Raw genomic sequence first — 72,089 nt, forward strand, 5'->3', positions numbered from 1 at the left:
AGTTCCTTGATCAAAAGCAATGCTGTATGAAATACCATGAGGTGTGTAAGTTCTTTGTAAGTCCAAGGGCAGTGGTTTTGACAAAAGTATTGGTGTATGGGAGGCAAATGTGTATCCAAAGCAAGTAGCTTTTTTTTTTTTTTTTTTTTTGAGACAGAGTTTCACTCTCGTTGCCCAGGCTGGAGTGCAATGACGTGATCTTGGCTAACTGCAACCGCCACCTACCGGGTTGAAGTGATTCTCCTGCATCTGTCTCCTGCATAGCTGGGATTATAGGTATGTACCACCACGCTCAGTTAATCTTGGATTTTTAGTAGAGATGGGATTTCTCCATGTTGGTCAGGTTGGTCTTGAACTCCTGACCTCAGGTGATCTGCCCCCCTCAGCCTCCCGAAGTGCCAGGATTATAGGCGTGAGCCACTGCGCCAGGCTGCAAGCAGCTTTTTTAGTAACAACAAAACACTGGCTCTTCCTTTTTGGGAGTGTTCTAATGTAATCAGCCTGGCATCAGGTAGCTGGCTGATCACCCTGGTGAATAGTGGTAAATTAATGACTCTGTTGATACCCATTGCTAGGAAATTAGGCACTCAGCAGTGACCATGTCCAGTACAAACTTGGTGAGTGAAAGTCCATGTTTCTGAGACCTTGTCTATCCTCCATTCCTGCCACCATGGCCACTGTGTTCATGAGTCCATTGAGTTTGATGGGGGTGGATGGAGAAAGTAGATTTCTGATGTCCACAGAATACATCATTCTATTCATATGATTGCCATCCTTCTCTGTTGGGGTCATCCTTTGGTTGGAATTCACAGAGCATACAAATATTTATATATGTTTTGCCAATTCAGAGATGTCTATCCACATACCTCTTTCCCAAATTTCCTTGTTACCAAATTTCCAATTATTCCTCTTCCATGTTCCTGAGCATCCAACCAAACCACTGGCCACATCCCACAAGCCAATATATAATCACAAGTCTTACTATTTCTCCTTCCAAGAAAAGTAAATGACCAAGCGCATCACTCTAAGTTCTGTACAATGAGAGGATTTCCCTTCATCACGCTCTTTCCGAGACGTCCTAGAAAGGGTATCCAGTGATGCAGCTGTGCACTTGCTGGGCTGTCTGCGTATCCTGTAGAAATGCCTGTATCCAGGCTCCAGTCTACTCTTCCTCTTTCAAACGCTCACAGAGAACACCTCAGGAGTCCATTGGTGCAAGCAATGGAGAGAGAAGGCAGTGTAGCAGAAGTGCGGACCATGTGCATTTGGGCCATTTTTTAAATAATATACTTTTATCCTCAGAGCCTGCTTAGACCCAATCGTGTATATACCACTGCTATCTGACGTTAGAGTGTTGCTGTGTATGCTCAGCTTTACAACCTATTGGGTGAGAAAACACTCCATTCATGATTTGCAGCTCATGTCACGTAGTAAATTGGTGGTCCATAGTGAAGTGTCCAGTCTCTATTAATGCCCAGCCAGTAGCAGAACAAGAGCTGTTTCTCAAAAGAATGGTTATCTGTGAAGGATGGCAAGGCTTTGCTTCAAAACTCAAAAGGCTTGTGCTGTGATTCATCAGTAGAGGCACATCAATGTCTCCAGACAGCACCCCTTTCTACCTCTGACCCTTCTAGCACCATTAGGTGGTCAAGAGGCAGAGCATCTCCCACAGCAGCCCAGACCTATTATAGAGCCTTTCCTTTTACGTACCTTTTTCAAAACTAACAGCTTTTCGGGTCACTAGGTAAGTGGAATAAAGTAAGACAACCAAATGGAGCATATGTTAATTTTAGAATCCAAAAGGGCCCAGTAGAATATGTTGCTCTCATTTGATTGTAGGAAGAGCCAGATTTCACTCTAAAAGGGATATCTTCACATGTTTCACACCACTGGAGCCCTGGAAATTTTACCAAGGTAGAAGTCTCCTGACTTTTGTCGGATTAATTTCCTATCCTTTGTTAACACAAACGTCTTACCAATAGGTCTAGAGTAGTCAATATTCTTGCTCATTAGGTACCATCAGCATAATGTCATCAGTGTAATGAATCAGTGTGATACCTTGTTGTTGAAGGTAGGCAATCATGAAGAAATATTTACACATTCCATATCTGTTAAAAGACTTGTATTCAGAATATATGAAGAATTCTCAAAACTAAATAATAAATAATTTAATTGAAATATAAACAAAAGGATTACGTGACACTTCACTAATGAAAACAAACAGATGTCATATAAGGACAGGAAAGGATACTCACTATCATTAGTTACCAGGGAAATGCAAATTAAAACCACAATGAGATGCCATGACCCAATAATTTAAAAGACCAAAACTGAAAAGACTACCTATTGTCGGTGCAGCACTATAGTCCTTTTGTACTCACAGATAGGCAACGAAATGAGTGAAAAGGTAATTATACAAAATTTAAGAGGGCAATACATTCAAGTCAAGTTTTGGTCATGTTAAAGCTACCTCTGCACATCACGCTGCTTGTTCCACACTTCTGCAGAGGTTTCACATTGACTCCTCTTTTTTATTTTCCTCTGCTTCTTTGTCTTTCACTAGCAAAATCTTAAGAAAGGAGGATAATTGATTAATGAGTCTACCATAAAACATGCCCTATGCTTTCTCCCAGTATCTTGCCAGCCATAGCCCCAGTTTAGATTGAACATCTTTAAGAACATTTTTTATGGTAGAGATAGTTACATATCATTATTCATTTACAAAATCTTAATGTCACAAATGAGTAAACTAAGTTTTATTTTTCTAAGTGAATGTTCACTGAATACTTTGTCAAAGATAAAAATGCGAATCTAAACATGTTACCACTATACTCACAATTTCTCCATAGTTTTCCTTTCTTGGTGTAAAGAACAAAGTCCCTGTCCCAGCTCCCAAGGGCTATGCAGTCCCACTCACACACCTTCCTGGCTTCACCTGGCTCCTCCCTGCTGCTCTCTCTGATTGTCAGCCACATTTATAATGTTTTATTTCTCAATGATCTAGCCGCTCTGACAATCTAAGTCCTCAATGATGAAGGCCCTGTGGACAGCAGGCATCACTTTGTTAGACAAGAAGATCCTGAGCCCCATTCCAGAACTACTGAAACCAAATATGCATTTTAACAAGATCTCCAAAATACGTACAGGCATTGAAATTCGGGGAACAGAGACCTAGGCCACCTCCCCCTGTGGTCTTTGTTTTCTCTTTCTCTTTGATCTTTGCTAATAAGATTTTTCATCAGATTTCAACTCAAAGTTGGGAACTAGTGATATGTCTGGAATTTAATTGGCAGTCTTCATGAGGACACTTTCATTTGGAGTTGGCTCCTTAGGGTAATCTAGACTTTTGGCCTTATTAAAATCATGATTTGATTAACTCAGACAAGACCGCCTAATCAAAGACCACAGGGAAAGGAATATTATATATAATCTGAGGTGTATATATATGGTAGAAAATAGTGGCACAAAGTGCAATTTCAGTTTCAATTGTTAAACTATACCAGTATACAATGACTTGATGTTTATGGTTTCGAAGTCTATAATGCCCTGTGAGACAGCCTGGACTTCTTATACACATTCAAATCTATAGTGCACAGTAATACAACTTAACTTGCCCTAAAGGGAAACCTTGGGTGCTATTAGAGGAATTTCAGTCCTCTACTCCTTCCTCTTCCATCAAAAGCACATGGTAGTACATGCAATTGGTTGACTCTTCCACTTAAAGCAAATTTATATAAATGACATTTTTCTGAATATGGGAAATGAAGGCTCCATAGCAAATTTATGTACAAAGAAGTGCTACCTGTGTTATTGTCATTCCTGTGCTGTTGTATTTTTTTCTACTTTAGAAAACCTAATACTTTTAAAGGATTTCCACAATTTCTTTCAAGATACGGGTAAGTCAGAAATGATTTATATAATATTTGTTATTCTTTACATATAATATTGAAAATGCTGTTTAATTTATAGTAAATTTAGATTGGGTTTACAAGATGCCAAAATAGCCAGATGTAAGATGCCAAAGCTATTAGTGAATTATCTATTTTATTTTCATGAACTAAAATCTGAATATGCGAAATAGCTACAAAGGTAAATTAATTTCTCTAATTATATTTTCTCACCTGTTACTTTCACTATAATGACTTTATAAGAGATGTGGTGGTGAACTAGAACTTTAAACAATTTAAAACTGGGTTTAAAGACTCGGGTCCTAATGCTTCTTATATGGAAATCTTTCTGATGACTTTATGAAAAGACTCATTCTGTATCATAAATCACAACTCTGGTTAACACTTTTAGCTAAGTCATTGAAATAGTACTCTTTTATCCTTCCATCCACTTCTTACTATTATTTTATTGATTATTTAATATATAGTGGAAAATATGCAGAAAATACACCTTCACTACTCCAATACTACTTCCAGTATTTATGACATAATAAGTAATCCCAAACAAAATGAATTAAAGAATTCTCAATTATTTACTGATTTGGGATTATATGGAAGAAAACCTATTCCAAATAAAAATACATTTAACAACTGGACTTCTCAGCACTGCTTATTATATCCTGAGTAAGATTCAAGGCTTTGGCTCAACTTTATTTTGCTAAAAAAAAAATGTGGGAGAAAAAGTTGCTTTCCAGTAAAACAGCAGAATTACTAGAAAAAGTCTGTTTTAATAATCACAATGATAACCTTTTAAATATGGAAAGAACTTTCAGATAATGCTAATATATTAATAAACAACTTGAAGTTTGTAAAGTAAAACTTAAAATCAGATCTCCTTTTCATACACAAATTCTGTTCAGAAAATAAACTTTGAAATTTTAACTAAAAGAGAAGAAAAGATTCCCAGATTGACACTGGAACACCAAAGTTAGTGATACAGGAGCTAAAAAGAAATTATTTAGGCAGACAGGATAAAGGAGTCCTGGGCAAGGCTTCCCTTTCAATAAAAAGCAGCCCCCAAATCATTTCTTTTCTAACAAAAAGCAGCCTGAAACATCAAGCTGCGAACATAGATAAGCAACCTAGAAGCTTGCAGAGCTAAGCGCTGGCAGCTGTGCTGAAAGGAATAGGCTACCTGGGGGCCAGGTATGTTCAGCATGGAGGCTCCACCTTCCCTTTGCTTTTCTTTGTCACCACGTGTGCAGTCAGGGACTAGGCAACATGGTGCCAGCCAGGTAGAGAAGCTATATACACAGTAAAAGATTAGGGTGGGGCGGCCAGCTTCTTAGAGGGCTATCCAAACAGCACGCCTGGCCTGACCAATCTCTCGTGCCCTGTGTAAATCAGACGCTGCCTCCTCAAGCTCATCTATAAAACCCTGTGCACTTAACCGTGAAACTGGCAACCCATTTTTCTCCAGGACCCCTCTCTGCACAGAGAGCTCTTCTCTTTCTTTTGCCTATTAAACTTCCGCTCTTAACTTCACTCTGGTGTGTCCGTGTCCTTGATTTCCTTGGCATGAGGCAACGAACCTCAGATATTACCCCAGACAAACAATGGCGTTTCATTAGGGTAAATATTTATCTTCAAATCTTTGAGCCTTTCCATTTTGTTCCACTTCAGTCTTTCTCTGGTACTTCCTCTCTCCCTCTCTGGCTTGTCTTTCCTGCACTTTTCCATTTACGACCCCATAATTCTCTGCTTATTTCTCTGTTCTCCATCTTGTTTTCTTTTCACCTACCCAAATTCTCTTTCCACTTCTCTGTCTTTCTCCTTTAAATGTGTTCCTCTCCTCTCTTCTTTTGAAAACTTTTATTAAATTGTTCTATGGGAAATTCTTTTTTACATTTGTCTACGGGCAGTGAAAACATGCCAACCATTCTCCACATTTCATGGAACATTCTGGAGCGTTTCCCATTGTTTCCCATTTATTTTGAATTACTCTCTGACCTTAACTCTGACACAAGTGCTCTACTAACATCACCAAAAATCTTTTCATTTTCACACTCGAAGATCTCTGCTCACTCTTTGTCTTGCTATAGCATTTTTTTGGCATTTAGCCCTGTACTATACTTTGTCCTTCTTGAGTATCCTTCCCTCTTTATGTCTACAACTCTCAGCTTTCCGGTTTCCCTGCTGCTTCTCTGATCACTTCCTTCAGTATCCTTTTCAGGTCTCTTTCTTGTCTCTCTTTTGTTTGAGCCAGGACTCTCAGTTACAACAGGAAGTGAATTTATTACATGGAAATCTGTCTAAAATAGAAATGCTAAGGAGGATGGAGGATCAGCTGGAAAAATAGGCAGAAACAGAAGGAAGCAGGACAGTCAGTCAACAGCTAAACCCATGTTCCAACACTAGCTGGATGAGGGCTCTTCTTACTGCTGCTAAACTTGGGTGCCACAGCCTCCACTGCTGATGCCACTGTTGCCAAACTCAAGGATGCATTAGCTGGAGTGTTGTCATTGCTGCCTTTGCTACCAAATTCTCTTTTGTTCCTGTACCTTTATCTTCCCTCTCCAAATTGCAGAACTATGGAGGGTTGGTTTTTAAACCGTCTTTGAAGAAATGATAACAGTAAGAAAATTATGGCAGTAAAAGAGATCTGATCTAACCCACCTCCTATTATGCCTTTCCCTTAATTATTCCTGGGCTTTTGGGCTGAACTCGCTTGGACAGATATTTAGTTTATAGTTTAAATGATAATAGGCCTTCCCCAAAACTCAACAAGCTTTGTAAAGCTAATGAAAGGCCCTCAGGTTGGGGGAGGAGAAGAACCGGAATCCTGCTAAGGTTTAGACATAAAGGATTGCCAACAATTCCTGCAAATAATAGCAGTATTGTAGACTGGCCTTTTGAGATATCTTTTCAGGTTTTTTTTGCATGTCTGACACCCATGGCTCCACCTGGACCCACCAATCCCTCTCCTGTGGCCCCACCCAGAGTGATTCAGTGCACAGGAGGACAGCTTCAAACCCCCACGATTTCATCTCTGACCCAACAAATCAGCAGTAAGCACCCATTACCTGGCCATCCCTACTCCTTGCCGCAAACTGCCATTGAAAAACCCCTAACTACAGGCCTTTGGGGAGATTCATCTGGGTACTAAGTTTGTCCCCCACGTGGTAGAGCTGGCCTGATGCCAGCTTCCTTTACTGCAATGCCATCTTCTCTGTGAATTAATTTTGTTTGTGCAGCAAGCAAGAAGACCCCCTCTGGCAGTTACAATTTGACAGGCCAAACTCAGATCAAGTGTTTCACTCTAGGTGCAAGATAAATGTGAAAGTGTGTTTATAGCTCTCTGGTTTCTAGAATGGGTGGTGACTTCTTCCCACCACCAAGACACATGTAGAAGAAAAGGGGATGGCTAACAATTCTAATAAATGAGGCATATACATATTATCACCCCTGTAATACCACTTCCTTGAGTTTTTCCTTCCTCTTTGTGTACTCTCCAATTGCTAGGTCTTCCATAATGACGCCTTCACTTACTCCAAACCGAGTCATCATTTCTAGTAAGTTCCAGTAGACTCATACTACTAAGTTCATCTGAATGGGATATTCAGATGATTCTCTGTTTGAAATGCTTGTTCCCGTGCTGTAAAGAAATAGCACTGGAGCAAAAATTTAATTTATTTAGTAAGGCCATTTTTACCTCCTGCAGAAAGGGTACACTCACCAGCAGTTTTGCCACAAGAGTACAGCAAACAAAGGAGACGCGTCCTGATGCATCCACCCTACTGCTGTGTCCGGTTTTCATTGGCTGGAACAAGACCTCACATTCTGTATTTGCCCCAATTGGCTAGCAACTTAGAACTTTTTAAAAGAGGCAAAGGTAGAGGAGAACAAAGAAAGGAGGAAGTAATTTGTGGAATGTTGAGAAAGGTAAAAACACTTTTAAATAAGGAAGAGGAACAGGCTATGACCTAATGCTTGCTTGGACCAGTATAAGCATGCCAGGGCAAATATTTAGGCTAAATTGTGGAAGCTAAGAACGTAAAGTACATTGATGTCTTTATTACAGCTAGCAGATATTTAAGAATGTTAGCACAGGTCTTTGAATACATTTTGCTTCTAAGAGAAGTTACTATTTATTCCTAATTAGACGGGGAGGAAAGTCTTTGAAGAGGAACCTCTACTTTACTTTTTACATTCTCCTTCCACAAATTTGCCAATGCATCTGAGCTCTCAATCTGCATTTTTGATGGCCATCTTCCCAGCCCATATAATTCCATTCTCCTTCATTGGTCACCCCTTACATATCCAAAATGTCATTACGTCCTTATGACACTACATTTTAAATTCTTTTGAATCTATTGCCTTGTCCTCCTTATCACTCCAAAAGTCATATCACACAAGGACTAAGCACTTTGCAGGCATTTGAGTCACTTGGGGAGCATGTTAAAAATGGAGACTTTTAGGCCCCATTGTTGAACTACTATTTCTACAGTAATACCTTATAATCTATATTTTGCACAAAAAAGGTACCCAGTTTATTCTGATATATAATCTTGTTTGAGACACATTGGACAATAGTAACTAAGTTTCCTTGTTAGTGTCCCTGATTCCAGTTTCCCTTTCCTGAAGCCTATTTGGCACAGTAAAAGGTATTTAATTTTTTAAAATTTAGGTTTTACCAAGGTGGCCAACTAGATGCAGCCGAAGTGCTGCTCCCACCAGAAGAGACAATAATTTCAACGACACCAACATAATTTGAACAGATTATTTGCAGAGAAAATGCCAAATACAGATACAGAAAAGATGCAGTTGCTGAGGCTGAAGAGGGAGGGAGCTGGGAACTCCTCATGGGATGCCTGAACGTTATAACTGGTTCCCAGCCCTGAACAGCACTGGAGGAAGGGGTAAGTGAGGGGACTGGAGGACTGACCACTCTCACCACAAACCTCTGGGATCCTACTACAGGGGACCCATACCCCTAGGTTGTATGAGCTGGCAAGCGGGATCTCTCAGAGATTAGATGGAGCAGAGCACAGGTTAGCTCCAGCAGAATCCAGTCATAAAAGCCCACCAGCCAGGGCTGCCTGTCTGCCTCTGAGAAAGTCTAGCCCCAGGTAAGCACTGGGAGAAAGCAAGGCCTGCTTCCCCATGGGCCTGGGGCACATCTGTTCCGCAGGCCTGACTGAGTACCAGACCCTCCCAGAGCCCCTGCCTGGCTGCCCTGAAGGAGCAGGTACAAACGGCAACCTCTGCTACCCAGCCTGGATGCTTTGCTCCACCTGAGTGCGTTCCAGCTGGGAGCCATTGCCATCCTGCACCACACCTGGAACCCAACCCGGAGCATCCGAAGGATGGAGCTGAGAACCGTTCCTAGCACCCCAAGGATGTGGCCTGTGGCTCAGGAGTGCCAAGGTGGAATCTGGGCTTTGCACTGGAATGGGGGAGGATCCCACACTCTCAGACTGAAAGGACTGAGTTGCATAGATTCGAAGGTTGGTGTGGACCTAGCTGTGTCTGCCTCCACAGAGCTGGTCCGGTAAGGGTGGGGCCTATCTCCCTACCTGGCGTCTCCCTAAGGGAACCCCATGGCCTGAAAGACTTAACAATGACAACAACAAAAAAAAAATCATAGGCACAGTGCCAGCAATTGGAGGTGACTCCCCAAGGCCCACGAGCAGACCTGGTGAGGGGATCACAGCTCTCCCCTTGCACCACAGAACAGATTTTTAAAAACCGTGAAGATACACAAAGGAACTGCATGACTAAGAGCCTATTTACTGTCCATTGCCTTCAGGCGCCATCTGCTGGATCACATCCCTACCTACACCACCAAAAATCATTACTAATTCTCCCTCCCAGAGAAACCAAGAGCAAGAATTCAACAACAGAGATCTTATTCAGAGCCTTAGCCCTCTGAAAACTTCCAGAAACTAAGCCAACTGACTATACTTGGTTTAAACCAAAATTAAAGGAATATCACCACTTCCAGATGATAAAGAATTAGTACATGAACTCTGGCAATTCAAAAAGCCAGAATGTCCCCTTACCTCCAAATGACCTTACTATCACCCCAGCAATGATTCTTAACTAGCCTAAATTGTCTGAAATGACATACATTGAATTCATAACCTGAACAGCGAGGAAGCTCATCTAGATTGAGAGAACATTGAAACTCAATCCAAAGACACCAAGGAATCCAGTAAAATGATTCAAGAGCTGAAGGATGAAATCCCCATTTTAAGAAGGACTCAGAGTAAACTTCTGGAGCTGAAAAATTCACTATGAGAATTTCATAATATAATTGAAAGTATTGCCAGCGAAACAGATCCAGTTGAGGAAAGAATCTCAGAGCTCAAAGACTGGGTCTTTGAATCAACTCAGTCAGACAAAAATAAAGCAAAAAGAATTAAGAAAAATGAACAAAACCTCCAAGACATGTGGATTATGGAATAGACCAAATCTACAACTCATCAGCATTCCTGAGAGAAGGAGGGAGAATAAATAACTTGAAAAATATACTTGAGGAGATAGTCCATGAAAACTTTCCTAATCTCACCAGAGAGGTCAACATGCAAATCCAAGAAATACAGAGAATCTCAGCCACATACTGTACAAGATGACAATCCCCAAGACACACAGTTATCAGATTCACTAAAATCAATGCAAAAGAAATCATCTTAAAGGCAGCTAGAGATAAGCAGAAGGTCACCTACAGAAGGGACAGCATCAGGCTAGCAGCAGACCTCTCGGTAGAAACCTTACAAGCCAGAAGACTCTGAGGACCTATTTTCAGTGTCTGTAAAGAAAAGGAATTCTAACCAAGAATTTCATATCCTGACAAACTAAGCTTCATAAGTGAAGAGAAATAAAATCTTCTCTGACAAGCAAATGCCAAGGTAATATATTTAAACTAGACCAGCCTTACAAGAGATCCTTAAGGGTGTGCTAAACATGGATTTGAAAGGATGACACCTGTTACCACAAAAGCATATTTAAACACATAGTCCACAGGCACTATAAAGCAACTGCACAATAAAGTTTAAATAGCAATCAGCTAACAACACAATGATAGGTTCAGAATCACACGTACCAATACGAACCTTGAATGTAAATGTGCTAAACACCCCACAGAAAAGACACAGAGTGGCAGGTTGAATTAAAAGTCAAAATCCAACCATTTCTTGTCTTCAAGAGACCCATCTCACAGGTAATGACACCCACAGGCTCAAATTAATAGGGCAGAGTAAGATCTACCATGCAAACAGAACACACAAAAAAGAGCAGGAGTTGCTATTCTTGTATCACATAAAATAGACTTTAAACCAATAAAAATTAAGAAAGAGAATGAAGGGCATTGTATAATGATAAAAGGTACAAACCGACAAGAAGCCTTACGTAGTCTAAATATGTATGCACCCAACATTGGAGCACGCAGATTCATAAGAAACCGCTTCTTGGCCTACAAAAAGGCTTAGACAATCACATAATAATAGTAGGAGACGTCAACATCCCCACTGAAAGTGTTAGATAATCAAGCAAAAAGCAAGCAAAAAGACTCTGGACTTAAACTCAAAACTTAACCAATTAGACCTAATAGACATATATAGAATACTTCACCCAAAAAAAAAAAAAAACCACATAATATACATTCTTCTCATCTGCACATGGAACATATTCTGGGATCAAGCATATACTCTGTCATAAAGCAAACCTCAATAAACCAAAAAAATGAAATCATACAAAGTGCACTCTTGAACAACAGTGTAATAAAAATATAAATCAGTACTAAAAAGATCTCTCAAAACTACACAAATATATGAAAATTAACTTACTCCTGAAAAACTCTTGGGTGAACATCAAAATTAAAGCAGAAATAAGAAGTTCTTTAAAATAAATGAAAATAGGGACACAACTTACCAAAATCTCTGCGATCCATCCAAAAAGTTTACAGCCTTAAACGCCTTCATCAAGAAGTCAGAAAGGTCTCAAATTAACAATCTAACTTTGCACCTAAAGGAACTAGAAAAACAAGAACAAACCAATTCCAAAGCCAGCACAAGAAAATAAATAAGTGAAATTATAGAACTTAATGAAATTGGGATGCAAAAATCCACACAAATGGTCAATGAAACCAAGAGTCCATTCTTAAGATGAATAAATAAGATTGATAGACCGCTAACTAGATTAACAAAGAAAAAGAAAGAGAAGATCCAAGTAAGCACTCAGAAACAACAAAGGTGATGTTACAACTAATCCCACAGAAATACAAAAGGCCCTCAGAGACTGCTATAAACAACTCTATGCATGCAAATTAGAAAATCTAGAGGAAATGAGTAAATTCCTGGAAGAACACAATCACTGAAGATTGAATCAGAAAAGACTGAAACCCTGAATAGGCAAATAACAACTTCCAAAATTGAACCGGTAATAAAGAATCTACCAACCAAAACAAAAGTCCTGGACCAGACAGATTCACAGCAAAATTTACCAGATGTACAAAGAATACCAATTCTACTGAAACTATTTTGAAAAATGGAGGAGGAGAGGCTCCTCCCTAACTCATTCTATGAACCCAGCATCAGCCTGATACCAAAACCTGGCAGAGACACAATGAAAAATCAAAGCTTCAGACCAGCATCTCTCAAGAACATAGACATGAAAATTCTCAAAACACTAGCAAGCTAAATCCAGCAGCATATCAAAAAGTTAATACAACACAATTAAGTAGGCTTTATTCCTGGAATGCAAAGTTGGCTCAACATACACCAATCAATATGTGCAATTCACCACATAAACAGAATAAAAAGCAAAAACCATATGATCATCTCAATAAATGCAGAAAAAGCTTCTAATAAAATCCAACATCTCTTCATAATAAAAACCCTCAGCATACTTGGCATCAAAGGAACATACCACAAAATAATAAGAGACATCTATGAGAAACTAATAGGCAACATCATACTGCAGGTACAAAAGCTGAAATCATTCCCCTTAAAAACTGGAACAAGACAAGAATGCTCACTCTCACCATTTCTATTCATCTTAGTACTGGAAGTCCTAGCCAGAGCAATCAGGCAAGAGAAAGAAATAAAAGGTATTCAAATAGGAAAATAAGTCAATCTTTTTGCTGATGATGCGATTCTATACCTAGAAAATCCTAAAGACTCTGCCAAAAGGCTTCTAGAATTGATAAATGACTTTAGTAAAGTTTCAGGATACAAAATCAATGTACAAAAATCATAGCATTTCTATACACCAATAATGTTGTGTTATTGATTTCACTTGCATTCAATAAAATCAAGAACACAACTTCACTTATAATAGCCATACAGAAAATGAAATACCCAGGAATACAGCTAACCAAGAAGGTGAAAGATCACTGCAAGAACTACAAAACACTGCTGATAGAAATCAGAGATGAAACAAATAAATGGAAAAACACTCCATGTCCATGTATTGGAGGAATCAATATTATAAAAATGGCCTTACTGCCCAAAGCAATTTACAGATTCAATGTCATTCTTATGAAACTACTAATGTCATTCTTAACAGAATTAGAAAAAACTACTCTAAAATTCATATGGAATAAAAAAATAGCCCAAGTAGCCAAAGCAATCCTAAGCAAAGAGAATAAAGCTGGATGCATCACACTCCTCAACTTCAAATTATACTATAAAACCAAACCAATATGGTTCTGTTACAAAAACAGAGACATAGATCCATGGAACAGAATAGAAAACTCAGAAAATTAGCCACACACCTACCTACAACTATATGATCTTTGACAAGTTTGAAAAAAAGCAATGGAGAAAAGATCCCTGTTCAATAAACGGTGCTGGGCCAACCATATGTAGAAGATTGAAACTGGAACCTTACCTTTCACCATATGCAAAAATTAACTCAAAACGGATTAAGGATTTAAGTGTAAGACATCAAACTATACAAATCCTGGAAGACAACCTAGGAATTACTCTTCTTCATATAGACTTTAGCAACCTCAATCCTGCAGCTATAGAAGATAAGGGTCTCCTTCAGGGCACACGCAGGGCCTCAGTTCTTTTATATGGTGCTTGAACTAGGGACTGGAATCCCTGATCTCACCCTTTTCTTTTACCACTCTCCAGTGGCATTAGGAGAAAACAACCAATGTCATTGTATTTTTTCATTTTCTAAAATGTTTGAATGTATTATATATAAAGTCACCCAGATTCTTGCTTCTTATGAAGGGTTGATTAGCAATATCCAATGCATATATTTTGTGTATCTTTATTACTGGTTCACATCATGGTCTATCAATACTCTCCTCACTACTAGATATAAAGTCATTAGCATCTGTAAATCTAATCAAATTAGAGAGCCAAGTTTAGAACTCCTAAAGCAATTCCAAAAACTCACCCTTAAAATTGTGTTCTTCTAAAGCAACTGTTGCTACCAAAACCTGTATTAGGTTTCTCTCCAGAGAAACAAAACTAATAGGATGGATAGATTGATAGAGGTATGATTGATAGATAGATAGATAGATTGATTGATAGATTGATAGATAGATAGATAGATAGATAGATAGATAGATAGATAGATAGATAGTTTTCTTGTAAGATATTGGCTAATGCAATTATGGAAGCCAAAACATCCAATGATCTGCTGTCTGCAAGCTGGAGGCCCAGGAAAGTCAGTGGTGTAGTTCAAAGGCCTGAGAGTTAGAGAGCAACGGTGTCAATTCTAGTCCAAGTCTGATGGCCTGAAATCAGGAGCACCAAGGGCAAGAGAAAATAGTTTCAACACAAACAGTCAGGCAGAATGAATTCAACCTTCTTCTGCCTTTTTGTTCCATTTAGCCCCTCAATGAATGATACAATGCTCACCCACACTGGGGAGAGCCAAGGGCTTTACTTAGTCCACCAATGCAAATGTGTCTTCTGTAAACACTTTCACAGACACACCTAGAAATAATGTTTAATCAGATATCTCAACATTGCATGGCCCAGTCATGTTCACACATAAAATTAACCATCCACAGTGTTAAAGAGACTTCAAAGTGTCTGAGTTATTAATATTGGACAAGAAAGCAAGGCACAACTGGGTGCTGTGTACAAGAAGCCCACTTTAAATAGAAAGATCTAAATAGGTTGAAAGTAAAAGGATGAGAAAAATTATGTTATCTAAACACTGGAAAGAAAGAAAGAAAGAAAGAAAGAAAGAAAGAAAGAAAGAAAGAAAGAAAGAAAGAAAGAAAGAAAGAAAGAAAAGAAAGAAAGAAAGAAAGAAAGAAAGAAAGAAAGAGAGAAAGAGAAAGAAAGAAAGAAAGAAAGAAAGAAAGAAAGAAAGAAAGAAAGAAAGAAAGAAAGAAAGAAAGAAAAGAAAGGAAGGAAGGAAGGATGGAAGGAAGGAAGGAAGGAAGGGAGAGAGAGAGAAAGAAAGGAAAGAAAGAAAGAAAGAAAGAAAGAAAGAAAGAAAGAAAGAAAGAAAGAGAAAGAAAGAAAGAAAGAAAGAAAGAAAGAAAGAAAAGAAAGGAAGGAAGGAAGGATGGAAGGAAGGAAGGAAGGAAGGGAGAGAGAGAGAAAGAAAGGAAAGAAAGAAAGAAAGAAAGAAAGAAAGAAAGAAAGAAAGAAAGAAAGAAAGAAAGAAAGAAAGAAAGAAAGAAAGAAAGAGAAAGAAAGAAAGAGAAAGAAAGAAAACTAGAGTGGCTATATTATTAGTCAACTTGATGTAATGACATTTATGGAACACTCCACTTAATCATAGCAAAATACATCGTATGTTAAAGTATGCAAGAAATATTTTTTAAAATAAAATAATTGAGTTGGGTGTGTTACTTGTGTGTGCTTCTTTCATTTGAAATATTTCACTGCATTCCATTCTCTATGGCATACATTAAATTGGAAATTTTTTTTAAAGCATGCAAGGAAATTTTAATTCGTTATGCCAATTCTTTCTCAGGGAAGAATCTCAAACTCATTATCCTCACTAAGGAATAATAAATAACAAAAGTCAACTTAGTTATTTCTCCCAAAGGAATCTACCTCTTATCTTTTTTACTACTCAGTGCATTTAAACAAAGGAATAAAGTTTGTAGACTGATGTATTTGTTTGTTCTTTCTTTCTTTCTCCTTCCTTTTTTTATTTCCCTCTTCCCCCTCACCTTTTTTCCTATAAGGAGTTGCTACAAACCTAACAAATTTATTTATACAGACTATTTGATAACTAGAGTTTTATACATGAATCAGATTCTTTTAATTGAATGTACTCTTGTAACATTTGAAAGCAAAATATGGAAGATTCCATCTTTCTCTCACAGTGCAGGTGAATATAAGGACCTAGAAATTTCACAAAGATAGAAGGCCTTCGAATTTTTGGTGGATTTATATCCTACCCTCTGGCATGCAAATGTCTTGCCAATAAGTCTAGAACAGTTGTTACTTCTTGTTTACTATGACCAATCAGCATAATATCATCAGTATAATGAGAAAAGGACACCTTTTCCAATAAATGGCCTAGGAAAATTGAATTATCACATGGAGAAGCCTGAAATTGGACCCCTATTTTTCATAATAAATAAAAATCAATTTAAGATGGATTAAAGACCTAAAACCATAAAAATGCTAGAAGAAAACCTAGGAAAAACTCTTTTGGATATTTGTCTAGTCAAAGAATTTATGACTAAGGCCTCAAAAGTACAGACAACAAAAATAAAAATAAACAAATGAGACTTACTTAAACTAAAGAGTTTCTGTACAGCAAAATAATCAACGGAGTTGCTAAACAGCCTGCAGAATGGCAGAAAATATTTGCAAACTATGCATTTGACAGAAGATTAATATCCAGGATTTACAAGGAACTCAACTCAATAAACAACCTAAATAACCTCATTAAAAGTGGGCAAAGGACATGAATGGACTTTTTTTTTTTCAAAAGAAGACATACAAATGGCCAAACAAGCGTATGAAAAGGTGTTCGTCATCACTGATTATCAGAGAAATGAAAATTAAATGCACAATAAGATGTCATCTAATACCAGTCAGAAGGGCTATTACTGAAAAGACAAGAAATAGCACAAGTTAGAGAGGATGTAGAGAAAAGAGAATACTTATACACTGTTTGTGAGAATGTAAATTAGTACAACCTTTATGGAACATCATATGGGGATTTCTCAAGGAACAAAAAATAGAACTACTATTCAATCCAGCAATCTCACAACTGAGTATCTACCTAAAGGGAAATCAATCATTATATAAAAAAGATACCTGTACTGGTAGGTTTATTGCAGCACTGTTTACAATAGCAAAGATATGGAACCAGCTTAAGTGTTCATTAATAGATGAGTGGATAAATAAAATGTGGTACCTATCTATCTATTTATTTATCTATCTGTTGGTAGATAAATAGATAGGTAGATATACAATGGAATACAATTTGGCTATAAAAAAAAAGCATGACATCATGTCTTTTGCAGCAATCTGGATGATACTGGAGACCATTACCTTAAGTGAAAGAACTCAGACAAAGAAATACAAATACTACATGTTCTCACAGGTAAGTGGAAGCTAAATAATGTCTACACATGGAATGTGTGGTATGATAGACAGTGGTACTCATTGTTTCTCAGCCTTTTGGTTAAGATTGAGTGACAGAGGATACTTAGAAGTATGGGGTAATGGGAGGGAGGTGGATGATAAGAAATTATGTAATGGGTACAATGTACATTATCCTGATTTTTTTAAAAACGGAGTTTTGCTCTTGTCTCCCAGGCTGCAGTGCAATGGCACGATCTCGGCTCATTGCAACCTCTACTTACCCAGTTCAAGTGATTCTCCTGCCTCAGCCTCCTGAATAGCTGGGATTACAGGGGCCTGCCACGACGCCCGACTAATTTTTTGTATTTTTAGCAGAGACAGAGTTGCACCATGTTGGCCAGGCTGGTCTGGAACTCCTGACCTCAGGTGATCCACCCGTCCTGGCCTTCCAAAGTGCTGGGATTACAGGCATGAGCCATGGTGCCCAGCACTATCCTGGTGATTTTTACACACAAAGCCTAGACTTTGCCGCTACCCAATTTATGTATGTAACAAAATTACACCTTTATCCCATAAATGTATACAAATAATAAGAAAAGATGAATGAGACCTACACCTAAAAGCTAAAACCACACTGCTTCTAGATGTAAACAAGAGACTATCTTTAAGAATTGGGATTAGGTAAAAGTGCTTAGGCAGGACACGGAAAGCAATAACAATAATAAAAAATAGACCATCAAAATGCAAATTTCTGTTCAGCAAAACACCATTAAGAAAATGAATATTCATTAAGAAAATGAATAATTGGGAAGAAATACTTGCAAAACTATATCTGAAAAAAGACAAGTAAACAAAATATATTTTTAAAAGCTACTACAAGGCAATTACAAAAAAAGCACTCTGATGAAAAATGAGCAACAAGTTTGACAAAACATTTCACCAAGAAAGGTACATAAATGCCAATGAACACATGAAAATTGCTCGACAGGCTTGAACATTTTTAGAATAAAACGTTGAGAAAGTATATTTTTAAAATATATAAATTATCTAATATTTTAAAATAGTTGAAACTACATCTGCCAATGAAAAATAACATATTATTTAACTAAAGTTTATATATTTTAAAATACTCATAGAAGGAAAGATTGCAAAGAAAGATGCTAATAGGTTAACAGTAGTTGCCTCTGGGTAGTGGAATTATGGGTGATTATTCTTGCTGTTTCTTTAAATATTCTGTATGTTACAGTCAGAAAATGGCAAAGTATATAAAAATTAAAAAGTCTTACATGTTTGGGCAGAATAGATGTTCACAGAAAGCTTATAGGTAGATCATCCTCTGGATATCCCTATTTCATTAATCTTCCCTCCTCAATGAAGAAAATTAACGATAAAGGAGAAAGCATAAGAGATCTCTTTTATTTGGCCTAAAAGCTAACTGTTGATTCAGTAGTTCCTTCAGAGAACACAGAATAAAATCATACACTGACTTTCGTATAGCATTTCAGGTCTGGACAAGGTATTAATGAGTGTAGGAGTCTTAACATTTCAGACCTGGGCTTCAGCTTTTCTTCATCCACAAAGTATGGTCATCTTTTCCTATTATCAGTTATTTAAAAAATTCAGTTTGGTTCTGGTTAGCTTGTATTCTAACCATAGTCTTGGGATATGGAAACCAAGGTTATTTATTCTTTGTCAGTCTTTACTACGTATCAGGCATTGTTCTGGAAAAATGAAATCTGGAAAAATGAAATCACCTGGAAAGTGGAAAAAACTGGAAAAATGAAATCACCATTATTTTTTAAATGGAGAAGATACAGGAGAAATATTAGGGGGGTGGCAATTATAGAGAAGCTCAGGTTTGGCCTCCCAAAAATTGAGATGCCTAATAGACATTTACATAGAGATGTAAAGTAGGCAGCTGAATATACTAATTAATATGGCAGATTTGCCAATCTGTAATCGAGGAGCTAGTTTCTGTTTTTCTCACTGCAGGACTTATTTAAAGAAAAACACTGGGACATATTTAAAGCAGTGTGTAGAGGGAAATTTATAGCACTAAATGCCCACAAGAGAAAGCTGGAAAGATCTAAAACTGACACTCTAACATCACAATTAAAAGAACTAGAGAAGCAAGAGCAAACACATTCAAAAGCTAACAGAAGGCAAGAAATAACTAAGATCAGAGCAGAACTGAAGGAGATAGAGACACAAAAAAACCCTCCAAAAAATCAATGAATCCAGGAGTTGGTTTTTTGAAAAGTTCAACAAAATTGATAGACCGCTAGCAAGACTAATAAAGAAGAAAAGAGAGAAGAATCAAATAGATGCAATAAAAAATGATAAAGGGGATATCACCACCGACCCCACAGAAAAACAAACTACCATCAGAGAATACTATAAACACTTCTACACAAATAAACTAGAAAATCTAGAAGAAATGGATAATTTCCTGGACACTTACACTCTCCCAAGACTAAACCAGGAAGAAGCTGAATCCCTGAATAGACCAATAGCAGGCTCTGAAATTGAGGCAATAATTAATAGCCTACCAACCAAAAAATGTCCAGGACCAGATGGATTCACAGCTGAATTCTACCAGAGGTACAAGGAGGAGCTAGTACCATTCCTTCTGAAACTATTCCAATCAATAGAAAAAGAGGGAATCCTCCCTAACTCATTTTATGAGGCCAACATCATCCTGATACCAAAGCCTGGCAGAGACACAACAAACGTACATGTGCACACAAAAAGGAAACAATTTCAGAAAGGTTTCAGCTTTGCTTTTATAAGAAAGATATGTGAGCTCTAGAACACTTGAAAGAGGTTTTTTATATCAGAGTTTCTGTATAACTTGGGAATGTTATCAAGTATGAAAATATCTATTTAAGTTATATTTCTAAAGATATGGTGGAATCATTGTTTCTTGGTTCATATAAATTTTTGAACCGAGAATTCAAAAATTCTTGGCTGTATATGAGTCATCCTTATGGTTTTGCTTTAAAATAAAGTTTTACATTTCAAACCTTGCTAAATGATAAAAAAAAAAAAAAAGAGAGAGCGAGAGAGAATTTTAGACCACTATCCCTGATGAACATCGATACAAAAATCCTCAATAAAATACTGGCAAACCGGATCCAGCAGCACATCAAAAAGCTTATCCACCATGATCAAGTGGGCTTCATCCCTGGGATACAAGGCTGGTTCAACATTCGCAAATCAATAAACATAATCCAGCATATAAACAGAACCAAAGACAAAAACCACATGATTATCTCAATAGATGCAAAAAAGGCCTCTGACAAAATTCAACAGCCCTTCATGCTAAAAACTCTCAATAAATTCGGTATTGATGGAATGTATCTCAAAATAATAAGAGCTATTTATGACAAACCCATAGCCAATATCATACTGAATGGGCAAAAACTGGAAAAATTCCCTTTGAAAACTGGCACAAGACAGGGATGCCCTCTTTCACCACTCCTATTCAACACAGTGTTGGAAGTTCTGGCTAGGGAATCAGGCAAGAGAAAGAAATAAAGGGTATTCAGTTAGGAAAAGAAGAAGTCAAATTGTCCCTCTTTGCAGATGACATGATTGTATATTTAGAAAACCCCATCATCTCAGCCCAAAATCTCCTTAAGCTGATAAGCAACTTCAGCAAAGTCTCAGGATACAAAATCAATGTGCAAAAATCAAAAGCATTCTTATACACCAGTAACAGACAAACAGAGAGCCAAATCAGGAATGAACTCCCATTCACAATTGCTTCAAAGAGAATAAAATACCTAGGAATCCAACTTACAAGGGATGTAAAGGACCTCTTCAAGAAGAACTACAAACCACTGCTCAGTGAAATAAAAGAGGACACAAACAAATGGAAGAACATACCATGCTCATGGATAGGAAGAATCAATATCATGAAAATGGCCATACTGCCCAAGGTTATTTATAGATTCAATGCCATCCCCATCAAGCTACCAATGACTTTCTTCACAGAATTGGAAAAAACTGCTTTAAAGTTCATATGGAACCAAAAAAGAGCCCACATTGCCAAGACAATCCTAAGTCAAAAGAACAAAGCTGGAGGCATCATGCTACCTGACTTCAAACTATACTACAAGGCTACAGTAACCAAAATGGCATGGTACTGGTACCAAAACAGAGATATAGACCAATGGAACAGAACAGAGTCCTCAGAAATAATACCACACATCTACAGCCATTCTGATCTTTGACAAACCTGACAAAACAAGAAATGGGGAAAGGATTCCCTATTTAATAAATGGTGCTGGGAAAATTGGCTAGCCATAAGTAGAAAGCTGAAACTGGATCCTTTCCTTATTCCTTATATGAAAATTAATTCAAGATGGATTAGAGACGTAAATGTTAGACCTAATACCATAAAAATCCTAGAAGAAAACCTAGGGAATACCATTCAGGACATAGGAATGGGCAAGGACTTCATGTCTAAAACACCAAAAGCAACCGCAACAAAAGCCAAAATTGACAAATGGGATCTAATTAAACTAAAGATCTTCTGCACAGCAAAAGAAACTACCATCAGAGTGAACATGCAACCTACAGAATGGGAGAAAATTTTTGCAATCTACTCTGACAAAGGACTAATATCCAGAACCTACAAAGAACTCAAACAAATTTACAAGAAAAAAACAAACAACCCCATCAAAAAGTGGGCAAAGGATATAAATAGACATTTCTCAAAAGAAGACATTCATACAGCCAACAGACACATGAAAAAATGCTCATCATCACTGGCCATCAGAGAAATGCAAATCAAAACCACAATGAGATACCATCTCACACCAGTTAGAATGGCAATCATTAAAAAGTCAGGAAACAACAGGTGCTGGAGAGGATGTGGAGAAACTGGAACACTTTTACACTGTTGGTGGGATCGTAAACTAGTTCAACCATTATGGAAAACAGTATGGTGATTCCTCAAGGATCTAGAACTAGAAGTACCATATGACCCAGCCATCCCATTACTGGGTATATACCCTAAGGATTATAAATCATGCTGTTATAAAGATACACGTATGTTCATTGCGGCACTATTCACAATAGCAAAGACTTGGAATCAACCCAAATGTCCATCAGTGACAGACTGGATTAAGAAAATGTGGCACATATACACCATGGAATACTATGCAGCCATAAAAAAGGATAAGTTTGTGTCCTTTGTAGGGACATGGATGCAGCTGGAAGCCATCATTCTCAGCAAACTATCGCAAGAACAGAAAACCAAACATCACATGTTCTCACTCATAGGTGGGAACTGAACAATGAGATCACTTGGACTCGGGAAGGGGAACATCACATACACTGGGGCCTATCATGGGGAGGGGGGAGAGGGGAGGGATTGCATTGGGAGTTATTGGGTGCTGACGAGTTGATGGGTGCACACCAACATGGCACAAGTATACATATGTAACAAATCTGCACGTTATGCACATGTACCCTAGAACTTAAAGTATAATAATAACAAAAATAAATAAATAAAAAATAAAAAAAAGAAAAACAATGAAAGTTTTCTACTCCTCTCATTTAAATCAGATGAATCTGCCTTTGAAAGTAATCTGATCTAGTCCAAGATAAACCCAAAGCATCTAAAAAAAGAAATCCCAGTATAAACCTAATATAAAGATCGAAAGTGTTGGGAAGATTAGGATTAAAGGTAGACTCTTCCTAGTTTCGGTCCCACACCTGAAGACAGCCAGAAGGAAAAAAAAGAATAAGCATGAGAGCTCTAAGAAAAGCAACTAAGAAAAAGACTAGGGAGAGAGACAGATGAGGAAAAGAGAAATATTTAATTCAGTACAAGTGCTAGAGCTAGAGACTGGGAAAGGGAAGAAGGGATTTAAAAGGGAAGAAAAGAATCACAGTCACTTTCTAATGCCTTTTACCCACTAAAGTTCCCTGCTACATTAAAAGTGAAAAGAAATCAAGGCTTTCATTCATGAAATCAAGAATAATGGCTTCTTCCAGTTTCTTTCAATCTGTTCATTATCTCAAAGTTTGCTATTAGAGACTAGTCCCTAATATATAATACTGATTTTTCATGTATTATAAATATAAATAAATAGCTTCAACAAATCTGATACAGGACCCAGAGACTCTTCTCTTATTTTATTATGAAATGAAGGGGAGGGGCATTTTCATTTATTTCTCAGAACAGAAATAACTAAAATATTTCTTTTTTTGAGATTATCGTCATTAGTCTTTGAAAAAACGATCCATCTCCTGAGAGTCACTGGGGACAGTATCCTGGCTAATACTGCAATTCACTTGTTAACCCGGGACATACACAGAAAATTAACACTCTCTGTTCAAAGTGTCATAGCGAATCTGAGAGTCTTCACTAGAGACCTTATTAAAAGTTTGATGCTTAGAGACTGGGAATTGGGAAACTTCTGTAATTGTAAATGTGTATTCATAATTTACATGCAATACTCAGCAGACATTATTAGGGAATCAGTAGGGATTTCTTCAGAAAGGTAACATTGCTGTCATCAAATGAGAACGCTGTTTAAGTAATCCTGAGGAGACCCAAGAGTCCATCTTGGCATGAAGGAAAGAGGATTTCTTCTCTGCTCGGGCACTAGGCCAACCTGACTGCACCTTCACACACCCTCATCTGCTATCAAGCTCATTAGAGCAAGATGCTAGGGATAATGGCTGTTCTCTGAAATTTCTTGTAACTCTACTCTGTTCATTCTAATTCTTAGCACTTATTATTTTCCCCCACAATATCAAGCTCCATGCTTTGTTGCACACCTTACTGGAAATCCCTTAGATGTGGTAGGGGGTCCAACCAAATCTCCAAAGGAGTGGTCTCATTTTCCTCATCTGAATCCAAAGCTGATCACAGATTACATTAATTGAAACTTGTATCAGGAGTTCATTAGTATATCTAATTACACCCCTCATGCCCTAATCTCCCTGAACTTATTACATACAAGAAATGCGCAGGGCAGCAGTATCCTCGATTATCAACTATGGCAAAAGAAACTGCTGAAGTACATAAACTCTAGGCTTAGACTCCTGTGTTTTGAAGTCTGGCTCTGCCACTTACTAACCATGTAACCTTGACTAAATCAGAAACTCTCTGTGCCTCTTTCTTCATTTGTAAATGGGGAGGGGGTGAGAATAATACCATTAGCTGTAGAACTCTGTTATGAAGATGTACAAGGGTGACCATTGTGAGATATTTAGGGTCGAGTTTGGCAAACAGAACCCAGTAAAAGCTAGTCAGAACACTCTAATGTTCTTGACAACGCTGAAGCCTTCTTGAAAGCACGCACCTATTCCAGGTCAGAGAAGAGGCTAATGACAGATGTACGTGGACTTGTGGTGGAATCTTTCATTATATATAGATATTGAATGCTCTGGTGCATAAGCAGGTTCTTTTATGACTTTCTAGAAAGTTGGAGCACTTTTTAAAATTTCAGTTTCTGGCCGGGCGCGGTGGCTCAAGCCTGTAATCCCAGCACTTTGGGAGGCCGAGACGGGTGGATCACGAGGTCAGGAGATCGAGACCATCCTGGCTAACACGGTGAAACCCCGTCTCTACTAAAAAATACAAAAAACTAGCCGGGCGAGGTGGCGGGCGCCTGTAGTCCCAGCTACTCGGGAGGCTGAGGCAGGAGAATGGCGTAAACCCGGGAGGCGGAGCTTGCAGTGAGCCGAGATTGCGCCACTGCACTCCAGCCTGGGCGACAGAGCGAGACTCCGTCTCAAAAAAAAAAATAAAATAAAAAAAAATAAAATAAAATTTCAGTTTCTATTTTAGATACGAGGGTACATGTGCAGGTTTGTTACCTGGGGATATTGTGTGATGCTGAGGTTTGTCACCTAGGTAGTGAGCATAGCACCTGATAGGTTAGCTTTTCAATTCATACTCCTCTTCTTCTCTCCTCACTGACATTAATTTTTTACTTGGTTGGCATTTTGTTCATTTACCTGATAGACTCATTGTGGTTTTTTGTTTTTGTTTTTGTTTTTGTTTTGAGACAGAATATTGCTCTGTCAGCCAGGCTGGAGTGCAGTGGCACGATCTCAGCTTACTGCAACCTCCGTCTCTAGGGCTCAAGAAATTCTCCTGCCTCAGCCTCCCGAGTAGCTGGGATTACAGGCGTGTGCCACCATACCCAGCTAATTTTTGTATCTTTAGTAGAGACGGGGTTTCACCATGTTGGCCAGGCTGGTCTCGAACTCCTGAGCTCAGGTAATCTGCCCACCTCGGCCTCCCAAAGTGCTGGGATTACAGGCATGAGCCACTGCGCCAGCTGACAGACCCATTCTTAAATGAGCCCTAGGTTCAGGTCATCCAGAAGGGGTTATAGCAGTGCCATCTCCAAGCCACTCTCAATAAATAATATTTAATTTCTATTTAATATAAAAATAAAAATTATAATTATAATTCATACAAAAATTATATAAAGAAAAACATAGCTTGATGAATTATTAGGGAGTGAAAACTTATGTAATAATCTTAAATATCAAGACATGGAACATTTGGTGCCCTCTAAAACTGTGTGTATTTTTAAATTACAGCCTCATTCCTTGCCTTATCATCTGCCAAAAATTACATTTTTCTTTCCTCATTTCTGATTCCTACACATTTTACTTATTTTTCTTTTCTTTTTGTCTTGTTGAATTGACTAGAATATTTAGTATAACACTGAAGTGATAAAAGCAGACGTCCTTGTGTCATACCTGATCTCAAAAGGAAAAAGTCAAAGTTTTACTACCCATTTTCTATAAGTCTTTGGTAATTAATTTTATTAAATAATTTATTTTCTATTAGAAGTTATTAATAATTTTATCATATAAAGGTTACTAAATGTGTCCAATACTTTTTTGCATATTTTCTTTTAATTTATTAACAGGGCAAAGTATAGTAATACATTTTCAAACACCAAAGCAGCCTTGGAAGAAACCATGTTGGTCATATTTTAGTTTTTGTATAATGCAAGATTCAGTCTGCTGATATTTAAGTATTTTTATGTATATGTACATAAATGAGACTTTCCTGTAAATTTTCTCTCTTATAACTAGGTTGTGGAAACCTCATAAACTTTTGGAGGAGTCTATTCTCTTTTTGCATTTCTGTTTTCTACCAGTTTTAGTTTTACGATCTATGGGGAAAAGGTTGTAGACTTCTAAATGGCATCATGTTCCTCAGTTTAGAGACTTGCATTAGTAATGAAGTCAGCTTGCTTTGCCTTGGCAGAGAGAGAATCAGAATTTACACCTTTCAGAAATTGGTATTGACTGCCGTTTTAGAGGTTCTATTGACATTCCCAAAGACAAGGCTGCAAACCCCTCATAGATACACTATATTCCTCTAGAGAGGACCATTCTCCTTTTGTCAGTGATCTACTCTTACTGGAATGTGTCATTGGCATTACCCATTATAAAACAGGCATTTGGGGTATTAGAATTATTTTACTGCTTTTCGTGGTGAAAGCTGGCTCCACCAAAGTACACTAACAGACTAGTCATTTACCCCTGAAGGAACTGTATCTAGCTTCAGTAGACTTATGAATCCAAAATCACACTAGATGAAAAGGTACAGCTCAGTTGTAGAGCATTTGATTGCAGAATCACACTAGTCAATGCTGAGGGCTGGGGGGCACTGGGAGTCAGCATGAACCTTTTGCCAAAGACTCTAGTCTGCACGTACAGGGATACTTTCCTTACAAAGTCATCCTGTGTTAGGATCACATGGCCATTATGGCACTGCTTAAGATGCAGCCCTCTCTGAGGCTCTCAAAGCAAGTTTTTGTTCTGTACTCAATTTAAATATGGATTTACGTTTGCTCCCTTTATGTCTCTGAACTAATAAGAACCTCATATGTATTAATATATCCATGTACTAATGCAAAAATCCAAATAGTCACACAAAGCATATGGCCTCTTTGTTATCAGTAAAGTTGCTAATAGTCGAATTTGAAATGTATCTCATGATCTCAGCACTTAACTAGTTAAGCTGCATTTTATATTTGAACTGGATTGATAGATGATTTTCAATTACTCAATTCATACATCAGGTTTGAAGTCTAGTACTATCTTTATGCCAAAGCTAGACAGAGACATCACAGGAAAGAAAAACTACAGATCAATATTTACATTGGACATAATCACAAAAATCTTCTACAAAGTACTAGCTAATTAAATCCAGTGCTATTTAAAGTATAATGGACCATGATGATGTGAGGCTTATCCCAGAAATGCCAGAACATGTAATATCTGAAAATCAAATCAATTAACATAATATACTAATAGAATAAAGGCAAGAGACTATATTAATAGCTTAGTAGATGTATTAAAGAGTATTTGACAAAATTCAACATATATTTTTAATAAAAATTCTTAGCAAACTAAGAATAGAAGAAAACTTCCTCAATCTGAAGAAGTTCACCTATTAAAAAAATATACAGCCAAGACCATACTTAATAGTGAAAGAGCAAATGATTTCTACCTGAAGTCAGAAATACTCTCATTACTTTTACTCATTACTGTACTCAAGGTCTTAGTTAGTGCTATAAGGCAAGGAAGAGAAACAAATGTAGATTGGAAAGAAAGAAGTAAAACTATCTTTGTTCATATATTGCATAATTGCTTAAGTAGAAATTATATGATATAATATATAAAACTAATAATTTAATGTCACAATACAGTATAAATAAAAATCAACTATTTCTACATATTAGCAACAGAAAATGAAATTAAAAATAGAACACTGTTCATAATAGCATATAAAAGTAGAAGACATAGTATATTTAAAAACAGATGTGCAAAATCTGGTACACTAAAAAGTGCAAAAACTGCTTTGGAAAATCAAGTAATATCAAAATAAAAATGTTGATAGACTTAATATTGTTGAGATGGCAGATCTTGTGAAATTGATCTGTAGATTCAATGCATCCTGGTCTGTAAATACCCAACAGGCTTTTTACAGAAGTAGAAAAACTGATTATAAAATTTATATACCATTTGATTTTAAGACTTACTCTACAGCTACAATAATCATTGCTAATGCAATAAGTAAAAACACACATGTATTTTAATGGAATAGGATAGCTTCCTGCAAAAAAATATACATTCATATTGTCAACTGATTTTTAACAAAGGTACCATGGTAATTCAATAAAGAAAGGATATGTACTCCAATAAATAGTACTGGGATAACTGAATATTCAGCTGGAAAAAAAAACTAGTCTTGAAATTTTACTCACCTTATGACCAAAAATGAATTCAAAATGGATAATGCTACCCTCATCTGATCACTATACATTGTATATATCAAAACACCACTAGGTACTGCATAAATATGTACAACGACCTTGTGTCAAGTAAAAAAATAAATAAAAAATGGATGATGAATTGAAAAAATATAGGTCCAAATCGCAAAACTTTTAGAAGACAATAAAGTAGAATATCTTTGTGATATTATTAAGAAAATATTTTAAATATGATATAAAAACAAATGATAAAAGAAAAAATGTTAAGTTGGGTTAAATTGGACTTCATCAAAATTAAAATTTTTGTTGAAAGATTATGTTAAACATATAAAAAATATAAAAAGTCAAGTCGGATTACAAAACATATATCTGACAATGAACTTGTAACCCAAATATATAGAAGATTTTTATAATGCAATAATGGAAGGCCAAATCAACAAAAACACATGGGCAAAAGAGTTGAACAGACACTTCATAAAAGAAGATATAGGAGAAGCCAAAAAGCACTTGAAAAGATCCTCAATCCCTTGCTCATTAGGACTGTGAAAAATTAGAGCCACCGTTAGATATCACTGTACACCCACCAGAATAGCTAAAATTAAGGTTCGATAATAACAGGTGCTGATACTTAGGTGGAGAAACTGGAATCTTCACATAATTCTGAAAATGCAAAAATACGACAGCTGCTCTGTAAAACAGTTAGCCATTTAAAATGTATACTAAATATACATTTACCACACAAGCCAGCAATCCCACTTCTTGGTGTGTTACCAAGAGAAATGAAAGATTGTTTCCACACAAAAGCTTGCATCTGTATACAGATAGTAGTTTTATTCACAATAGCCCCAAATTGAAAGCAACCAAAATATCCTTTCACTGGTACATGGATAAGCAAATTATAGCATGCCACACATACAATGGAATATTACTGTGGTAGTCAGAATCCAGTCAGGACAGAGGAACTACTCAGTAATTTTAATAGGGAATTTTTGCTAAAAAGAATCCTCAACTGATAACAGAAGGTTAAGAGGGGGTAAAAGAGAATGCTAAAAATACCCTGGGACTGAAGTACAGTTCCTAAGGGAGGAACAAACTTGGAAAGGATCTTCCTCAAGGCTGTGAATCAGGTGTCTCTGGAGAGTGTATGTCCGCTACCTACTGGATGGTAAAGAAATTTGCCGGGTTGTGTAGGTCAAAGCTTGTCAGCAACCTTTGACTGAGGCTGGCATGGCAGGAATTGCAGGCTGAGACCAGGAATGAGAGGAACCTTTCTTCCAGGGAGCTGGCGGACTAGAGAAGCATACCTTATAAGAAGGACATCACAGGCAAGGTTGACAACACAAGTTACTGGATGGGAGTGTGATTGCATGTTCGTCATGCATGTCATTGGAAAGTGTGCCATGGGAGCAAAAGGAGTAGCTCATCACATCCAGTAAAAGTCCTTTTCTCCTAAAGTATATTTAAAGTGCATTTTACTGGTAAAACTTAATATTTTGCCAGCTGAGAAAGGAATGTTGACAGGGTTCAGCTCTAGTATCATAAAGCAGAGAAATTAAGGGAGAATTTGAAACTGAGAAGCCCAGTCTATCACTTTGGCTATTCAGCTTCCACATGCACCTTACTATGCGCATTTGGACAACTGTACAGCAATAAAGCAACTCTATATCTCTGCCTGACAACATGTGAGAAGCGATGCCATCCCAAAAGTCATTGTGTTTGTTGCCAGCTGTATTAATTACTCTTCGAATTCAGTCATGGACCAATTGAATATTCTTTTGCCTAAAGACGAAATAGTAAAGTTTTCTTTCAACAACTTCTATGTAAAAGGTTAATGAGGACAGCACGCTGCCAGCCCACGCTGACCCCGCCCTGCACGTCAGCCCGCCCGCGCCCACCAGGGCCACAGTTCAGCAGGTGGAAGGAAGATGGCGCCTGGTGGAGAGCAAAGGCTTTGATGAATACATGAAGGAGCTAGGAGTGGGAATAGCTTTCCGAAACATGGGCGCAACGGCCAAACCAGACTGTATCATCACTTCTGATGGTGAAAACTTCACCATAAAACCTGAGACGACTTTGAAAACAACACAGTTTTCTTGTACCCTGGGAGAGAAGTTTGAAGAAACCACAGCTGATGGCAGAAAAACTCAGAGTCTGCAACTTTACAGATGGTGCATTGGTTCAGCATCAGGAGTGGGATGGGAAGGAAAGCACAATAACAAGAAAATTGAAAGATGGGAAACTAGTGGTGGACTGTGTTATGAACAATGTCACCTGTACTTGGATCTGTGAAAAAGTAGAATAAAAATTCCATCATCACTTTGGACAGCAATTAACTAAGAGAATGACCAAACTCAGTTCAATGAGCAAATCTCCATACTGTTTCTTTTTGTTTTTTTTTACATTACTGTGTTCAATTATCTTTATCACAAACATTTTACATGTAGCTATTTCAAAGTATGTTGGATTAATTAGGATCATCCCTTGGTTAATAAACAAATGTGTTTGTGCAAAAAAAAAAAAAAAAAAAAGAATAATAAGAAAAAGAGAAAAGAAAATGGTTAGCATATACAAATAAACACACAGGTATAACACTGATATGGTTTGGCTGTGTCCCCACCTGAATCTCATCTTGAATTCCCATGTGTTGAACTTGATGGGAGGTAATTGAATCATGGGGGCAAGTCTTTCCCATGCTGTTCTTGTGATAGTAAATAAGTCTCATGAGATCTGATGGTTTTAAAGAGAGGCATTCCCCTGCACAAGCTCTCTCATTTTTTGCCTGATGCCATCTATGTAAGACGTGACTTTTTCCTCCATGCCTTTTGCCATGATTTTGAGCCTTCCCCAGCCACATGGAACTGTAAGTCCAATTAAACCTTTTTCTTTTGTAAATTGCTCATTCTGGGCTATGTGTTTATCAGCAGCGTGAAAACGAACTAATACAACACATAGAAAATGGGTAAAGACACTAGTCTTCATTTCTGTAACTGGTCATGAGGCTAAAGTTTACGTCTATGACCTTTTCCTTTCACTACACATTCTAAGTCTCCCTTGCCATCAAACAAAACCTCAGCTAGTTGGAATTCTTTTCCTTGTGGAGTGTTGTAAACCTTCATTTCCAAGGGGTCTGAGTCTTCAATAGCCATTCATTTATGTGGTGGCTGTAATATTCCACTAAAATTTACTAAAAGGAAGGAAATGCTATGAGCAGCCCCAGAGAATCCCATATATTTCAAAACAGCTATCTCTGTCTCCATTGTGGAGTAGCAATCCAATTTTCTCTACTAAACAGGATCAATTACTCAAGTCAGCATAATAACCCTTTAATTTACTTGTTGGTTCAGTAGCATGAGGAACCCAAAATGGTCAGGTGACAGTCTCAATTTCTAGTTCAATGGAACCATCATTTTATCCTTGATGGAAGCATCTCCTTCTTGGAGACCAAGACCTCCAAAATACCAGAGTCTTAGTTACCAGAACAAGACTCCAAAATTCTGTGAGTAGGTTATTTGGGAAAATAGTGAGAGGACCTGCCCATTTGTGGTTCTATCCAATTATTTCTGGACTCATGTATTCTGGCTATGGGGAAATTGCACTATATAACAGAATTTAATTAAAAGAATATAACCAATCATGTAAAACAAAATTTCATGCTTTGAGGGTGTTGTCTCCAATTTATTATGTAACCGAGTCTTCAGAAGAAATTGAATCTTTCATGTAGGCCCGTTGCTTCCAGGTAATGGAGTAAGACAAGTTAATTTTATAGTCATGAGCCCATTGCTATACTTCCTTCGAATTGCTTAATCATAAGAGGCTGTGGAGAAGAGAGAATGCTTATACACTGTTGGTGGGAATACATTAGTTCAGCCACTGTGGAAAGCAATTTGGAGATTTATCAAAGAACTTAAAACAGAACCTACTGTTTGACCAGTAATCCCGTAAATGGGTGTATCTCCAAAAGAAAAAAAAACAAAACAGTTCTACCAAAAAGGCATATACACTCGTATGTTCATCACAGCACTATTCACAATAGCGAAGGCATAGAATCAACCTAGGTACCCACCAACGATGGATTGATAAAGAAAATGTGGTACATATATACCATGGAATATGACACAGCCGTAAAGAAGAACAAAATCATGTATTTGCAGCAATGTGGATGTAACTGGAGGCCTCCACATCGGACAGTATATCCACATAACAAACTTGCACATGAATCCCCTGAATCAAAAATAAAAGTTAAAATTATAAAAATAAACAAAATAAAAATACAAAAATATGGCATGCTTATTTTATAATATTCAAATTAATTCAAATTATATAAACAGGTATAGAGTAAAAATAGAAAGCTCCTCTTATATTCCCCCATCTCCTTCTAACTCCATGGACAAAATTACTGTTAACATTTTATTTTTCCAAGTTTTTTACTATGTAGATAAAGATATAATTTTATATAATTTATATATGTATTATACGTACACACACACAACTTTTTAAACCCAAATTGAATCATATGCTATGTTCAGTAGCTTGCTTTACTTACTGAACAGTATATCAAATACATCTTTCCAAGTGAGTTCATATAAATCCTTTCATTTTATATTTTATTGTAATAAATAAATATATTTAGTATTTTGAGGAATCTTCCTCCTTTTTTTAATGGGGCTGCACCATTTTAAATTCCCACCAATAGCACAAAAGGGTTCCCTTTTTCCCCACATTCTTGCCAATATTTTTTTTAAAAAAAGTCATCCTAAAAGGTGTAAGGTGATAGTGCAGTTTTGATTTTCATTTCCTTGATAATTACTGAAGTTGAGGACATTTTTATCTACCTGTTGGCCATTTGTATGCCCTCTTTGGAGAAGTATGTTCTTTCTCAATATTTTAAACAAGTTATTTGGTTTTTTTTTTTTTTTTTTTTTTCTGTTTTTGAATTGAAGGAATTCCTTCAACTGATAGTTTGGATATTAATCCCTTATCTCCTATATGGCTCACAAATATTTTCTCCCATTCTGTAGGTTGAATTTTTAGTCTGTTAACTGCTATTTTTTTTAATATGCAGGAACTCCTTTTTAGTATGATGTAGTCTCACTTTTTTGTTTTTGCTTTAGCTGCCTGTGCTTTTGGTGTCATAGCCAAGAAATCATTGCCAAGACCAATGTCATGAAGCTTTTCCCAGGTTTTCTTTTAGAAATTTTACAGTTTCTCCTCTTACAGCTAGGTCTTTAATTCATTTTGAGTCGATTTTTGTGGATGGTTTAAGATAAGGGTTAAATTTCTTTTCTTTCTTTCATTTTTGTGTCTTTTTGAACAGAGTATCCCTCTGTCACCCAGGCTGGTGTGCAGTGGTGCAATCATAGCTCACTACAACCTCTGCCTCCTGAGCTCAAGCGATCCTCCCACCTCAGCCCCCTGAGTAGCTGGAACTACAGGCCGTACCACCATGCCCAACTAAGTTGTGTATTTTTGGTAAAGATGGGGTTTTGCTATGTAGCCCAGACTGGTCTCTAACTCCTGGGATCAAGCAATCTACCCACCTTGGCCTCCTAAACTGTTGGGATTACAGGCGTATGCCACGGCACCCCTACAGGGTTTAATTTTATTCTTAAGCATGTGGATATCCAGTTTTCTCAACACCATATGTATAACAGACTATTCTCTGCCAATTGTGTATTTTGGCACCATTGTTGAAGATCCATTGCCTGTATGTGTGGTTTCATTTCTAGGCCCTCTATTTTGTTGCATTGGTCTATTTGTCTTTCCTAATGCCAATACCATACTATTTTAATAGCTGTAGGTTTGTAATACATATTGAAATCAGAAGGTGTGATGCCTCCAGCTTTGTTCTTTTTTCTCATGATTTTTTGGTTATTCTTGGTCCTTTGTGCTTCCGTTTAGGATTAATTTTTCTATTTCTGTAAAAATATGGATTTTTTTTTTTTGCCATTAGGATTTTGACAGAGATTGTATCAAATCTGTAAATAACTTTGGATAGTACAGATATTTTAAAAATATCATGTCATTCAATCTACGAACACAAGATGTCATTTCTTTTATTTGTGTCTTCTTTAATTTCTTTTATCAATGTTCTGTAATTTTGAGTGTACAAGTCTTTTATCTTCTTAGGTTTATATTTAATTGTTTTATTATTTTGGATGCTATAATAAATGAGATTATTTTATTAATTTCCTTTTCAGATAGTTCATTGTTAGTATAGAGAAATACAGCTGATGCTTTATGTAGATTTTATAATTTGCGACTTTCTGAATTCATTTATTAGTTCTAAAAGGTTTTTGGTATAATCTTTGGCATTTTATACTATATAATTATGTCATCTGCAAACAGAGTTAATTCTACTTCTTTTCTAATTTGGAAGCTTTTTATTTCTTTTCCTTGCCTAATTGCTCTGGCAAGAACTTCTACTACTATATTGAATAGAAGAGGAGAGTGGGCATCCTTTTCTTGTTCCCAATATTAGAGGAATAGCTTTCAGTTTTTCACCACTGAGTATGATGTTAGCTGTGGATCTTTCATATACTTTTTATTATAGTTATTTATTTTGTTGAAGTAATTTCCTTCTATCCTGAGTTTGTTGAGTTTTTACCCTGAAAACAATGCTTACTTTTGTCACATGGTTTTTCTGCATCTATTGAGACGATCATGTGATTTCTCTTCTTTGTTCTATCAGTATGATTTATCACATTAATTGATTTTTGTATGTTGAACCATCCTTGCATCCCAGGGATAAATATCACTTGGTCACAGTGTATGGTCCCTTAAATATGTTATTGAATTCAGTTTGCTATTTTATGGTTGAGGAGTTTTACATTAATGTTTGTCAGCAACATTGGCCTGCAGCTTTTCTTTCTTGTATTGTTTCTGTCTGGATTTAGTATTAGAGTAATACTGGCCTGATATTAGTTTAGAAGTGTTTCCTTCCCTCTGATTTTTGGAAAAGATTGAGAAGGATTGGCATTAGTTATTATTTAAACAGTTGGTAGAATTAATCAGTGAAGCCATCTGGTTCTGTTTGTTGTTGTTGTTGTTGTTGTTAAAACAGTTTTGATTACTGATTCAATTTCTTTATTTGTAATAGGTCTGTACAGACTTTTCATTTCTTCATGACTCATTCTTGGTAGGTTGTATGTTTGTTGAAACTTATCCATTCCTTCTAAGTTATCCAATTTATTGGTGTGTAATTGTTCATAGTAATCTCATGATCTTTCTGTATTTCTGTGGCATCAGTTTTAAAGCTCCTCTTTCACTTACATTTTATTTGTCTTCGTGCTCCCTTTTTCTTCTTTTAGTAAGTCTAGCTAAAGTTTTATCAGTCCGGTTGTCTTTTCAGAAAACCAACAGTTAGTGCCTTGAGCAGCCCCAGAGAAATCAGAAAATTGAACATGTTGTATAGTTCTTATCTTACTTACCCTGGGAGAAGCTGGGAGCTGGAGGTTTCTCCCTAATCATAGTGCTGTGCCAGGGGCAGGGATTATGGCAAGAGGCTGTCTTGAACCTTCCTACTGGCTTCAGTGTGGCAGTTTTATGCTTGCCTAGGCTACAGAAACCTCTCAACTAGTCTCTGGATTTCTTGTGAAGGAAATTGGTCTGTGTATTGTTGAATCTATGTGTCCATGAGGTGGGTCTAGGGCTTCCTATTGTGCCCTCTTGCTGACATCCCATCAGACTGTGATTTCAGTTAACAGGCAAAGACCGGTATGTGCCATTTTATTTCTGTAAGCACTCTAGTGCACTCAGAATCTATCCCACACCACAGTACTTGAAGTTATTATAGGCCAGTTGGGTTTCCAAGGCACATGCTTCAATTGCTACTACAGGTTTTAGCTTGATTAACTGTGATGTTACTGTGCTACAAATTATCAACCATTATCAGTTGGGCATGGTGGCTCATGCCTGTAGTCCCAGCACTTTGGGAAGCTGAAGCAGGCAGATCACCTTAGGTCAAGAGTTTGAGACCAGCCTGGACAACATGGTGAAACTCCATTCTACTAAAAATACAATAATTAGCCGGGTGTGCTGGCAGAGACACAACAAAAAAAGAGAATTTTAGACCAATATCCCTGATGAACATTGATGCAAAAATCCTCAATAAAACACTGGCAAACCGAATCCAGCAACACATCAAAAAGCTTATCCATCATGATCAAGTGGGTTTCATACCTGGGATGCAAGGCTGGTTCAACATACGCAAATCAATAAACGTAATCTAGCATATAAACAGAACCAAAGACAAAAACCACATGATTATCTCAATAGATGCAGAAAAGGCCTTTGACAAAATTCAACAGCCCTTCATGCTAAAAACTCTCAATAAATTCGGTATTGATGGAATGTATCTCAAAATAATAAGAGCTATTTATGACAAACCCACAGCCAATATCATTCTGAATGGGCAAAAACTGGAAAAATTCCCTTTGAAAACTGGCACAAGACAGGGATGCCCTCTCTCACCACTCCTATTCAACATAGTTTTGGAAGTTCTGGCTAGGGCAGTCAGGCAAGAGAAAGAAATCAAGGGTATTCAGTTAAGAAAAGAAGAAGTCAAATTGTCCCTGTTTGCAGATGACATGATTGTATATTTAGAAAACCCCATCATCTCAGCCCAAAATCTCCTTAAGCTGTGCAACTTCAGCGAAGTCTCAGGATACAAAATTAATGTGCAAAAATCACAAGCATTCTTATACACCAGTAACAGGCAAAAAGCCAAATCAGGAATGGATTTCCATTCACAATTGCTTCAAAGAGAATAAAATACCTAGGAATCCAACTTACAAGGGATGTAAAGGACCTCTTCAAGGAGAACTACAATCCACTGCTCAGTGAAATAAAAGAGGACACAAACAAATGGAAGAACATACCATGCTCATGGATAGGAAGAATCAATATCGTGAAAATGGCCATACTGCCCAAGGTAATTTATAGATTCAATGCCATCCCCATCAAGCTACCAATGACTTTCTTCACAGAATTGGAAAAAAACTGCTTTAAAGTTCATATGGAACCAAAAAGGGCCCACATTACCAAGACAATCCTAAGTCAAAAGAACAAAGCTGGAGGCATCACGCTACCTGACTTGAAACTATACTACAAAGCTACAGTAACCAAAACAACATGGTACTGGTACCAAAACAGAGATATAGACCAATGGAACAGAACAGAGCCCTCAGAAATAATACCACACATCTACAGCCATTCTGATCTTTGACAAACCTGACAAAAACAAGAAATGAGGAAAGGATTTCCTATTTAATAAATGGTGCTGGGAAAATTGGCTAGCCATAAGTAGAAAGTTGAAACTGGATCCTTTTCTTACTCCTTATACGAAAATTAATTCAAGATGGATTAGAGACTTAAATGTTAGACCTAATATCATAAAAACCCTAGAAGAAAACCTAGGGAATACCATTCAGGACATAGGCATGGGTAAGGACTTCAGTCTAAAACACCAAAAGCAACCGCAACAAAAGCCAAAATTGACAAATGGGATCTAATTAAACTAAAGAGTTTCTGCACAGCAAAAGAAACTACCATCAGAGTGAACAGGCAACCTACAGAATGGGAGAAAGTTTTTGCAATCTACTCATCTGACAAAAGGCTAATATCCAGAACCTACAAAGAACTCAAACAAATTTACAAGAAAAAAACAACCCCATCAAAAAGTGGGCAAAGGATATGAACAGACATTTCTCAAAAGAAGACATTCATACAGCCAAGACACATGAAAAAATGTTTGTTATCACTGGTTATCAGAGAAATGCAACTCAAAACCACAATGAGATACCATCTCACACCAGTTAGAATAGCGATCATTCAAAAGTCAGGAACCAACAGGTGCTGGAGAGGATGTGGAGAAATAGGAACACTTTTACACTGTTGGTGGGATTGTAAACTAGTTCAACCATTGTGGAAAATAGTATGGTGATTCCTCAAGGATCTAGAACTAGAAATACCATATGACCCAGCCATCGCATTACTGGGTATATACCCAAAGGATTATAAATCATGCTGCTATAAAGACACATGCACACGTATGTTTATTGTGGCACTATTCACAATAGCAAAGACTTGGAATCAACCCAAATGTCCATCAGTGACAGACTGGATTAAGAAAATGTGGCACATATACACCATGGAATACTATGCAGCCATATAAAAAGGATGAGTTCGTGTCCTTTGTAAGGACATGGGTGCAGCTGGAAACCATCATTATCAGCAAACTTTCGCAAGAACAGAAAACCAAACACCGCATGTTCTCACTCATAGGTGGGAATTGAACAATGAGATCACTTGGACATGGGAAGGGGAACATCACATACCGGGGCCTATTATGGGGAGGGGGGAGCAGGGAGGGAGGGCATTGGGAGTTATAACTGATGTAAATGACGAGTTGATGGGTGCAGCACACCAACATGGCACATGTATACATATGTAACAAACCTGTACGTTGTGCACATGTACCCTGGAACTTAAAGTATAATTAAAAAAAAAAAACAAAACAAAAACCCGTACCTTAGTAATGTTAAAAAAAAAAAAAAAAAAAAAAAAAAAAGCCAGGTGTGGTGGTGCATGCCTGTAATCCCAGCTACTCGGGAGGCTGAGGCAGGAGAATTGCTTGAACCCAGGAAGCGGAGGCTGCAGTGAGCTAGGATTGTGCCAGTGTACTCCAGCCTGGGCAACAGAGTGTGGCCCTGTGTCAAAAATCAAAACAAAACAAAACAAAAAGCAGCCGTTATTAAAGCTCTCAGTGTCAGCACACGGCTGTAGACCAAGGGCCAAATCTGTTCCATGATCCCATATTCAGGAGTCTATCATCTTGGACAGATCCGGCACCAAATCTGAATCAGTAAGTTTTCAGCTAGAAAACAGAGAAGTCAGGAGATAGGACGGAGTTAAAAGAGAACGCTAAAGAACAGTCTACGGTTGAGAAAAAGTGCCCAAAGAAGAGACAAACTTAAAAGCAAAACCTCCTTCCCACCGTTGAGATCCAGACCTTGTTGGAGAAAGCAGAACCTGCAGATTACTGTATGGCGAAGTTTGCTGGGCCCCCTTGTGCCAGAGCTCTTCTAAAGTCAGCTGGCTGAAGCAAGCAAAGAAGACGCTGTGGGCCAGGATTGTCAATTGGTAAGCCTGTTGGAGTTGATTTTAGCAACAACATTTGCTGGAGGGTAAGTGTCACTGAGTATTCCTCGTGCATGCCGCAGGTAGTTCGGTTACTGGAGCAAAAGGAGAGGAAATACGAGAAAACTAGAGAAGCCCATTGTCCTGTATTGTCCTCCAGCGCCCTCTACTGGCAAAGCTTATCATGGTGCCATCTAAAAAAGGAGACGTGTTCCTGAGGCCAGCTCCAGCAGGTATGGTTGATAAAGGATAGTCGTACTCGGCAAGGAAAAGCAACAAGCTACAGATACATTCTGCAATATGGATGAATTTTAAAGGATTAGGCTAAATAAAAGTAGCCAGATGCAAGCGACTATAAACCGTATGTTTCCATTTTTATCAAATTCTAGAAAAGGCAAATCTATAGTGACAGACATGATTAATGGATGCCTGGAACCAGGTTAGGGGTAGAAATTAATGGCGAAGAGGCACTTGAGAACTTTTTGAGATTATTAAAATGTCCTAAAATTTGACTATGGTAGTGGCACAGCTGCGCACAGTTTCTAAAACTTACCAAATTGTGCTTTTAAGATGGATGAATTTACTATTCATAAATTATAACTCAGTAAAGCCTCAAAAGTAATTCCTAGTGCTTTTTCATCTTCCTTAAGCTGCCTTATTGCTTTCAACTCTTTGAACTCATTAATTGCATTCTTAAAAATTTGCCATGGCTATTAATCTTTTCATCTGTCAGATTTGTTTACCAGCCCATGTGCTTTCTAATAAGGAATAACTCCAAGGCATCTACATGCTTCAACAGCGCCTTTTTTTTTTTTTTTGCATAAACAATTTTAGAAATCAGACTCACTGATTAAATTCAGATTGCAACAGCTACTGAAGGGTTACTTGTTTATCCTCTGAGAATACACCCGCACCAATATCTTTCTGTAATCAGATGGCCTTTCAATGCTTTCCAGTGCAAAATGTTTATTTTGTTGATATTGCCTGGCTTTTCCATGTATATAAAACAAATCTTTTGGTTACTCATATTTTACTGAGACCCTGAAGTGATAATTTACTAGGACATATGCAACACACCTAGAGACTAGCATGGCTTTGTTGGCTGTAAGAGTTCCAAATAAGAGAAAGGTCTCAACTATTTATTGGCCAGGCAAGACAATAACTGATGCCTAGGTGGAAAATTTAGGAAAAGTATTACCATCAGTCAGTTAGGATAAGGTCCGACTGATTGTTTTTAGTTAACCAAATTTAGTCGTGGGACTTATTCTCTAGGTTACACCTAGGCCAGATACAAAGTAGATTCCTAATGTCTCCTAGCATTAGTGATTGTCTTATGGAAATAATTTAAAAAACTGAATAAGTGAGGAACACAAAGGCTATGTATTCATAGCTTGCTAGAGCAAGAGAGTCAGCCACTATCACTTGTGTTTTGCCAGAGACTCAAATGCAGACAGGGAGTGGGAAAAAAGGAAGATTTCACGTGTGCCTTGATTTGAGGCTGTTGCCATGGGGAAGCTGTAGCCATGCTAACTAGATTGGGACAGCCTATGTAAAGTGACTGATGAGGGGTGCATATCTGGTATTCTCCGGATCATCCTAAATTGGAAGTGAAAACAAAAATTAGAAAGCTGACATTTATTAATCAATCCCGATCATTTCCAGCTGATCGTTATAGAAGTTATTGTGTAGCTTCCTGAGTTGTTACTAAAAATGGTAATCTGGTTTCCTGCCAGTCTGACTTATGGCTGGGTGACTTCCTAGGCTGTTTATTGTAGACAAGAGGTTGGTTTCCTAGAAAGGTTACTGTAGGTTCAGAATCAGAATGCTATTTAACAAAAAATATATATATTATAGTACTTAAGAGCACAGACTCTGGACTCTGGAATAAAACCCACTGGGTTCAAATACAGTTTTTTTCACTTAGTAGGTAAGGAACTTGAGGTAGTTTCTTAACATCTCTGTACGTTTGCTTCCTCATCTACAGAACTCAAATATAACCTACTATACAGACTATTATAAACGTTAATGAGTTAGTAAACTTAATTTCTTACAAAAGTGCCTAGAGAAATGCAACTGTTTGATAAATGCCAATTATCATTATGCCCTACTCATTTAATGATTTTACAAATTTAATTTAACTAAATGATAAAATGTTAAGAAGCCCAGGAGGGACTTCATAATGACTGACTGGAGGCACTGCTCAGCAGCCTCCTTCAAAATAAAGAACTTAAATAGTGAGTAGATAATTACATTTCAAATGGTATATCTGAGACATAATGTTGGAATTCAGCAGAGAAGTGACAGGAGGAAACACATGAGGTACCGAAGGAGAGGGAAGCAAGTCAAACAGCTTTGTCTGGAGAGGCCATATATGACAAGCCCACAGCTAATGTCATTCTGAATGGGAAAAAGCTGAAAGCCTTTCCCCTAAGAACTGCAACAAGATAAGGATGCCATTTTCTGCACTCCTATTTAACATAATACTAAGCCCAGCACATGAACCCAGGAACTTAAAATAAAAAGTAAAATTAAAAATTTTTAAAAACCCATAGTACTAGAAGTCCTAGCCAGAACAATAAGGCAAGAGAAGGAGGTAAAAGGCATTCATATTGTAAAGAGGATGTCAAATTGGCCTTCTTTGTAGATGGCCATATTTAGAAAACCCTGAAGACTTCACCAAAAAGCACTTAGATCTGATCAATGAGTTTGGTAAAGTTGTAGGATACAAACTCAACAGACAAAAATTAGCAGCATTTCTATACACCAATAACAAACTAACTGAAAAAGAAATCAAGAGGGGAATCTCATAAACAATACCTATAAGAAACATAAAATTCCTAAGAATACATTTGACCAAGGAGGCAAAAGAGCTCTACAAAGAAAACTAAAAAATACTGATGAAAGAAGTTAAAGAGGACACAAATAAATGAAAAGACACCTCATGCTCATGGGTTAAAAAGACTAATATTGTTAAAAATTACCATACAACCAAAGCAATCCATGGCTTACATGCAATTCCTATCAAAATACCAATGACATTTTTCACAAAAATAGAAAAAAAAATTCTAAAGTTTGTATGGAACCAAAAGACAGCCCCAACAGCCAAAGCAATCCTGAGAGGAAAAAACGTAAAAACTGGAGGCATCACGTTACCAGACTTCAAAATATATTACAAAGCTATCATAACCAACGAACATGGTATTGGTATAAAAAACAGATACATAGATGAATGGAACCAACTAGAGAACCAGAATTAAACTCATGTATTTACAGCCAATTGATTTTCAATAAAGGTGCCAAGAACATACATTAGGAATAGGACACCCTCTTCAATAAACGGTCCTGGGAAAACTGGATATCCATATTCGGAGGAATGAAACTAGACCCCTATCTCTGATCATATACAAAAGCCAACTCAAAATTGATTAAAAATTTAAAGGTAACACATAGAAGAAAGCAAAGAAAAAACACTCCAGGACATAGGTCTACGTTAAGATTTATGACCAAAACCCCAAAAGCACAGACAGCAAAATCAAAAATAGACAAACGGGTCACATCTAAGTAAAAAGCTTCTGCATAGCAAAGGAACCAATCAACAAAGTGAAGAGATAACCTGTCGAATGAGAGAATATATTTGCAAACTATCCAACAAAGAAATAATATCCAGAATATTCAAGAAACTCAAACAACCCTACAAAAAAAAATCCCATTAAAAAGTGGGCAAAGAATTTGAATACATCCTTAAAACAAGATGTACAAATGGCCAACAGGTATATAAAAAAAATACTCAACATCACTGATCATCAAGGAAATTCAAATCAAAACCACAGTGTGATATAATCTTATCCCAGCTAGAATCATCATTATCAAAAAGACAAAAATAACAGATACTGGCAAAAATATAGAGAAAGGGATGTCTTACACACTGTCAGTGGGAATGTAAATTAGAACTGTTTTCCATAACAGTATGGAGGTTTCTCAAAAAACTAAAAATAGAATTACCATACAATCCAGGAATCCCACTACTGGGTATTTTTCCAAAGGAAAGAAAATCAGTATATCAGAGGAATATCGATGCCATCATTTGTATTGCAGCACTGTTAACAATAGCTATGGAATCAACCTGAGTGTCCATTAATGGCTGAATGGTTAAATAAAATGTGGTATATTTATACAATGGAATACTATTTGGTCATAAAGGGGAAAGAAAATCTGTTCTTTGCAGTAACACGGATGGAACTGGAGCTTATTATGTTGAGTAAAATAAACCAGACACAGAAAAAGAAACATTGTATGTGCTTATTCATATATGGGAGCTAAAAAACATTGATATTATAAAGGTAGAGAGTATGGTAGTCACCAGAGTCTGGAAAGATTGGGGAATGCAGGGAATGAAGAGAGGTTGATTAAAGGATACTAACATACGGTCAGATAGAATGAACAAGTTCTAATGTTCAACAGTAGAATAGGGGGCTATAGTTGACAACAATGTATTACATATTTCGAAATAGCTAGAAATGAGGACTTGAAGTGCTCTTAACACATTGAAATAAATGCTCAGGGTGATGGATATCCTAAAAATCTTGACTTGATCATTAAGTATTTTTTGTGCATGTAAGAAAATATCACGTGTCCCATAACTACGTAAAAATATTATGTATCAATTAAAATTTTTAAGTTAAAAAGGTTACAACTCATGTTATTTAGTTAAAAGTGAAAATTAAAGCAATTTATCACTGGAGAAATGCTTATTCCTCCTTACTCAGTAAACATGTCTACACTGGACTAAAAAATAGTGGAAATAATGTAGAAAAGCAATGTGGCAACAAAGTAAAATGTGTTTATTTATTATTAAAAAACTTTCATGATGAATCAATGAATAGAACAAGTAGAGGTATCACTCCATTTGAAAATAACTATTTTCATTATTGACAGGCAAAGTATTACAGCAAAGAAACTGACACCAGGAGAGTATGAAATGCATGTCACTGATATGATTAGTTTTTAAAAATAAATAGGATCTTTAAAATACTAGAAACTTTATGATATCTCATAATGAGTGACCACATGCCACACAGAGGTTCTCTGGGAATCATGTCAACACTTAAAAGAATTGCTGGATTTTGGATGAATTATATATTTCTCTTCTAATAAAAGATAGGTTTTCTAAATGTGCTAATCCATTCTCTGATAAGTAGCTATTCAACACATATTTTTAAATGATTAAAACCTTTATTTTGTCCTTTAATGTCAGTTTGATATTTAACTAAGTGAACTGTAACTACTATCAATATGAAATCATGCAACACAGATAAAATCTTGAAAACATGTTTAGGATATTTCTATATATCCTCATATAATACTCTGGGCAAAAATTATATAACATAGTAAAAACTCTCATGTTTACTTATTTTTTAAAAATTTTGGAAACAAAATGTTTCCACCTTCATAAAAACATTCCACATATTTTAAGATAAATTTGAACTTATTTTTCAAATTTAAAAATTCAGCACTTTTTAATTTGCTTACAAAACAACTGATTGACATCAGAGTATATGGTAATTTACTGGCTAAATATCAGGCAAGCCTTTTCTAAATTAGTGACTAGTATTTAAAACAAAGTGCCATAATTTTGTAAAAGTACCCAAGGGTGTACTTTTATTTTAAGGAATTTGTGTGTGTGAGGAAAGGAATAAAAGAGGATCTAAGAGAAAACATGGAGAAAGAATAGCCAGAGATGTAGCAATAAACACGTGTTAAATCACAGAAGCCTGAAAAGCAAATATGCTTCAGAGTGTGGTCAATGGTGCCAAATCATAAAATTAATTAATTAAGATAATAATTTTAAAAATGCTTTAGGTGTGGTAATTAGGAGTTGAGTAGTGATCCTAGTGAGGGAGTGGCGATGAGAACCTCCAACTCCTTCCTGTCATGAGCCCAGACTCTGGCTACTCTGGTTCACTCTCCATTCACTAAATATGCTTTGTGCTTTCAAGTTTCCATGCTTTTACTTTTAATCATGCTGCTCCTTCAACCTGTAATTCTTTGACACACATTCTTCTTGCCTATTGAAATTTAATTTGTCCTTCAGCAATCATGAGAAATATCATTTTTATATAAGGGCGTCCCTTAGTTCTCTAAGTCCTTCTTTGTGTTCCCATATACCTTGTTTGTAGTTAAGTTTGTAATACTTAACTCAGTCTGAGTTTCTGTATTGTATCGTTGCATAAGTGATTTTACCCTCTAGATTGGGAGCTCCCTGAGGGCAGGATTATTTCTTATTTATCTATTCAGGTTTCTGCCCAACCTCACTCCTACCACATACCCCTCCTGCCCAATGTCTGACTCCATGACTTCTCTATTGTAGTCACTCTATAATGTTGAAGTTAATTTACTTGAAATGTCTGCAAACAATTCAATAAGCATTCACCTAGGGCCTACATTATCTGGAACTATGAGGGGTTTGCAGTGTGGAAAACCTAAAAGAAAATTAATCTTGGCTCACGCCTGTAATCCCAGCACTTTAGGAGGCTGAGGTGGGTGGATCATGAGGTCAGGAGATCCAGACCATCCTGGCTAACACGGTGAAACCTCGTCTGTACTAAAAATACAAAAAAATTAGCTGGGCGAGGTGGAGGCGGAGCTTGCAGTGAGCTGAGATCCAGCCACTGCACTCCAGCCTGGGCGACACAGCGACACTCCGTCTCAAAAAAAAAAAAAAAATAATAATAATCTATCTGAGAATAAACAAAAGTTGCACATGAAAAAACAGCTGAATGAGCATAGGAGTGAAGCACAATTAAGAGCTCTTTGCATCACGCAAACAGTTATTATCTTGCAGATCAGAAAGTTGAGGATGCCTTCATAATGGGAATCAGATCTCATAAAAATTGAGTAGGATTTGGATATAAGAATAAATCAAAGCGGGCATTTCATGTGAAGAGTAGATTCTGAGTAAATATTCTGAGGTCAAGGTTAAACTCTAGTGCATCAAGGAATAGATAAGTGATGGGCATGTCTCTGGAGATGGATTTTTAAAGGTGAATGGTAGAAAATAAAGTCTTAAGTGATATAAGCCCTATGTATGGAGCCCTTGGAGTACCAAGATAAAGGACAAAAAGTTGGTTTGAAGACTAATGAGAAGCCAAAAACATTTCTAATGCATAAGAGCATATCTATACACTAGTGAAAAGATGGGGCTAGGAGGCCAATTAACAAGTAAGTTCTTATGATGACGGCATTGATTCTGGTAATAGTTTCGTGGATCTATGCTTATGTCCCAATTTATCTAGTTGTATACATTATATGTGTAGAGCTTTTTGTACAGTATTCATACCTCAATTAAGTTGTTTTTTTTTTTGTTTTTTTTTTGTTTTTTTTTTTTGAGACGGAGTCTTGCTCTGTCGCCCGGGCAGGAGTGCAGTGGCCGGATCTCAGCTCACTGCAAACTCCGCCTCTCGGGTTCACGCCATTCTCCCGCCTCAGCCTCCCGAGTAGCTGGGACTACAGGCGCCTGCCATCTCGCCCGGCTAGTTTTTTTGTATTTTTTTTAGTAGAGACAGGGTTTCACCGGGTTAGCCAGGATGGTCTCGATCTCCTGACCTCGTGATCCGCCCGTCTCAGCCTCCCAAAGTGCTGGGATTACAGGCTTGAGCCACCGCGCCCGGCCCTCAATTAAGTTTTTTAAAGTTACCTTATGACACATAAGCGAAACTAAAGAACATAATGTCAGACTTATTTCAGAGGATGAATATACAAGATTTGGCCAGATTAATTTTGGGAGCAAAAGAAAGGAACACAACCCTGGATGCTCCTGCCACATTTTGCCTCTTGTCCACAAATACAAATCTCTCTTCAAATCTCTAACTTCTACCCCAAGTGATCAATGTAAATCTTTTTCTCTCTATCATAGTTTTCAGGTAATCAAGGTAGGTAGGTGTGTGTGTGTGTGTGTGTGTGTGTGTGTGTGTAAGAGAAAGAGATTCCGAGTATGTGAAAAATCAAGATGAACCTTAAGCTGTTTTTAGTGATAGCCATTTTGATTTAACTTCCGAATCTCAAAATGCAACCATCTTTACATGCTGTTTGATTTACCGGTTCTCGGGGAACCACGCCCATCAGATTAGAGTATCTGCAGAAACACTCTGATGCCAAGGAATTCCCTTTAGAATAGAAAACTTTAACTTTGCCTGACACATAATTATTCTCACTGACCTATTGCTAGGAGTGTCCCAGATTTTTATAATTTATTCCCTAATGATTTAAAATCCAATATTTTTATTCTTAATTTCCCTACAAAGAAAACACATCAGGTGACCAGTCAGCTACTATAAAATGTTTCTCAGTGAACTCAAAATACGAGGACTGATTTCTAACTTACTTACATTATAGTATTAAAATGCAGAATATACATTTTCTAAAAATGTATATTCAGTATTTTCATTGTTTTTAAATTCTAGCCACTTAATAACTTTCTTTGTCTCTAAAGTGAAGACATTATAGAAAGCCATAAGGACGCACAGTAAGTGGATAAGTCTGACCTATTCTTTGTTCAAAGTACCATAATTTTATCAGCAAATATACAGATAAGGCTGACAATGACCTGTACAATAATTCTGGGATGTATAGTAGAATTAATATTTTATTCAGTTGAGAATTATATTTTACATTGGAGAAGAGAAAATTAGTTTTTACTCATTATATTCTGATATATCATCTACATAAAATAATAATTATTGATAATAAAATCCATTTTTCTGTAGTCCACATGATAAATATTTTCTGTTGATTTTCCATTAGGTATTACTAAAATAATGATAAAGAGCAGTATTTTATATTTTTACAAAGTTTTTTCCAAAATATAATTCTAAGGGATTTTTAAAAAGAGTTATAGACCTAAAATATAAAGGACATTTTATTGTATTCTTTTGATTACAAGCCTCTAGTGATGAAACTCCAGAAAACCTCATTAGATTACGTGAGTGAATAGAAAACCAGAGTTTTAAATTTGGTGTAAACAAAAGTAAGAGACAGAGAAAACCTAACCAAAATATGTTTCTAAAACAATGCATTGGCCAGGCGCAGTGGCTCATGCCTGGAATCCCAACACTTTGGGAGGCCGAGAAAAGCGGATCACCTGAGGTCAGGAGTTCAAGACCAGCCTGACCAACATGGTGAAACCCCGTTTCTACTAAAAATACAAAATTAATCGGGCATGGTGGCTCACGCCTGTAATCCCAACTACTCAGGAGCCTGAGGCAGAAGAATTGCTTGAACCCGGGAGGTGGAGGTTGCAGTGAGCTGAGATTGCACCACTGCACTCCAGCCTGGGCAACAAGAGTGAAACTTTGTCTCAAAAAAAAAAATGCACTTTGAATTAACTATTGTAGGCTTTTCTCCAAAATTGTCTATTTGGAGTATGCTGTGGCTAAAGACCTTTAGAAACTTCTAGAAGAAAAGAGAGTTAACTTTATTATTCCTTAAAACTCATATTTTTTCTGCAACTGAAATATTTTAATGTTATAGTTGCCAAATTATAATAACTATATAATAAATTCAGGTGATTAATAAACTCAAATAAATATATAGCCATTTAAGAGTAGATAATGAGTTTGTGAATTTAAATAAATTTAAAGCTTAAGTAAATAAATGGAGAGCCTCCATGGAGCTCACCGAAAATGAAGACGTTAGTTTCTATGAGAGATGTTTGAGTGAAGACAAAATAGATATTTACCATGAAGAATATTCACACTGTGAGTGGAGGCTTTGCAACCAAATCTTACAATGTTAGACATGCACGTAAAACTCTTAAAACTAGATACAGTATTAGGATAACTGTGTGATTAAGAGTAATAGCCCCTTGAGAAATTTGTCATACCAAGATTGGAATAGTATCTAGAATATGTTGAAATGAACATAAAATGTTATCCAATACAATTATTAAGAACACCTATAGATGTTTCATATTCTTATCCTCTCTAAAAGGATGAGTGGATATTTCTTTTTTTTCTTCTTCTTCTTCTTTTTTTTTTTTCTTGAGACAGAGTCTTGCTCTGTGGCCCAGGCTGGAGTGCAGTGGCAAGATCTCGACTCACTGCAAGCTCCACCTTGAACGCAAGGTTCAAGTGATTCTCCTGCATCACCCTTGTGAGTAGCTGAGATTACAGGTGGGCAACATCACACCCAGCTAATTTTTGTATTTTTAACAGAGATGGGATTTCACCATGTTGGTCAGGCTTGTCCCGAACTCCTGACCTCGTGGTCCGCCTGCCTCAGCCTCCACAAGTGCTGGGATTACAGGCATAAGCCACTGCGCCCAGCCTGATATTTCTAAAAATATGCATTGGTGACCTTATCTGGAAAAGGTTACTAAGCTAGCAAAAGCATTCTTCAAACTCACTGTGTTTGTGTGCAGTTTTTAAAATGTAAACATTTAAAATGCCTAAAGAGTAATTCATTTTAAGCATCACATTGATCCAATAGGACATGATTTAAAACTTGTTTATTTTTTTCCTGGAGGAAAAGATACCATAAGAAAATGTCTTTTTAATTTTGGAAATGGAAAATTATATGTACTGGCCATAAATTTTACATCACCATAGGATAATTCATGCAGATAAAGCTTTCCTGCCCTAGGAATTCACACAGGTATTTTCAGACAAGCCCTGTGTGCACAATCCATGATATATTTTTTTCTCACTTGATGTGACCTACAGTGAGTGTGCTAGTGTTCAGGAGATGGCACAGGATGATTTGAAGGAGACTTTCTTCCCTTTTGTATATAGGGAAGTTATAGGGAGAAAATTGGAAACATTCTGCTTTAGAATCTCAATTCAATTTCTTTACAATTTATGTCTCTGCAGAGAAGCCAGGAATGGCTAAGGAAAATCACTCCTTAGCAGCTGAGTTTATCCTCATAGGATTTACCAATTATCCAGAGCTGAAGATGCTTCTGTTTGTGGTGTTCTCTGCCATCTATCTGGTCACCATGGTGGGGAATCTTGGTCTGGTGGCAGTAATTTATGTAGAGCGCCATCTTCACACACCAATGTACATCTTTCTGGGCAACCTGGCTCTGATGGATTCCTGCTGTTCCTGTGCTGTTACCCCCAAGATGTTAGAGAATTTCTTTTCTGAGGATAGAATTATTTCCCTGTATGAATGTATGGCACAATTTTATTTTCTCTGTCTTGCTGAAACCACAGACTGCTTTCTTCTGGCGGCAATGGCCTATGACCGCTATGTGGCCATATGCAGCCCACTGCAGTACCACACCATGATGTCCAAGACACTCTGCATTCAGATGACCACAGGGGCCTTCATAGCTGGAAACCTGCATTCCATGATTCATGGAGGGCTTCTGATAAGGTTAACTTTCTGCAGGTCTAATAAAATTGACCACTTTTTTTGTGATATTCTTCCACTGTATAGACTCTCCTGTACTGATCCTTCTATTAACGAACTAATGATATATATCTTTTCAATACCAATTCAAATCTTTACCATTGCTACTGTCTTGATCTCTTATCTCTGCATCCTTTTGACTATTTTCAAAATGAAATCCAAGGAGGGAAGAGGTAAAGCATTTTCTACCTGTGCATCCCACTTTCTCTCTGTCTCAATATTTTACATTTGTCTTCTCATGTATATTCGACCATTGGAAGAAGGAGATAAAGATATACCGGTGGCAATATTTTATACAATAGTAATCCCATTACTAAACCCTTTTATTTATACTCTGAGAAATAAGGAGGTGATAAACGTTCTTAAAAAAATTATGAGGAATTATAACATTCTTGAACAAACTTGCTCTATAGCAAATTGATTTTTAAATTTATTAAAATGCTTTCATAAACAGGGAACACAGAAAAATTAATATGTTATTTTACACAAAATGTAAGCCTCTAAATCATTAGGCTATGTTTGTTTCAAAAATATATCAATGGAATTTCAAAATTGTTTGACAAATCTTTATCCAAATTCCACAACCAGAATGAATCAGGGGAAACTCACTGGTAACTGTTATTACTAACTTTCACAACTCTCATGGAATTGTCAGAGAGTATTATCCTAAACCTCAATTAATCAACATAGCATGAAAGTTAAATGTTTAAATATGTAGAAGAGTCTTTTCTGATTAATGTTTCCTAGTTAATGGAAGACATTATATTCAATCATACGTAGAGTGTTTGAAACATTTAAAATTTCCTGGCAGAAAAGTGAAATGGTAGTTTTATTTCAGAAAACTGACCTGACAGACACATATGTATTACTTTAGAGTGGAAAAGACTAGAAGCAAACTAACTGCAGTAATTTATATTTAAGGTAATGAAGTTTTATTTAGATAAGATTCCAAGAATGAAAAAAATAGAATAAAAAGGAACACACACACACACATACACAGGCATACACAGACACAGACACACACACAAAGGCTCACTCACAAAATATTCTATTTTGCAGAATAATTAGCAGCGACTTATAACAAATTGGACAGAGTAGATTAAGGTCTGCTTTAACCAGAGGCGTAATTAAGGTCCTTTTCATTCTTGAAGGCATCAACTATGTTTTTTGCTATGTATTATAAAACTACAGGTTACATATTAAACACTCATTAAACATTTTAAAACATATTGATAATGACATTGTTTTATTTTTGAGTAATGGTAAACTGTACCAATATTTTTTGTGTTTATTGACCATTTTTACTTTTATGAATTGTCATTTTTGCTTTGTCTGTTTTATTTCTTATTTATATCATTGTTTTCAGAGAAAAGTCACCACAACTATTTGTTGCAAATAATTCCTCTGTGGGTTGATAGTGTTAGTATTTGTTTCTGATATTTATAAACATTTTAATTTAATACACTCATATTTACTTATTTTTTCTATGATCTCTTTCATGCATTTCATCCAGAATTTCTTTTTTAATCCAAAGTCTACTATTAACCAGTATCTCTTTTTCTCCTTTTCTTATTTCTCTTCTTCTCCTTCTCCTCATTTTCCTCCTCCTCATTTTCCTCTTCCTTCCTTTTTTGATATTCTAAATTTTTGCAACTCGACTCGATTCTTCCTGGAATTTATTTCATATATGGCATATTAAAGGTATAACCTTATTTGGCCATTTCTCTAAAAATTATTTACAAACTAATTCAATTCAAATAAACACTTAGGAGAACTTCTTTGGGAACCTGGCAAAATGAATTTAAAATATTTTCCTATTCTGGATTTTTCTAGAAAATAAAAAAATAGACTTTGTGTGTTATATATTAAAATATATGATAAAATTCCAATAATGATAACAGTTTGGTTTTAAATCAAGAATCAATAAACAAACCAAAAGAACAAATCAGGTTGTTCAAAAGTAAACTCCCATATAAAATAAGAAGAGCATCACAAGCAACAAGGAAATAGAGGATTGTTTAGTAGCCCTGGGTCAACCGAGTAACTATCTCTTCCGCTTGTGTTAAAATTTATATCTCCCTGTCATTTAGATATATATTTATAGACAAAATTTGTATTTCCTTTATTTTTCATAGTTTGATTTTTAATATACAGTATCCAACTGGGATTTATTTTATAATGTTATAAAGTGAGAATTAAAATGTGATTTATAGCTCACTGGTAGTCCCGGAAGCATTTATTGACAAACTCTTCTCTTACTGATTCCTTATCCCTCCTTTTTGTACATTTACACTCATACATTCATATGTACATGCATACACAGAGAGGTCTATTTCTAGCCTGTTTGTACAACAAAAACAAGACTGTTCTAGTTCCTACACTTCTGTCTCAGGAGGGAAGATGGGCATTTTAAAGGCAACCAAACTAAAAAGCTATAAGCTATAATTGGGGAAGACTCTTCTGCTTCTACCTAAAGTCTATTGTTAGGGTTATACAACATTTATGTATAAAATATCTATTCACTCTATTCTTTCGTTCTATGTGGCCTCATCTTTTTTTGGCTTTTAATTTCATCAATATGAAGATGGCTCAGAATGTATATTTCCAGCTCTGATATCCATCCTACTCTCCAGACTCATATGTGCAACTGCCTACTTCACATAATTACTTGAATGTTGCAAAGACATCTCAAATTCAACATGATGAAAGCACAAGGCTTGAATTTCCCACTAAACGTGGTCCTCCCCTGGTCTTCTCCATTATGATGGTCACATCCTCTAACCAGTCGGGCAAGGTAGAAATTAAGAGAACCCCATGTAACTCTCTCTCCTATCACAACCAAGCTTTCATGATATCTGTCAACTTAGTCTCTGAAGTGTATCTTAAATGTGCCAAATCTCTCCACTTACACCACCTGTACATAATTTCATCTCTCACCTGAACAATATCAATAGCTTCAAACTCGTCTCTGTGTTTTTGCTCCTTTATATTTGTTTTCTAATATATATTTATAATACGATTTAAAAATAGTACTAAAAGGTGAATTCCAAAAACTACAGTTTCTTGCCCACCATGACTTAGGTGTTTCATCCACAACAACCTTCTAATTTTTTAAACGATTTCTCTGAAAATTTATCCTTATATTTCTTAGTATCAGTTTTAGTCATATTAATCAATTTCCCATTATGGAAAATGAATATTAAGTTATTTATTAAACACCTCCCATTCCCTTTAGCCTTGATAATATAACATAATTTTTTTTTTTTTTTTTTTTTTGAGATGGAATGTCACTCTGTTGGCCAGGCTGGAGTGCAGTGGCCTGATATTGGCTCATTGCAACCTCTGCCTCCCAGATTCAAGCGATTCTCCTGCCTCAGTCTCCCGAGTAGCTGGGACTACAGGCACGCACCACTGTGCCCAGCTAATTTTTGTGTTTGTTTCTAGAGATGCTAGTTTCACCATGTTGACCAGGCTGGTCTTGAACTCCTGACCTCGTGATTTGCCTGCCTCAGCCTCCCAAAGTGCCATTATAGGCGTGAGCCACTGTGCCCGGCCCCAACAAAATTTTTTATAGTTCAATAACCACTTTTTATGAGGGACATGCAAATAGAAGAACTAGTTTACCATGCTTATATTTCTTTTTCTTTACACCTGTCAATTTTTTTAAAGTTAATAAAAACTTTATATTCCTATTTGCTCATTCATATCCATTATGTATCCATTAAATTGATCAACCATATTAAATAATCATGAGTTCTTTTTTTATCCTGGAGACTTCCTTTCTGGTAGCCTCCACCCTCCTGCTCCAGTCTGGACAATTTGCTCTCTAGACCCAATGTTCAGGCATCCTACTGAGACTTTTATTTTTTGATTTCTTGTGTTAAATAACTCAGTATTCAAGCTCTCCATCTTTCTCTTAATTGTTCATTCCCTCTTTTTGCTGACTGTTCTTTGGCAATTTTTTTTGACATATAATAATTTGATTTCTTTAAAATTCTAGGTTATAAGTATTTTTTCTTCTGAACTCTGAAGTTATGTTTCCTTTATATTCTAGCATGATCTGTTGCTTTGGAGAAATTGCATGTTATTCTGATTCCCATTCTATTGTTTACCTGGAAATATTTAGAATATTTTCTTTATCTCTGACTTTATGAAGTATCAGAATGAAAAAATTTAGCAATGCTGTCATCAGTTTTTCTAGATAGTGGTGGAGTCTTGTTTCACTCGTTCTTCCCTGCTTAGCTGTCTTTTCATTTCCCTTGCCTTGTCTTCTCTCCCTCTTTTCTTTCCTCCCTTCCTCCCTCCCTTTTTTCTCTCTAAAAATTCAAAGCTTTACTTCCTTAATTAAGGCAATTCTGAGTGTACAAGACAGATACAATTTACATAGAAGGAGGAGATTAAATAAATTACCAGTTTTCAGAATCATAAATGTTTCCGTAACGACTGTGAAAACATTAATACTTTAAAAGTTGCCATTATGAACTCAGCTTTTGTTGTCTGGAAAAGTTTTTATTTCTCCTTCTTGTTTGGAGGATATTTTTACTGGACACACTATTCCAGGGTAAAACTTTTTTTTCTTCAGCACTTCAAATATGTTGTGCTACTCTCTCCTGGTCCTAAAGTTTCCTCTGAAAAGTCTGTTGCCCCACCTATTGAATCTCCATTGTATGTTATTTGTTTCTTTTTGCTTGCTGCTTTTAAGGATCTTTTGTTTTAATCCTTGACCTTTGGGAATGTGATTATTCAGTGCTTTGAGGTAGTCTTGTTTGGTTTAAATCTGCTTGGTGTTCTATAACCCTCTTGTAATTAGATATTGATATTTTCCCCCAGGTTTGAGATGTTCTCTGTTATTATCCTTTTGAATAAACTGTCTACCCCATCTCTTTCTCTATTCCTTTTTAAGTCAATAACTCTTAGATTTGCCTTTTTGAAGTTGTTTTCCAGATCTTGTTGGTGTACTTCATTGTTTCTACCTTTTTTACTTTTCTCTCCTCCGTACATTTTTAAATGGCCTGTCTTCAAGCTCACTAATTCTTTCTTCTGCTTGATCAATTCTGCTATTAAAGGACTCTAATGCATTTTTAGCATGCCAATTGCATTTTTCACCTTCAGAATTTCTGCTTTTTAAAATTATTTGAATCTGTTGGTTAAATTTTTCTGATAGAATTCTGAATTCCTTCTCTGCATTATCTTGAATTTCTTTGCGTTTCCTCAACACAGCTACTTTGAATTCCCATCTGAAAGGTCACATATCTCTGTTTCTCCAGGATTAGTCCCTGGTGCCTTATTTTGTTCATTTGGTGGGGTCATGATTTCCCAGATGGTGTTTATGCTACTAGACGTTTATCAGTGTCTGGGCATTGAAGAGTTAGGTATATTGTAGTCTTTACAAGTCTGGGCTTCTTGGTACCAGTACTCCTTGAAAAGGCTTTACAGATATCCACGAGGACATGGATGTTTTGATATAAGTTTTATCTGCTTTAGAGGACACCCTAAGCCCACTAATACTGTGGTTCTTGCAGACTTGTAGAGATATCACCTTGATGGTCTTGGACAATATCCAGAAGAATTCTGTGAATTACCAGGCAGAGACTCTGGTTCTCTTCCCTTGCTTTCCTCAAACAGATGGAGTCTCTCTGTCCTTCTCAGTTCTGAACTTGAAGTTGGGGATAGGGTGACACAAGAACCCCTGTGACCATGACCACTAGGACTGTGCTGAGTCAAACCTAAAGCCAGCACAGCCCTGGGTCTCACCCAAGGCCTGATGTAACAACCCCCTGGCTACCACTTTTGTTTGCTCAAGGTCCTGGGGCTCTACAATCAGCAGATGGCAGCACCAGCCAGGCCTGCGTCTTTCTCTTCAGGGTGATGAGTTCCCCTAGGTTCCTAGAGAGTTTTAGAGGTGCTGGCCCTGGGAGGGTTGAGAGGTGCTGTTCAAAAGTCAGGGACTGGAGTCAACAACTTTAGAAGTCTACCTGGTATTCTGTTGTTCTGATGCTAAACTGGCACTCAGATCACAACATACAGTTCTTCTCACTCTTCCCTCCCCTTTTTAAAGGCAGAGGAGCCTCACCCTGTGGCTACCACCACCATAGGCCCATGGGGAATACTGGCAGACTATTGTTGATATTCTCTTAAGGACCAAGGGTTTTTAAGTCACCTTGTGGTAAATGCTGCTTGGCCTGGGACTCGCCCTTCTGGTCAGTGGGCTCCTCTCTGGCCCAGGGCAGGTCCAGAAATGCCATTCAAGAACCAAGTTCTAGAATCAGGGACCCCAAGAGCCCACTTGATGCTTTGCCCCACTGTGGCCAAGCTGGCACTTAAGCTGCAAGACAAATCCCCTTACTTTTCTTTCAGCTTTTCTCAAGCAGGAAAAGTCTTGCCATAGCTGCCACAGCTGGAAATGTGTTGAGTCTCACCTGAAGTCTGCAAGTCTCACAGTCTCACCCAAGGCCTTTGATGTGTACCTTTGTATCGCTGCTGGCATTTAGGGTCCAACTGCGCTTCAGTTTGTTGATGATGAATGCTGCCAGGGATGGATCCTTCCTTTAAAGGCAGTGGATTCCCTTCTGGCCCAGGCTGTGTCTAGGAATGTCATCCAGGAACCAGGCCCTGGAAAAAGGGTCTCATGACTCTGACCAGTGCACTAACTTGTTGTGGCTGGGTTGGTATTTAAGATGCAAGACAAAGTCCCCCTTACTCTTCCCTCTCCTCTCCTCAAGTGGAAGAAAGGAATCTCTTTTAGAGCCATGAACTGTGCTGCCTGGGGTTAGTGGAGGGGTGATGATGTCAGCACTCCCTTATCCATCCTGACTGGTGTCTGAGTAGGTTGTGTGACCACCCCCCCATTCCACTGGCTCTGGGCCAAGTTCAGCACTAGAACTTGCCTCCAAGTTTCAGTCCTTGTGGCCTAGACATCCTTTCAAGTTTATTAAGGTCCCCATAGCACTTTAGACTGTGGTGGCAAGGCTTGTGGGAACTCAAGTTCTGACCACTGGGATCCACGACTCCCCTCTGGCTAGTGGTCGTTTAAATGCTCTCTCTGTGGGCAGGCATCAGCTGAGTTGATTTGGTTTTGCTTTCTATTATAACAGGTCATCACTGACTTCAATGCCTCCCAATAGTTTCGCTCTTCTCCCCAAGACACAACAATGTTCTCTGTACCAGGCCACTGCCTTGAGAGCGGTGTGGAGGGGGGAGGGGTAGCATTGGCACTCCAAGAGTGTTTTTTTCTATCTCTTCAGTGCCGCTTTCAGTAGCATGAAGTTAAAACCAGGTACTGTGTGTATTCACCTGATTTTTCGTTCTAATGAAGGTGCTTTTTTGTTAGATAGTTGTTAAATCTGTGTCCTTGGGAAAGGATGATGATCAAGGAAGCCTCTTATTCTACTATCTTGCTTCTAAATACTTACTTTGAGGTTAAAAATGGATTCAGAGTGCAATTACTTACCCTAGGAAATAGTTGTCACATTGTAAGTAGTTATAATTTTCAACAAATACTGGAATGGAAGTCAGCATATGTAAGTTAATTCCATTCAAAATTTGTGAAAATTTTCTGGAATCTTGCAAAATTAGTCATATTCTAAGTTTGAAACTATTAATCCCTTTTAAATCAACACTATCTGTGAGAAGTAAATCATATGTTTAAATATTATTCTCAACTTCCTTTGAATTCATTCAAAAGATTGTATTGAATATGGATTCACATGGGATTTTTATGTACTAATGAAGAAAATTTTTATATTTAGTGATGGACATTTTAATTTTTAAATTTAAGTGTTTTAATTAAAATTTTAAAAATTTTCTCTCAAGTTCTCAGAAATAGAGTATCTGTACAATGGTGATTTTTCTATCTCTGGTTGAAAATAAGTCTATTTATACTGAAATGCTTATGGATTTAAATTTTTCATGTAGTTTGCTTAATTGCTCATCATATATGACAGTGCCATTTCTGACTATATTGATTAAATCAAGTTGTTTTTCACCCTAGTATTATTTCTTGTCTTATTTGTTAGAAATTCTACCAATATACAGTGATTTCAATGAATGTTGTTGCTGTGTTCATAAACATTCACAGAAAGACAGAGATGCTTGTCATGCATAAGTGAGGCAGAAAGTAGTGAAATTCCTAATAGCTAAACAAAAATATTTATATCATCACTTAAGAGTACAAACATGAAAGAAAACTAACTTATACACCTATCTGCTAGGCACTACTAGACTTTTTATATGTATCAACTACCGATTGGGCCTTAATTCTTATACATTTCCTCAGTAGAAATCTCATATCTTGAAATCCTGAGTATCTTGCCCAAATTCATTCAGCTCTTCTGGATAGAGGTAGAGTTTGAGTCAATATCCCCTTTTCTTCACATCCTTGGAGTTTAGAAAAAAGATAATTTTTGTTTCATTAACCTTTTTTATTCTTTTACTGTCAAATTCATTTATTTTGCTCCAATCTTATTTCTTTTCTTCTAATAATTTTTGGTTTGATTTTCTGTTGCTTTTCTAGGTCTTTAAGATGCATCATTAAGTTGTTTCCTTTTAATTCCTTCATTCACTCAATGGTTGTTTAGGACCACATTGTTTCATTTTCATTTGTTCGTATAGTTTCCAAAGTTCCTCTTGTTATTGATTTCTAGTCTTATTCCATTGTGGTCAGAATATATACTTAAAATGATTTCTTTAAAAAAATTGAGACTTGTTTTTTGGCCTAACATGTGGTCTAAGCTGAGAATATTCCATGTACTGAGGAGAAGAATATGTATTCTGCAAGCTGTTAGATAAAATATTCCGTAAATGTCTATTAAGTCCTTTTGATCTACAGTGCAGTTGAATCTGATACTTCTTTGCTAATTTTGTGTTTAGATGGTGTGTCCAATTCTGCGGGTAGGGCGTTGAAGTCCCAGCTATTATTATATCTGTCTTTAGCTTGAATGATATCTTCTTTGTTGCTTCTAATGCTCCAGCATTGGGTGCATATATATTTACAATTGTTATATCCTCTTGATGAATTAACCCTTTTCTCATTAAATAATAGCCTTCTTTCTCTCTATTTATAGTTTTTGTCTTTAAATGTATTTTATCTGATGTAAATATAGCTACTCCTGCTTTTTTTGGATCCTATTTCATAAAATATCTTTTTCCATTTCTTAAATTTTAGTCTATGTGTATCTTTACAGGTGCAATGAATTTCTCGTAGGCAGCATATGGTTGGGCCTTGGGGTTTTTTTTTTTATTATTTATTCAGTCACATCTTTTTCTGGAAGAATTTAGACTATTTATACTCAATTTTATTATTGATAGTAAGAATTACACCATTATTTTATTATTTGTTTTTTTGGTCCTCTCATTTTTATTTATTTATTCCTATTTTGCTTTGTGTGAAAGTGATTTTTCTCAAGTGACATGTTTACATTTCTTGCTTTTATTTTTTTCATATCCTTTATAGGTATTTTTGGATGTTACCAGGAGGCTTGCAAATTACATTCTATAACCAGTTATTTCAAACTCATGACAACTTAACTGTGATTATAAACAAACAAACAAAAAACAAAAAGAAAAGTAAAAAACTCGTCTTCAATTCCATTTCCCCTGCCTTTTGACTTTTTGTTATCTCTATTTATATCTTTTTATCTAGTCTATCTCTTTAAAAGTTGTTGTAGTTTTTTTTTTTTAATTTGTCTTTTAGTCTTCCCACTACAGGTATACATAGTTTTATATATTACAATTACAGTGTTAGAGAATTCTGTATTTCTGTGTTACTATTACCAGTGAGTTTTACACCTTCAGATGATTTATTGTTGCTTGTTAATGTACTTTTTGTTTAGATTGAAGAACTCCTTTTAAATTTCTTGTAAGACAGGTCTGGCATTGATAAAATATTTTAGCTTTTGTTTTTCAAGGAAAGGGTTTATTTCTCCTTCATGTTTGAATGATAATTTAATGAACATAATATTCTAAGTTGGAATTTTTTTCATCACTTTAAATATTTCATCCCACTCCTTTCTAGTCTGTAAGGTTTCCTATGAGAAGCTTGATGCCAGATGTATCAAAGCTCTTCTATATTTTATTTGCTTCTTTTCTCTTGCTGTTTTTAGGGTCTTCCCTTTTTCCTAGATCTTTGAGAATTTGATTGTCATCTGCCTTAAGGTAGTCTTATTTAGGATGAATCTTTTGAGGTTCCTTAACCTTGTTGTACCTAGATATTCATGTCTTTCTCTAAGTTTGAAAAGTTCTCGCTATTATTTTTTAAATAAACTTTCTACCCCATCTCTCTCTCTACATCATCTTTAAGGCCAGTAACTCTTAGATTTACCCTTTTGTGGCTATGTTCTTAATCTTATAGGCATGCTTAAGGAAAAATAATTTTATATAAGAAAAAGTGTTGTATGGTTAGTTTTGCTTTGCTTAGGAAAACAAAAACTGAGATAAATTTTCAAAATTAAAGTTGTTACATCCATGTATTTTCCTGCATGTGCTTTTAAGCCACTGTAACATTAAGTTACAGGGCTTTAACTCCTGGGTCTAAAAAGGAAACAGAGTCCTGCTAAATCTTAAACACTGACAGCAATTAAAGCCTCATCTTCAGGCTCCGCAGAAGATGCCAGTCAAAATAAACTGCATTCCTGAGACACAAGGCAAAATAATTTAAGCTATTTAATTCCTCAAGGCCCAGGCCAGGGACTATTGCAGAGGAAGTGGGAGCATACGATTGTAAGGACCAATTTTGAAAGATAAAATAAGTTCCATTTCTCTGTAAATCAATCATTAGTATAGAAGGCACACTGATGCAAAACTAGTATATGGACTCCCGTGTCAGATGAACAAAGTTTTCTTGCAGCACTAACTAACTCCTTAATAAAGGTTATAAGAGGCTTATGGAAGTTATATTTTATAATCAAAATTAAATTTTATTGAGTGTTTACAAAATTTTGAAAAACAAATGTAATTGGCTTCATGCTGTTTTTAATTATAACTTTTAGTTAGAAAATTAAGCCTTCTTGCTCAAAGAATGAAAGTTTTCACTTTTTTGGAAATCTTTGAATTATCACTTTTGTTAAATTACTTTACAATGATCTGTAATCTTATTTTGTAATATCCAGTGTTTAAAACCTTTTATATTTGACAAACTTTCCAAAATAAAATTATAAATTATGTCTTTTTGTAACCTAATTAATCTTTTAAGACATTAGGTTCCTTAAAGTCCAAAAAAATGACATAGTTTGGCTTACTGGGTATAAAAATTATACAGGAAGCATTGTCAAATATGAAATGGTGTTTGGTTTTCTTTGGGCTGTATTTGTATAAATATGTTATTAGTATGTGTTCCAAAATTAGGGGAAACTCCTGTAATTCTGATATAACTTAGTGTACGTTATCAGTAATAATCATAATTATTATGTTAAAATTATTGTGAACCACAGAGGTAACAAATTTCCTTGTCAATCGTGTCTTCTGACTATGGCTGCCTTACAACTTTTTTTAATCCATGGACAATTGTTGGAGTGTTCTTGACATGATTGTCTTGCTTTGGTCCTCTTTAGAAGGTAGTTTTATAATCAACTATAAAACTCCAACAGGTGCTCTTAAATGCAGGTTTCTGATGACTTTGGAGATTGTGACATCAGAATGGAGCAAAAACTGTCAGGACTTATGGAGAACTAAAATGTTCACGGGTGGGGGTGGGGGGCTTGCTTTGAGCTGTATCAGCCTTACTGGATGGAACTAATGTACTTCTTACATATTGATTGCTGTCTCATGTCTCCCTAAAATATATAAAACCAAGCTGTGCCCCGACCATCTTGGGCACATGTCGTCAGAACTTCCTGAGGCTGTGTCACAGGTGCATCCTCAACCTTGGAAAAATAAACTTTCTAAATTAACTGAGACCTGTCTCACAGTTTGGGGGGTTGCAGATAAGATAAGGGAGAATCCGCTGGGTTACCAGGAAACATCTCTTGCTCTCTTCTCTCTATTTCTGCAATCAGAAGGAGTATCTCTTCACACTGGGCTGCCTAGAGTTGGAGGAGGGGTGATGGGTGCACCCTTGTGGCCAGCACAGCTGGCACTGTGCAGGGTTGCACTGGGTCTGCAGCCACTACTACCTGCCTTCAACTGATATTTATTCAAGGCTCTAGACCACATTAGTCAGCAGGTGGTGAATTCCGCCAGGACTGGGTTCATCCCATCAGGACAGTGAATTTTCTTCTGGCCTAGGGTGGGTCTAGAAATGTCATTCAGGAGCAAAGACCTAGAATTCACGGCTTCAGGAATCTGCCTGGTGCTTTATTTCACTGGAGCTGAGCTGGTATCCACGTTGTAGGCCATAGTCCTCCACATCTTTTCCTCTCCATCCGCCAAGCAGAAGTCTGTCTTGGAGCCTGCACTGCCTGGAGTTGGGGAGAGGTAGTACAGGGGAGCCCTTGACCACTACAGCTGCTGTCACACTTGGTTACACCATATGTCCACTGCCTCCAAGACAAGTGTATCACCAGAGCTTACCCTAAGCTGTAGACCTTGTGGCCTGACTAGCACTCAAATTTTTCCAGGCCTCAGACCACCATAGCAAGCACATGGTGAAGTCAAAACTCAAGTTTTTACCGCTGAAGCAGGGCATCTCCCTCTAGTTCAGGGCTTGTCGGAATGCTGCTTCTGTGTGAGCTGGCAGAATTCTGCCCTGTGCTGTGTTCCACCGTGACAGGGCAGCACTGAGTTCCAGCGCAAAGTTCCACAATCACTTCCCTCTCCCTCCCCCAAGCACACGGATTCTCTCTCCCATGCTATGCTGCCTGCTGTTGAGGGAGGGGTGGTATAGACAATGCAGGTCTTTACTTCCTAAGTTCTTCAGTGCCTCCTTTCTTAATACTACGTTTAAACCAGGTACTGAGGTCACTCCCTCAATTTTTTGTTCCTATGAAGGTACTCTCTTGTGTGGATAGTTGTTTAATTTAGTGTTCGTGTGGAGAGACCGTCACTGGAGGACTCTATCTGGTCATCTTGCTCTACCTCCTTCTACTTTTACTTTATTGATTATGTAGCTCAAATCATTCCAGCTTTGGCCACTGAAGCTATTTCCCTCACCTCCTGTGTGCTTCTGACAAACACCCATAATTGTGTATATGGGATGTGTTTTTGTTGGTTTATTTTTAGCACTTTTTTATTGACTGCTAGTATATCTCGTATATTTCCTGCAGTATTCCCAGAATCAGCTATTTCTTTAAGAAGCCCTGGATTTTTGTAATTGGAGGATGGTACTAGAAACCAGATCTGGGTGATAGATGTGCTGACTCCTCCTACAGTATGATTGCTCCTAGGTGCTCTCAGCTGGCGGAGTGAGCATATGTGTCTTCTTGCTGTTCCACATTCTTGACAATAATTGATATTTAATTTTTTATTGTAACCATTCTAAGTATCTACTTATTGTTTTAATTTGCAATTACCTAATGAAAAATAATGTTGAACATCTTTTCATGTTATTTGCCTTCTTTATATCTTCCTTGGTCAGATGTTTGTTCAGATCTTTTACCCTTTTTTTATTGGATTGTTTCTTTGCTTATTGTTGAACTTTATATTATGTATACAAACCCTTCATCAGAAATGTGTTTGTTAAAGTTTACTTAGTCTGTGGCTTTTCTTTTGATACTCATAAAAGTGTCTTTCTCAGATAAGATGTTTTAAATTTTAATATAACTTAAACTTATCTATTTTTTTCTTTTTTTTCTTTTATAGATTATGCTGTTGGTGTTGTATCTAAAATTCATGAGCATACTGAAGGGCACCTAAATTTTCTCCTATGTTTTCTTCTGGAAGTTTTATAGTTCTAGTTTTACATTTTAGACTTATAATCCACTTTGAGTCAGCACTTGTGAAATATGTATGGTGTATGTCTAGGCTTATGTTATTTGAATATGAACATCCAAGTGTTCCAGCATTATTTGTGTAAAGATCACCCTTTATTGAAATGCCTTTGTTAGTTTGTCAAAGATTAGTTGACTATAATTATGTGGGCCTATTACAGTCTGTCTATTCTGTTATCTTAAACTTGTGTATATCCTTTTAATAATACCATGCTGAATTGATTACCTTAGCTCTATAGAAGTCTTGAGATAGGTAGTGTGAGTGTTCCAACCTTGTTTTTCTTCAGTGTTGTGTTGGCTTTGCTAGTCTTTTGTTTTCTCATATAAACTTTAGAATAATATTTTTAATTATGAATAATGCTACTCTGAACATTTGTGTAGAATTTTGTGTATGAGCAAGTGTTTTCATTTCCCATGGGTATATACTAGGAGTGAAAATGCTGGGTCATATGTCAACTCAGTTTACTTCTTGAGGAAATGTTTGACTGCTTTCCAAAGTAGCTGCAGTGTTATATATTCCCAATAGCAATATGTGATTCTTCCAATTTTGCCACATCTTTGACATCTGTTATTGTCTTTCTTATTCTAGCCATTAGAGTTTATGTAAGTGGTATCTCATTGTGGTCTTGATTTGCATTTCCTTGATGGCTAATAACGTTGAGCATCTTCTCATGTACTAGTGGCTATTCACATCTCTTCTTTGGCAAGACAACTACTCAGATCCTTTGACATTTTTATAAAGGAGTAACTTGTGATTTTATTATTAAGTGGTAAGAGTTGTTTATTAATTATAGGTATAATTCCCTTATCAAATGTATGATTTTCATATATTTTATCCTATTCCATTGGTTGTCTTTTATTTTCTTGATGGAATTCTCTGAGGTAAAATTTCTAATTTTGATGAAGTCTAGTCCATTTTTGATATGTCACTTATGCTCTTGGTGTCATATTTAAGAAAATGTTGCAAAATCCAAGGCCACAGATATTTATATCTGTGTTTCTTCTAACACATTGTAGTTTTAGCTTTTACATTTAGGAATTTTACCCCATTTTAAATTTGATTTTTGTGTGTTCACAAATAAGGGTCCAAACTCATTTTTTACATGTAGATTCCCTCCTGTTCCACACAATTAGCTGAGGAGACTATTCTTTCCCAATGGATTTACACTTCCATCCTTACACCAGTGCCAAACTGTTTTGGTTATTATAGATGTTTATTCATTTTGAAATCAGGAAATGTGAATCCCCTAGCATGATTTTTATTGTTAAAGAAATAGACTCATAGGCCAATGGAAAAGAATAGAAGCCTATAGATAAAACCATGCATATATAATCAAAAATCTTCACAAGGGCATGAAGAATATGCACTGGGGAAAGGATAATCTATACAATGATCAATACTTGGAAAAGTAGACACGCACATGCAAAAGAATAAAATTGGACTCTTAGGTTACATCATACACAAAAATCAACTCAAAATGGATTGAAGACTTAAATGTAAAACCTGAAACTGTAAAACTCCTTAAACATAACAAATAAGCTCCATGATTATTTTTAAAAATCACACCAAAATCTCTAGCAAGAAAACAAAGTGAACAAACAGAACACATCAAACTAAAAACTGTCTGCACAGCAAAAAAAAAAAAGGAAAAAAAGAAAAAGAAAAGATTAACAAAATGAAAAGGCCAACTACCAAGTGGAAGAAAATACTTGCCTACCATGATTCAGCAAGAGATTGTCTAAAATATATACGTAATCATACAAGTCAACGGGAAATAAACAAGCCAATTTAAAAATAGAAAAAGGACCTCCAAAGATATTTTTCCAAAGAGGACATACAAATGTCCAGCAAGTGTATGAAAAGGTGCTCAGGCAAGGGGTGGTGGTTCACACTTATAATCCCAACACTTTGGGAGGTCAAGTGGGGAGCACTGCTTGAGGCTAGGAGTTCAAGATCATCCTGGACAACATGGTGAGACCCCATCTCTACAATAAATTTTAACAATTAGTGTGTGTGGTGGGATGTGCCTGTAGTTCCAGCTAGTCAAGCTATTCAATAGCCTGAGACAGGAGGATCCCTTGAGTCCAGGAGTTTGAGGCTTCAATGAGTTGTAATTACACCACTTTGCTCCAACCTGGGTGACAGAGCAAGAGCCTATTTCAAAACGAAAGAAAAAGAAGAAAGAAAGAGAAAGAAAGAAGATACAAGAAAGAGAAAGAAAGAAAGAAAGAAAGAAAGAAAGAAAGAAAGAAAGAAAGAAAGAAAGAAAGAAAGAAAGAAAGAAAGAAAGAAGAAGAAAGAAGAGAGAGAGGGGGAGGGAGGGAGGGAGGGAGGGAATAAAGGAGGAAAAAGGAAAGGCAGGGAAAGGGGAACGGGAAGGGAATGGAAAAGAAAGGAAAGGGAAGGGGGAAGGGAAGGGTGGTCAGTCAATATCACTAACTGTCCCAGGAAATGCAAATCAAAACCACAGTAGACATCACCTAACACCTGTTAAAATTGCTATTATAAAAAAGATAAGAGATAACAAGTGTTGATGAAGATGAGGAGAATGGAGAACCTTTGCACATGGTTGGTGAAAATAAAAAATTGGTACAGCCATTATGCAAAACAGTAAAAATTTCCTCACAACATTACAAATAGAACTACTGAATGACCCAGTAATCCCACTTCTGGGTATTTACTCAGAGGAAATGAAATCAAAATCATAAAGAAATACCTACATTCTCACGGTCAAAAGGAACGGGAGAGGAGGGGAGGTGAGGGGAGGGGAGGTGTGGGGAGGGATGGGGAGGGGAGGGGAAGGAGACAGAAAGGGGAGGGGGAGGAGAGGAAGGGGAGGGGGAGGAGAGAGGAAGAGGAGGGGAGGAGAGGAAGGGGAGGGGAGGAAAGGAAGGGGAGGGGAGCAGAGGAGAGGACGAAGGGAAGGGAGGGGAGGAGAGGAAGGGGAGGGGAGGAGAGGAAGGGGAGGGGAGGAGAGGAAGGGGAGGGGAGGAGAGGAAGGGGAGGGGAGGAGAGGAAGGGGAGGGGAGCAGAGGAGAGGAGGAGGGGAAGGGAGGGGAGGAGAGGAGAAGGAAGGGAAAGGGACAAGGAAAGAAAGAGAAGGGGAAAGGGAAAGAAAGCAAGGAGGAAAGGGGAAAGGAATAGAAAATAAAGGGGGAAAGAAAAAGGAAAGGAGAAAAGAAAAGAGAAAGAAAAGAGAAAAAAGAAAAGAAAAGGTGCTTAATATTACCTCCCCTCGTTCATTATCAGTCCTCCTGCTCCAGTCCAGACAGGTTGCATTCTAGACCCAATGCTCAGCCTTCCAGCAGAGACTTCCCTTTTGCTGATTTCCCTGTTAGATATTCTGTTCCCAAACTCTCCACCTTCCTCTTCATGGTTCATTCTATCATTTTACTAAGAAATCTTGATGGGCTCTTTGGCAGCCTTTGTTCACACACGATTTATATTTCAATTTGTGTGGAAATCTAAATTTGAAATAATTTTTCTTCTGCACTCTGAAGGCACTTTTCTAATCTAGCATGCTGTGTTGCTTTTAAGAAATTGCATGTTGGCCGGGCGCGGTGGCTCAAGCCTGTAATCCCAGCACTTTGGGAGGCCGAGACGGGCGGATCACGAGGTCAGGAGATCGAGACCATCCTGGCTAACACAGTGAAACCCTGTCTCTACTAAAAAATACAGAAAACTAGCCGGGCGAGGTGGCGGGCGCCTGTAGTCCCAGCTACTCGGGAGGCTGAGGCAGGAGAATGGTGTGAACCCGGGAGGCGGAGCTTGCAGTGAGCCGAGATCTGGCCACTGCACTCCAGCCTGGGCGACAGAGCGAGACTCTGCCTCAAAAAAAAAAAAAAAAAAAAAAAAAAAGAAATTGCATGTTATTCTCATTCCCATTTCTTAATTATCTCTCTGGAAACATTAAGGAGATTTTCTTTATCCAGGCTTAGTGGCATCTCAGAATGAATATCTTTGGCATTTAAAAAATTAATTTTTCTAGACAGTGTTGGATTCCTTGCATCTGTCCTCCTTCCCTGCCTAGCTCTACTTTTTCCTGTTTTGTCTTTACTTTTTTTACTCTTTCTTTCCTTTTCCATGTCTTTTCTTTTCTTTTCCTCTTTTTCTCCTGTCTTTCTTTCTCTCTTACTCTTTACAAATTCAGTTTTATTTTCTCAATGAATATAAACCGGAGAGTGTCAAATAGATACAATCCACATTAAAAAGCAGAATAAATAAACCTGTCAGTTTTCAGAATAATAAGTGTTGTCTAATAGCCTATGAAGATTATTAATATTTTCAAAATTATCACTATGAATTCATAGATTTTAACACATGTTATCAACTTAATAAATTAGAATTATTATTCTTTGACCGATAGGATAGGAGCTCAAATCCAAAATACCATGTTGGTTTCTCAGTCCTTCTGATATGACCTTAGTAGTCTCTGATAGATTTCTTGTTGTCTGGTGCAGATGTCAAGGCTGACAAAGTGAGACTCTGTCTCAAAAAAAAAAAAGAAAAAATGTCTTGGCTACTCATGTGTATTTTTTTTTCTGCCTCACGATGAGATATTAGATATTTTTCCAGAGGCCAATGGGTAATAATTTTCACAGTTTTCTGGTTTGTAATTTCTGTTTCTTTTTTTAAAAAAAGAAACAAACATTCCAAACACAAATATATACACTCTTACTTCCCCTTCTTTCTTACTCATAAGACTGTGTGTGTGTGTGTGTGTGTGCATCCAAACATATCGTGCCTTGATTTTGGTTTTTGCTCTTTATTTTTATTTTTTACTTTACAATATAACCTGTAAGTTGTTACATATCAGTATGTATTAATATTTTCCTTTTTAACATTCACATAGTACTCCACTGTGCATTTATTCAAGTGTTTTTATATCCATAGATACAGAGGTTCTTTCCAATACTTTATCTGATACATCTCAATCATCACTTTATTTGTAACTTTTTGACTCTGCTTTGTTTTAGCCACATCTCTTGTACAAAGTATACAGCTGGATTTTTTCTTTCCAAGCAAGTCTGAAAATATCTTTCTTGTAATAGTTTAGTTGAATTCATTTTTATTAACTTCAATGACTGACATGTTTGGTCCAAATTCTATCATATTATCTCATTTAATATTTATCAATGATGTTATATTTACTTATATCTTGTTTATATTTATTATATATATATAAAAAATTACTTATATTTATTTATATCTTGTTTTATATGATTTTTATTTCTTCTAGTATTTCAGACAATTGGTATTTTTGTTTTAGTTATCTTTACATTAACACCTTTATTACATACTCAGTCTTCTGTGTCTGCACTTATAATGCTATTTTTGGTTTCTCTGTTTTAAATAATATTTTTGACTACCACTAGTACTCATATGACAATCACTGAGATTGTTCTATTTTAGCTTCCTCTCTTTACCTCTTTTTATTTTGTTTTTACTTTTCATTTACTTTTTTATTATGATGAATGACTTACAGAGATTTAAGATTTACAGAGGAGTCACAAAGATGGTATGGAGAGCTTTTATGTAGACTTCATCCAAGTTCCTTAATTTGAACATCTTACATAATCATGACACATTTATCAAAATTAAGATGTTAATATTGTTGTAGTACCATTAACTAAAATACAGGCTTTATTTTGAACTTGAGATTTTTCCACTAATGTCATTTTCCTATTTTGGGATCTTATTAGGAAGCCAAAGTTGTCAACTCTTCTTGAACTCCTCCAAATTATAATAGTTTCTCTGTCTTTTCTTGTCATTCATGCCTTTGACACCTTTGAAGAGTACTGGCTACATATTTCATACAATGTCATTTAGTTTTGGTTTGTCTGATATTTGTTCATGATTAATCTTTCACTGGGGATTTAGGGGAAGAATATCACAGAATGGAAGTGTCTTTCTCACTCTACCATATCAGAGGGTACATGATATCAACATGATTTATTACCAGCGTTGTTAGCCTATATCACTTGGTTAAAGAAGGGTCTCTACTTCATTCATTACATATGAGACACTAATTCTAGGCTGCACTCAAGGAGATAGGAACTATGCTCTATCACCTAGAAACAGAACTATCAAATAATTTGTGAAAAAATTGTAACAGCACATGAATATTTAATGAACATATTGGGGAGATACACTGAAACTATACAGATATCCTGTTTCTCAAAGTTTTATCCACTGGCTGATCTTGTTTGCAATAATTATAACTGTGATGCTCTAATGCTATTTTCCATTTCTCTGATTCTTTCCAAATGTATAAATTGGAAAGTATAGCTTTGCTAGGTATAAAACTCTTGGCACACACATTGCATTTGAGTTTATTGAAAATATTGATCCACAGTTATCTTACTTTGCATGTTACTGTTAGGAAGTCAGATACCAACCCATTTGATTTTCTTTCCTTGGAAGTGAGTTTGTATTTGCATGTGAAGGTGCAGATGATTTTTCTTTATCTCAAAGTCTAACACTTTTATTAGGATATACATTTGAGCTCACTGTTCTGGATGAATTATGGCAAATGTGTTTCAGTAGGCAGATTCAGGTCTTCTGTTATTTCCCAAAGTTTCTTAGATTATCATTTAAAATATTATTTCTTCTCCATTTTCTTCTTTTTTGGAAACTCTAGTTTTATGTGTTGTGTATTGCCCTTGCTAATCTCATAGGCTGATCAGGTTGACTTTAATTCTTTTTACTACTTTTTGTGTTTATTTTTATTCCCCTGGTAGTTTTATTTTCTCTCTTCAACAACCCTTACACAAATTGTAGAATCTCTTACTCCTTGAAAATCTTAAAATTTAGTATTAGTTTTTAAAATAATTGCATCGGTTTCTCCAACTTATCTTTTACATTTAGCCAGTTCTCATTTTATATATTTCTTCTTGTCCATCTCTGTTCTAATTTTTTAATTTACATAAAAGATTATTTTACATATCAGGAAGTACATGCTTAAGTACAATGAATTCAGGTTGTGGCATTGTGTCAGTTTTTCTCTCTGT

General features: G+C 36.7%; 1 protein-coding gene and 1 pseudogene across 1 annotated transcript; both read left to right on the top strand.

Annotated features, from left to right (window-relative positions):
• Window positions 1-9,253: 9,253 nt before the first annotated feature.
• LOC103228687 (fatty acid-binding protein 5 pseudogene) lies at window positions 9,254-31,148 on the top strand (annotated as a pseudogene).
• A 19,541-nt stretch (window positions 31,149-50,689) lies between these two features.
• On the top strand, window positions 50,690-51,640 carry OR5K4 (olfactory receptor family 5 subfamily K member 4). The gene has a single exon (XM_038002615.2). The coding sequence runs from the start codon at window positions 50,690-50,692 to the stop codon at window positions 51,638-51,640; it is 951 nt and encodes a 316-aa protein (XP_037858543.2).
• Window positions 51,641-72,089: the final 20,449 nt, after the last annotated feature.

The sequence above is a fragment of the Chlorocebus sabaeus genome, chromosome 22, assembly GCF_047675955.1.
Source record: "Chlorocebus sabaeus isolate Y175 chromosome 22, mChlSab1.0.hap1, whole genome shotgun sequence".
Taxonomy (NCBI): Eukaryota; Metazoa; Chordata; class Mammalia; order Primates; family Cercopithecidae; genus Chlorocebus; species Chlorocebus sabaeus.

What these genes read in the sequence shown, in the direction of transcription:
- OR5K4 (XM_038002615.2), top strand. Translation starts at nt 50,690, where the DNA reads ATGGCTAAGGAAAATCACTCCTTAGCAGCTGAGTTTATCCTCATAGGA.